At 28.7% G+C, this 70,731-nt stretch overlaps 8 protein-coding genes and 1 pseudogene across 20 annotated transcripts in view; 6 read left to right on the top strand and 3 right to left on the bottom strand.

Moving 5' to 3' along the window:
* The window catches only part of LOC145184239 (ribosomal RNA-processing protein 7 homolog A-like), a 14,544-nt gene extending 13,652 nt beyond the window's left edge, over positions 1 to 892 (bottom strand). For all 3 annotated transcript variants that reach the window (XR_016454224.1, XR_016454226.1, XM_090093368.1), the window contains exons 1-2: positions 709 to 892; positions 457 to 582 (exon numbers count right to left, since the gene is read on the bottom strand). Coding sequence is in view for 1 of the 3 variants with exons in the window: in XM_090093368.1 (XP_089949494.1) it covers positions 457 to 582; positions 709 to 858 (276 nt within the window). In the remaining 2 variants the exon portion in view is untranslated. The remainder of the gene's footprint in view (positions 1 to 456; positions 583 to 708) is intronic.
* A 1,734-nt stretch (positions 893 to 2,626) lies between these two features.
* LOC149885870 (NACHT, LRR and PYD domains-containing protein 14-like) lies at positions 2,627 to 8,825 on the bottom strand. 5 transcript variants are annotated; one of them, XM_090093974.1, is made up of 9 exons: positions 8,717 to 8,825; positions 8,535 to 8,609; positions 7,661 to 7,736; positions 7,015 to 7,273; positions 5,551 to 6,885; positions 4,127 to 4,150; positions 3,254 to 3,525; positions 3,077 to 3,165; positions 2,627 to 2,901 (listed from the first exon to the last, which is right to left on the bottom strand). In XM_090093974.1, exons 3-8 carry the CDS (start codon positions 7,700 to 7,702, stop codon positions 3,115 to 3,117), a joined length of 1,983 nt encoding a protein of 660 aa, XP_089950100.1. In that variant the 5' UTR covers positions 7,703 to 7,736; positions 8,535 to 8,609; positions 8,717 to 8,825; the 3' UTR covers positions 2,627 to 2,901; positions 3,077 to 3,114. The 5 variants fall into 5 exon arrangements, with proteins under 5 accessions (XP_089950100.1, XP_089950098.1, XP_089950096.1 ...); XM_090093972.1 differs by having other exon boundaries at positions 3,077 to 3,525; XM_090093970.1 differs by having other exon boundaries at positions 2,627 to 3,525.
* Positions 8,826 to 16,236: 7,411 nt separating this feature from the next.
* Positions 16,237 to 19,318, top strand: LOC149885869 (uncharacterized; annotated as a pseudogene).
* Positions 19,319 to 25,409: 6,091 nt separating this feature from the next.
* Positions 25,410 to 36,168, top strand: LOC145184821 (uncharacterized). 6 transcript variants are annotated; one of them, XR_016454153.1, is made up of 11 exons: positions 25,410 to 25,717; positions 28,498 to 28,700; positions 28,853 to 28,900; positions 30,887 to 31,080; positions 31,509 to 31,724; positions 32,184 to 32,496; positions 33,438 to 33,657; positions 34,234 to 34,381; positions 34,673 to 34,738; positions 35,417 to 36,005; positions 36,147 to 36,161. XR_016454153.1 is itself a non-coding variant. In XM_090093185.1 (11 exons), the coding sequence occupies exons 1-11, from the start codon at positions 25,578 to 25,580 to the stop codon at positions 36,149 to 36,151; spliced, it is 2,031 nt and encodes a 676-aa protein (XP_089949311.1). In that variant the 5' UTR covers positions 25,410 to 25,577; the 3' UTR covers positions 36,152 to 36,168. The 6 variants fall into 6 exon arrangements, 4 of the variants coding, with proteins under 4 accessions (XP_089949311.1, XP_089949310.1, XP_089949312.1 ...); XM_090093185.1 differs by having other exon boundaries at positions 35,417 to 35,894; positions 36,147 to 36,168; XR_016454154.1 differs by lacking the exon at positions 25,410 to 25,717 and adding an exon at positions 26,191 to 28,401 and having other exon boundaries at positions 36,147 to 36,163.
* Positions 36,169 to 38,502: 2,334 nt separating this feature from the next.
* Positions 38,503 to 41,135, top strand: LOC145184633 (GPN-loop GTPase 3-like). 2 transcript variants are annotated; one of them, XM_090094468.1, is made up of 3 exons: positions 38,503 to 38,730; positions 38,927 to 39,259; positions 40,469 to 41,135. In XM_090094468.1, exons 2-3 carry the CDS (start codon positions 38,977 to 38,979, stop codon positions 41,005 to 41,007), a joined length of 822 nt encoding a protein of 273 aa, XP_089950594.1. In that variant the 5' UTR covers positions 38,503 to 38,730; positions 38,927 to 38,976; the 3' UTR covers positions 41,008 to 41,135. The 2 variants fall into 2 exon arrangements, with proteins under 2 accessions (XP_089950594.1, XP_089950593.1); XM_090094467.1 differs by having other exon boundaries at positions 38,504 to 38,813.
* Positions 41,136 to 41,366: 231 nt separating this feature from the next.
* LOC145184273 (EKC/KEOPS complex subunit TPRKB-like) lies at positions 41,367 to 41,962 on the top strand. Its single transcript, XM_080059900.2, has one exon. The coding sequence runs from the start codon at positions 41,410 to 41,412 to the stop codon at positions 41,944 to 41,946; it is 537 nt and encodes a 178-aa protein (XP_079916026.2). The 5' UTR covers positions 41,367 to 41,409; the 3' UTR covers positions 41,947 to 41,962.
* Positions 41,963 to 44,466: 2,504 nt separating this feature from the next.
* Positions 44,467 to 51,505, top strand: LOC145184482 (cytoplasmic phosphatidylinositol transfer protein 1-like). The gene is made up of 9 exons (XM_090093949.1): positions 44,467 to 44,572; positions 44,772 to 44,920; positions 46,693 to 46,789; positions 47,335 to 47,406; positions 47,968 to 48,066; positions 48,306 to 48,365; positions 50,224 to 50,319; positions 50,395 to 50,458; positions 50,544 to 51,505. The coding sequence occupies exons 1-9, from the start codon at positions 44,522 to 44,524 to the stop codon at positions 50,630 to 50,632; spliced, it is 777 nt and encodes a 258-aa protein (XP_089950075.1). The 5' UTR covers positions 44,467 to 44,521; the 3' UTR covers positions 50,633 to 51,505.
* Positions 51,506 to 51,572: 67 nt separating this feature from the next.
* Positions 51,573 to 59,508, top strand: LOC145184483 (D-aminoacyl-tRNA deacylase 2-like). Its single transcript, XM_090093951.1, has 7 exons — positions 51,573 to 51,722; positions 52,346 to 52,415; positions 55,994 to 56,091; positions 58,871 to 58,908; positions 59,049 to 59,115; positions 59,237 to 59,291; positions 59,373 to 59,508. Exons 1-7 carry the CDS (start codon positions 51,630 to 51,632, stop codon positions 59,441 to 59,443), a joined length of 492 nt encoding a protein of 163 aa, XP_089950077.1. The 5' UTR covers positions 51,573 to 51,629; the 3' UTR covers positions 59,444 to 59,508.
* Positions 59,509 to 63,565: 4,057 nt separating this feature from the next.
* Positions 63,566 to 70,352, bottom strand: LOC149885868 (uncharacterized). The gene is made up of 2 exons (XM_090094466.1): positions 70,208 to 70,352; positions 63,566 to 63,965 (listed from the first exon to the last, which is right to left on the bottom strand). Exon 2 carries the CDS (start codon positions 63,958 to 63,960, stop codon positions 63,709 to 63,711), a length of 252 nt encoding a protein of 83 aa, XP_089950592.1. The 5' UTR covers positions 63,961 to 63,965; positions 70,208 to 70,352; the 3' UTR covers positions 63,566 to 63,708.
* Between the last annotated feature and the right edge of the window lie 379 nt (positions 70,353 to 70,731).

Below are 70,731 nucleotides of genomic sequence, written 5' to 3'. Positions count from 1 at the left end.
GTTTATTTTTTACCTAATATTATTTTAATTTTTATTATTAATTGACTAAAAACATTTAAAAATTAAGCTTTAGTTATAAAAGATTATTTTTTTTAAAAAAAAGCTAATTTTAAAACCAGTTTCCCGGTAGCTAGACATCAATATTTTGCAAAAATATTATTATATTTGAATTCCCCGTACCCAAATACATAGGAATCCAAGCGTGCTAGTCAAAATTCTGAAAAATTAATTTTTGGCTCAAGTATGATATACCCTAATACATACATACATACATACATATATACATACATACATACATACATACATACATACATACATACATACATACATACATACATACATACATACATACATACATACATACATACATACATACATGTATATATATACATACATACATACATAAAAACATACAAACATACATACACACACAAATACTTTTTAAAAAATTCATACATATTTTTCTTTGTTAATGCATATTAAGCTATCTGGTCTGTTAGTTAAATCTTTTGGTCCTGGTTGATCTCTTATTGAAATAGACGCTATTTCACCACAATCAGAGAAAATATTTTCTAAACCAACCTGTAATTTAAGAATTTCAACTTTGATTAAACGTGCATTTGTTTATGCATTCGTTATATACATATATATAATGAATGCATATATAGTTTCAAAACATGTATAAACCAAAAAAACAAATATACATACTTTCCCACAATAAGGAGGTAGATTTATGACAAATAAAGTGTTATTATTTTGGGGATCATTTTTTACATTTTGACGTTTTACAAACAATGTATGAGGAGACGTAGTACTTTTATCAAAGGCCACTTGTAGTGTGTGAAAACCAGCAGCCATTTCTTTCACGTGCTACAAATAAATTTCATGATAATCCTATGCTCCGAATAAGTCCGGATATTCTATATGGATGATTGACAGATTCCCTTCTCTTCCTCAGCACTGTATTTGCTTTAGAGAAATGATGTGTAACTTGGAAAAAAAATCTCCCTGATTAAATATGATCCCCAATCAATAGTTATTTTTACTAACTTTGTCATTTTCTTTTTTTTAATTCATGACTTCTAATTTTAAAACCTCAATGTTTTCGAATCAAAAATTTTAAAATAAGAACTACTATTTTCATTCATTAAGTTAAATTGCATAATTACTCTGTCAAAAATAAAATAGATTCGGAGACAAGACTGGGCAAACTGAGAAAGAGCAAGATTGCAGGAAGTGTAAATATATTTGTGGGGAAAAATGTTTTTTAGATATGACGCTACATATTTACAAACAAAAGATGACTAAGTTCTAAACGTTTTAAAGTTTAGTTTTAAAAATCAAATTCAGTAACTTTCCAAGTAGAAAACATTTTGAATGTTATCTTGACCGAAATATCTTCAAATTTAAACTAATATAAAGCATCCTTGCTCCTTATGTTAAAAACATGTTTAAAATGGCCAGAAAAGAGATTTTAAGTTCTAGCTAAAAATGCCAAGAAAAATATTTAAATGTTAACGCACATCTTTAGTGAAAAAACATTTCAACTGGATTAAAAGAATCTACGGAGGGGTATATGTATATTTTAATTGAAATTCTTTTTATTCATTGAAATGAAGTATAGCGATAAATTGAACAGTTCCTATGCAAAGCAACATCCTTAGGAATCAAAAATTATTCAAAAAGTTTTTTTTAGATAAGATTGAAATTTTTTTTGTGTTTTTTTTCTTACACTGCTCTTATTTGGTGCGATTTTGGTTATTTCCAAAATAATAAGTGGTGGAAATTCCATGTCCCTGAGATGATAATTTCTTCATGATATCTGTCAATACGTTACAAGTGTGGTTCTTTGAGATCAACTTTTCCTAGATATAAAGCAATACATTTGATCTTTTTAAACACAAAATAAGCATTACTTTGGATATAAGACTGGCTGCTTTAAATTTTCAAGGGTAACCAATCGTTTCATTAAACTCCCAATTCAGTCACCAATGACTTGCCTTTTTAAACCTTCTTTAAATTAGTAAACTTTGTTAAAAAAGAGTTTCTTACAAAATCGAATTATATATTGGATAATTCTGTAAACAAACATCGTGTCATGCATACGAATAGTTTTCGTAAATAATTATTTATAGGTGCATCGAACATCTGTTGCATCAACAAATAATTTAGCAATTTGATGGTAAACCATCTTATTTTTTGTATGTTGTTTAAGATCTTTCAAATGATAACTTTTGATAAGTTTGACACAAGTTAATAAACTTGGCGAAAGTTAACTTTTGATAAGTGCCGAACCAAACAAAATAAGACACTATTTAGTTGTTATTTTTATGTTGTTTTTTTTTTACCGTTATTATCAACATTAGATGCTCACAAAATATTCTTTTTCTATATTTATTTACATTAAAAGTAACTTGCAAGAAGTTTACAGCACTTGAATAAAAAAATTTCAACTCTAATCATTTGATGACAGATGTTGTAATTCTAAAATTGAAGTATATGATATAATTGAAGTTATGAAATTGTTTCCAAAAATCAAAAAATTATAATTTAAAAGAATATTATAAAGATATTCCAAGAGTAAAAAGCATTAGCAACTGCTATATTTTATACATTAAAAAAAGTATGCGAAATAATTTCCATTTATTTACATTTAAAAAACACCTTAAAATTAAATAACAATACTTTACCTAATAAATAAAAAAATATTTGATTGCGTCTAAATTTCGAAAATATTGCAATAAAGGAAATATAAAGTAAGCAGTAAAAAAATAAACTGCGGTCTTATCATTCCTTGAATAAAAACAAAGGCAAGACCTCCACGGGGTATGTGAGTATTTAATCCGAGGGGAACTTGCGGATGTTTCGTTTGCCAGTAGGGGCACCATATTTTCGGTATAACTAATATTTCAAACAAAAAAAGTAAATATATTTCTATCGGTGATTTCTTTTTATAAAGCGATTTATTATTATGAAAATGTAATCTTTGTAACTCTTTTAAGCTATTAATGCAGATTCGACCGTGACAGACTTTTAAAGAAACAATGTTAGTACTTTTAAGAATCCATCCACATACCTTTGGAAAGAACGTTGCATTACGATTAAGCTCAAGAACTAATTTTTTCGCAACACTAATCCAAGGAGCAAATTTTTGAAACTCATTCTCTGAAATTGAAATTGATTTAACGTTTATTGAAACCTTATCAATCTTTTTTTTTTGAGTATGTAAATCCACTAAACAATAAAAACTGACTTCAAAAACGCTTGATAAACACAAAGTCAATAAGCTTTTTTCGTCATCTGTTAAATTACTTTTACAAATAGCTACACGCTGCAATTTGCATCCAGCCTGGATAAAGTGTTTATAAAAATATTTCAGTTGCAAAATTTGCCACGGATTTACTTTGTTTGAAATTTCAAGGGTCCATTTTAGGCTTCTGACCAACTTTTTAACATCTTCCGTAATGCAAGCCTTCGCCTCAAAGAAGCATTCAATAAAAAAAGGGATACCATCGCTTTCACCATCTGAAAATTAAACAAAGGAAAAAATCTCTAAAATAATAATTTAGAATTTAATAACAAGTTCTCGTTAGACAATTAATGTTCAAAACATCAACAGAATATACAGTTTAAAATTGTACACTTAAATTGTCAATTATGATAAGTTGAAAATGGGTAACAATCATTATTAAAATCTGATATACAACAATGGTATATTTTGAGATAACTGAAATAATATTTATGTGTGATCAAAATTTTTGATTTAATAGCATTTTATATTGTGCATGTTTATTCGACGATAAAATTACTTCATTTATTCAAGTGTGCTTAATGCCAATTGCATGAATCACATGAATTTTGTGTGTCAAAGAAAGATAACACACAAAATTTACTTAAAATAGCATTAAGACAAAGGGATGACAAAATTGAAGCATGATATTTAAACTCATACTCACAATGCTATATAAACAAGACACATACTATAAAAAAAGATTTTTTTCTTTTTCTAAATAAAAAGTTGATTGCTGCCCGCCACAAGTTTCAAAGAAAGAAAAGGAGTGCAGAGTGTTATGCATGTTATTGCGTTATGAGTGTTGTGAGTGTTATTTAGAATAAAAATATGTACCTTTAGATACGTTCTGGAGCAAATCTAAAGAAAAGAAACTATCTTGTAAGAAATTTTCTTATAAAATATTTTATCTGTATATTTATACAGTCACAAAGTCAAGAGACAGGGATAATTTAACTCAATATAGAACTAAAAAAAATTTCATTTTTATTTCAAAAGATAAAACAAAAAAAATTTTTTAACTAGTTGTTTTATTTTCTTAATTTGAATAAAAGTTTGTTTTTTATTTAAATTCAAATAAAAAAAAAAAAAAAAAAAAAAATGCAGACATATTTTAAAAACTATTGAAAAAAGCAACTGCACAAAAAGACAATTGTAATAAAAAAAAAACATTTTTACCCTTCTAAAAGCCTATGATCGACTTTTTCTATTATAACAAAGTTTTACTTTATTATAAATACAAAATTTCAAATAAAAGTCAATCAGTGGAAAAGAAAATGAGGTTTGAACTTTGACCTGAATTTTTGTGATTATTAACTACAATTAACAAGATACATAACAAAAAAATAATCACAAAAATAAAAAAATATTAAGAACAGATTTTACAGCAGATTCTGAATGTCTTAGATAAAAAATCTAAAAAGGAAACTTATTCAAAAAACAAAAAAAAAAACCATTTCTCAGAGTGTTGGAGCTTTACAGACTAAAATGTAAAAATTCTGAATAATCTAAAATTTAGTTTTTGTTGTCAATAAAATATCCTTTTAGGATGGAAAATGCTTTTGGAGGATGCCCTGTTTGAGTTTATTTAAGCCAAAAAAGAAATATAAACTCAAATAAAACATCCTTGCTCCTAGCAACATGTTAGTAACACCAAGAGTAATGTTAAAAAAATGCTTGATTTTGCTGTCAATCAAGAGTTGCCATCAAGAGGTGGCTTAATATAGCAAAAAATCTTACTTGGCGTTAATGCCAAAACTTTCATTAAACCTCAACAAATTAAAAAAAACTCTTGTTGTTTTTATCAAGCACAATTATTCATGATAATGTTAATGACCTTTAAATTTTTAAGTTTCTGATAATTTTAGTACATCACATCATGTACAAAATCATTCAAAGTCTTTTGTAGAAATTTTATATAGGTTTTTTATATAGTCCTTTCTAGAGATTTCCAGAATCTGCTGTTAAAAACTTTTTCTAGATGTATAGCTCCATAACTTATGTAGTTTAAGAAAAAAAAAAAAAAAAAAAACATAAACACTGAGTCTTTTACAGAAATCAGGCGAAGTCTTACTCCATCTTGAATAAGTTGGCATTTCAATGTAATATTTTGTATTCACATTACATTTAATAGAATAAGTTAATTAACCAAAATTCTAGAAAATCTGAATGCCTGATAACTTTAGGTGATTTTGAGCAGAATACTATTCAGAAACAACAAGATCTTAAATGTTTATTGATGTTATTTTTGAAACACTTACCAGCAATCTTCAACAACCAACCATCAAAATCAATGGATAGATTTTTATGCATTGTCAAGGAACTGATAAAGTCTCTGTTAGCACTGCATAATCCAAATACCATAGGTAAACAGCTGCGCAGCCTTTCATTTCCCCAAACTTCCTCAAAATTTCCAAATAAAAAAATATACACAGCACTGCAGAATTCTATCATGGATATATGAGAAAACTTATATTTTTTTCCTGAATGAGTTTCAAAAGTTTCTATAAAACATGGTAGTTCAAGACTATTTGACTGCATACCTCCTATTAAATTCTTTTCAGTAAAACTCACTTTTCCTTTGATCAAGAAACTGTTTGCAAGTTCACATACCTTTAAAATATATTCTTGAACTTCTGTTAATTCAAGCAATTTGTACATTGCTATACCTTTATGATACTTTAATGCATGATTCTGTACAAAGTATAAAAATGAATTAATGTATAATTCAGTCATTGTCTTGAAAGTACAATTTACAGTGGGTGATGACATAATAGCACACAAAGTTGCTAAAATAAAAGGTACCGATGACATAGCCTTCATAACCTGAGAAACTTTAAGGATTTCTTGCATACGATTCTTTTCAGATGTATCCAAAAATTTATTGATATAGCTTTGAACCCCATGGTCATTAAAACCCATGATTTGAATTGATATCATACACTGTTGACATTTCATAACTCTTTTGTAACTTAATATTGATTCAACTCTTCCAGCAAGGACACATTTAGAATGTTGGGGATTTAACACATCTAAAAGTGTATTTACTATTGGATGTAAAACTGGATTTTTGGGATTTTGCTGAAACAACTCATCTAAAAACACAAACTCGTCCAAACCATCTACAACAAATAACACTGATCCATGTGAAGGGATTTCCCCATCATTGAAGATGTCTTTGTAAACAAACTTTATCAGGTCATTTTTTGTAGGAGGGCCTTTATATTGATTAAGGTCTCTGCATTCAAGATAAAAAACTAACTCATGATTTTTCCATAACAAACCATTGGCCCAATCAAGGAGGCATTTTTTAATGAAGCATGTTTTGCCAATACCGGCAACACCAGAAATTAAAAACAAGCAATCTTCCTCAGAAAATATATCATCACACTTAAGTGATTTGTAATGCTTTTTTATGTAGTATTCCATTTCATCTACATTCATTACATCTTTTACCACTTCATCAGCATCAACTATATTCAAATCCACAAAGTTATCAACATGATCAATATTTCCAGGAAATGGCTGATTGTGTACAATAGATTCCCTATTTTTATAGGATGATAAATAGTGTTTTTTCAACTTCACTGACATATCTTAAAGATCAAATAAAAAATAAGTTAAATAAATTTAAAAAGAAAAAAAAATTTTTAAACATTTAAAATAATAAAACAGTAATAAACAAAAACAAAAAAAAACCTTAACTGAATGCATTCTAAACCTACCATTCAATTCAATATCTCTCAGTATATCTTCTCTAAACATAGCTTTTAGAGACTTTTTAACAAAGGAAATGTAATTAGAAGGTTCTCTTTCATAAAGCTTTATGAGAATTGCCTCCATTTTAGATTGATCATCTGTGTATTCATTATCAATATATTCAACAACAGTATCAATGTCCTTTAGGCAAGTTTCACGAGAAAAACACTTCCAATCTGATGATGCGCAATCAACTAGCAACTTTTTGATTTTGCTATCCATTGCCTTAAGTATAAGAATATGATACTTAAACAGTCAGATGTTAAATTTATCTAGTAATAGTATACATAAAAATTTGCTGAAACATTTTTGAAATAAAGAAGCTGAAATTTCATGTAAATTTCACAAAAGGGCAACTGTTAAATATTTTTTATAGTAGATTAATATGAGAATGAAGTACTTCTAGTTTGCATTTGTAGCAACTGCAAAAAAGATGAGATAACCTCTTAATCAATGTAGAATGTGTATAATTGTGTCCTCAGCCAAGATGTACAAAGAAATCATTGACAAAGTAATACACATGCCATGCAAAAAATTCAACTTAGATTGGATTTATACGTAAGATGACCCAAAACATATTAAACCTCAAAGATCATTCTAATTAAAGAATACCTGTGAATTGGAATAGACATCACAAAGTCCAGATCTTAACATAGTCAAACATTTTTGGGACCATTTAGGTTGACAACTTAAAGGAAGAAAACCATATAAAAAGGAATAAAACCAAACCAAATATAAAAGGAATAAAACCAAACCAAAAAACAGTTTTTTACCCAAATTAATAAAAACAGGAAAAAAATACTGATTTACACCCTTTTGGATAAAGTAAGGCCTAGTAAATTGTATACTATGTCAGGTCTTTCCTTATCCAAAAGGCTACCAACCTAAGAACTGATGCCTTTTAATTCATTATTTTATGGCATTTAGGCAAGAAAACACAAATTATTTCTTTTGCTTGCTGTAGTATCATCATTTTTTTTATACAACTTCAATTAAATTTTAAAAGTTGTAAAATTTCAATTTTATTAAAACAAATCTGATTATATATTTTAGCAAATTACATTTATGTCAGAGAACTTTATTTAACTAAACTTACTTAAAAAATTTTAGTATTTTCGGAAAGAAAAGTATTAAATATTAGTTTATCAATTTAGGTTTAGTAACTGAGAAAATATAAACATACTTTTAAGGGGTTAATAGCTATTAACATTTTGAAACATAAACAGAATATTGGTATTTATGTGCCTAATTTTTAAGTATTAATTGTTTATATACATGCTATGCATTTGTGAATAAAAATCAAAAATTATAATTGATATGTATCTAAAATTGCTTTGAGTATGAACATATAATATAAGAGTAGGTTGTTAAATAGTGTAATTGGCCATGGAAATAGCTTTAGCAATATGATTTGTAATATCTTTGAAATTTCAAGTTACTTAACACGTTAAAAACTAGCTGTTATTAACAAACTACAAATAAATACCTGACCACTTTCTTTTAAATAGTGGAAGAGTAAGATTTCTTTAAAACAGTTAGTTAGCCATGGAACATTTTCAATCTCAAATAAACAAGCATAGTAACATTTTAACATTGATATATATATATATATATATATCCTTTAACTGATGAATTACTCAAAAACTCTAAAACTATTACTACACCTACCATCAATATTAAGAAAACCAAAACATATTTGACAGATATTATGCTACTGGCAATCCTTTAATTAAGTTTTGGACCTAAATAATTACAAATACAAAACTTAAGATATTCAACTAAAATACAATTACGAAAAGTAGTTCCATAGATGATTTATTCAATTAAATAAAAGAGATCATGATGCTGTTTAAAGAACAAATTACAGCAGACAATAGTTCTGATCATTTGATATTATAGCGATATTAATTTTTTTCGGATAAACTTTTTCCGCGAAATATTGAGCAATACTCTGTCAAATCACCGAGGCTAGTAGTGGTCAAAATTAAGGTCTGAAGTTCCCGAAAAACGGTTTTTCGGTTCTTCGGTTCTTCGGTATTTTTCGGGGAATCGAAAGGAATCGAAGGTTTCGGTTCTTTATCAGAATCGGAATCGAAATTTACTGAAATTTCGAATCTTGCCTAAAATAAGGAATCGAAAAGAACCGAAGTTATCGGTTCCTTATCAAATTAGGAACCGAAATTTACCGAAGGAACCGTTTTTCGGTAATTCCAGTCTCTGAAATGAATCACAGTCTCAAAGTCTACTACAAAGAGCTAAAAAAAGGAAACTTGTACTTGAATCACCAATGAAAAAATCACCAATGAAAAAAAACCCTATATATGATGCATCTAAAGATTTATTTAATACTGAACCTAGTGATAGTTCTACTAACGTAGCTTATAGCAGTGCTAGTAGTAGTCGCAAGGGCAGCAAGGACAGTGTCACTGATCTCACTGATAGTGATTTAGAATAACTGTATTTTTCAACTGTATTTCAACTGTATTTTTGAAAATAAAAATTAAAAAAATTCAAGTTTTTCAATTCTTAGTAACAATTTCGATTCTTTGTAGCATTTTTGATTTTTTGCGATATTTCCCGCTAAGAACCGAAATTGGAACCAAAATTCCAATTTCGGTTCTTAGCGGTTCTTAGCAATTCCAAAATTCCCGCTAGGAATCGAAAAGAACCGAAGTTATCGGTTCTTTATCAGAATCGGAATCGAAATTTACCGTAATTTCGATTCTTTCTTAAAATAAGGAATCGAAATTTACCGAAATTTCGAATCTTGCCTAAAATAAGGAATCGAAAAGAACCGAAGTTATCGGTTCCTTATCAAATTAGGAACCGAAATTTACCGAAGGAACCGTTTTTCGGTAATTCCAGTCTCTGGTCAAAATCCCATTAAAAAACTCGTTAATATTTACTTTTTAATAAGAGATTTTTACTCTTTAATAGCAACAAGATTAATCGAAGTAATACAAAAGTACTTAAAACTCATGAGTAAAAGAAACTAGATTTTTAACTTTCCAGTTGAGTTGTCTAAAAATATAGAATCCTCACAAAAGATTCACATTTTGAAATTCTTTCATTTGAAGCATTCAAAAGGTTTCCATATTGGTGCAATTAATTTCTTAATGAATATCGTTATTTACGGTTTTAATACTACGTTATTGACATTCAAGTTGCAGTTATTTTTACTTAAAACAGCAGGGTATTGCGGGGATAGTTGTACAATTGTTACTAAATCTACCAGATCTCTTGAACGGTGCAACCGATTTACATAACTTTTTCGCTATTAGATTCGTAACCTGCTTTAAGGACCTGTTTATATGGAAAGCGGGCTGGCTCGGCAAACGAGCCAGCCAGTTTGCCGAGATCTCGACGTCATCAATATTTTAACTTAATTTTATTTTGCGTTTACATGAATAAACGAGCTGGCCCGAATAGCGATCCGGGCTAGTTCGTTTATTCATATAAACGCAAAATAAAATTAAGTTGAAATAAGGACGACGTCGAGATCTCGGCAAACGGGCTGGCTCGGCAAACTAAATAAGAATACCCCTCAGAAATATCAAATTTTTCAACAAAAAAATATTGCTTTTTTTTTTTTTTATTCAAAATTATTAAAGAATCACAAACGAAAAAAATTTTTTAAAAATTTATCATATATCATTAGAAAACCAAATTTTATTAAAACTACACATTTTATGCGTTCCTAAAAACCTTCATAGAAACGGTTAAAATTTTTACTTCCGAGAATGCTCTCTTAAACATAGTTTTTAAACTGGAAAAGAGTCAGAATAAGTTCATCATTTGTTTCTATTTCCCATTATTCAAAACTTCTGTAAGGTAAAAAACAACTAAAATTTCAATGATTGCTTTTAGCCTTAGAAATCCAAGAAATGTGGTTCTGAACGAAGTGGAGCTTATGATAAAAACCAAAAGTTTACTTATGGAATGCATTCCAAACCGGCCTACAAAAATCTCTTATCTTATAGACCTTCCACTACCAATAGCTTAAAAAAGTAATACTAAAAATGTTCGAAAAATTGCTACTGAAGTTAAAGCCAATACAGTAGAAACCAAGCCTGACGCTGCCGTTGAAATTATAAAAAAAAAAACCAACACACCGTGGTGTAACCTAACAAAGTCCTATGCTTTAAGAAAGTCCTAATTTAAAAAATGAAAAATTTTGTATACATAAAACAAACATATAGAGAAAAAAATTTAGTTATTTTAACAAACTAGATATCTTGTTAAAATAAGTTATTTTCCCCAAATGTTTATTTCATATATACGAAATTTGTCATTTCTTAAATTAGGACTTTCTTAAAGCATAGGACTTTGTTAGGTCACACCACGGTACTGCCAATGAAGCTAATATTTTGAATACCACTATTTATCGTGATGGCACTTGGCAACATTTGAAGACTCCACGGGAAGAAACGGCAGGGTCACATTTTTTCATTTTGAGATAAATCATTATCAAACTTTTAAACCTTTATAAGTTTCGAAGTTTTAGGAAAATCTAGAAAAACTTTAAATATGCATCAAATCGTTTATTTGATTTGAATTCAAATACAAAATATGCTATTATGGTTAGTAAAGCTAGAAAGTGTAAAAAGTCGAAACTTTCAAAATGTGACCCTGTCGTTTCTTCCCGTGGAGTCTTCATTTAGGTTTTTCCTAATACAATGGTGTTTATACTCCAATATCTATAATGACTGGAAAAGTTTTGGATTGTTTGAAACTTTTGGAACTTTTCCATATTTTAGCTTTTTGCCACGAACATTCGGTTTTGCCGTTTAAGTTGATGGACGGCGAGGCCCCATAATTTTTTTTGATTATATTAGTGAATCTACTTTTCGTCCTCCGTCACAATTTGAAGCAGTTGTTAGCACGTGAAGAACGACTCGAGTTCATATGGAACTAGATTTCTTTTTTTTTTGTTTCTTTTTTTTTTTTTTTTTGCACAATACCGATTGCCTTGATACGGTTTAAAATTACTTGTTGAGACAATTTCAAGGGTTAACAAGTTCCTTTGGAATTTGGCATGAATTTTGATCCAATAACGCCTCCAACTCAGAATCTTCAAACTTTACTGGCTTACTTCGCGTTCTTTATCGCTGGTGTCAAAATCGACACTTTGAAAAAGCCGGAACCAGTACTCACATCTTTTTATGTATGGGAGTATGTTCCCCTGAAGTGACATGAATATAATTGCTTTGCATGAATATAGTTGCTTTGCGACTTAATGCTAGTTACCCCTTCTTTTATAAATCCCTTAAAACTTATTTTTACCTCCAAAAGGTGAATTCAGAAAAACTTTAAAATGTTTTTAGTGTTCAATTCTTATCGTAAATTCTTATTGAGAATTTACAATTACAATTTAATTACAACTATCGTCAGACATTTCCTACAACATTTTTAATCATCGGGTTTTTTTTTGAATTTATGCGGGGTTTTGATTTAAAAGTTTCTAATTTTGCTCAGCCAACGAGTTTAAGTGCTTTTTAAAAGTTTAGCAACCCCAAAAAAACTTAAGCAAAAGTGAGTTTATTCGGGGTTAACATATCTCAACTGAGACGCAGCTCATTTTATGTAACGTAACTTGCATAAACCTAATTCAACTAATTTTTCAACCTAACTTGCATAAACCTAATTCAACCAATTTTTCAACGTAACTTGCATAAACCTAATTCAACCAATTTTTTTTCAATCAATTTGTAATTTTTTTGTGAATGACCACTTTTTAATATCTAATTTCTCGTTTATTTTCTTTCTTTCAAAAGTATAATACCTTCACTCTTTGCTCAAGTAGGTTTTTCTCATTCAGTTTTTGATGATATGATTTTTGATGATATGATTTCTGAAGCTTTTTTAAAAGGCCCAAACCGCGTAAAAAAAATTATCTAACTCATTCAGATTAAATCCCCTACAAACTGTATGCTCATGAATTTCAAAATTTGCACCGTTGCTGTCAATTTATTCTTCAACATCATTAAGAGCTTCTAGAGGAGTTATTTGTTCAAAAACTATTAATTTCAACTAAACGAGACATTGGTATAATAACTGAAGGTAGATTTAAATATTTTAGTTTTGCTTTAATTTTTTCTGTTAAACTTTGATGTTTGCATTAAACAAAAGTAACAGTCTGTGCAAAGATCTTTTTTTACGGATATGCACTAAAGGAAAACTTTAAAAGTTGGTATTTTTTTTACAAAATACCAACTTTTAACGTTTTCCTTTGGTCCATATCCGTAAACATTCAACACACTACTTTCATAATTCGGGAGGGGCTCATGGCTTGTCTTAATCACCAAGTTTTACTTTACGATATGCAAAATATGTTTGCTTCAATATGCAGAATCATAGCCACCGAGAGAAATTTTGGGCCTTAGGGAAGTTTTCTAAAAGGGCCCTCATTATGATCAATTATATACCCAGGACCTATAGAAGATTGCTCTGGTCATTGAAAATTATAAATGAAAGTTAATTAAATCTTTTAAAAGTCAAAACTATTTAAATCTTTTAAAAATTATTTTAAAAAACTATTTGTATACACACGGGGCCCCGGGAATCTTCCCCGTCCACCCCCCTCTCTCGGCGGGCATGTGCAGAATATGCATGGAATGGTACAATTACCACAAATACTCCAAAAGGAATTAGGGTTAAAATTTACGATGAGAAGTATCAGGGGTAGACATAATCTGAAACAAAGAAAATATGTTTCTATGTAAATAAAACAAAGAAAATATGTTCCTATGTAAATAAAACATTTAGAAGGAATAGTTACAAGCTTTGAAAACAAAAAAAAAACAACATAAAATGAAATAAAAAAGAACAACTTGAAAATAATGATTTTACTGACCTATTTAAGCTGTACATGCTTCTCAACATACTGTCTCAATTATGACTGCCAATCAGAGATCAGCTTGGGTTTATTTGACCAATTAGAGAGTATTCAACTTGCTAACTGTTAACAACTAAGTGAATAGAAAAATTTGTGAGTCAGCTATGCAGTAAACGTGCTTAATGTAAACAAAGCTTTTCTACAACTAGAATGTGCAATCACGATACATAGGAATATGATATCTAGGAGGCTTTGGGCATACTCAAATTTCTAATATGTTGATATTGTGAGGTTGGAAAATTAAGAAAAAAACAACGATCAGTAAAGAAGTACACAGAAGGGGACTCGGCAACCCTTCATATAAATAAATGATAAAATCAAAAAGAATTAAGTAAAATAACAACTAGGTACACACAGAGACTTATTCAACCTGCCATATAAGTAAATGATAAAGCGAAAAAAAGAAAAGTTAAAAACAACGAAGATTTTGACCGTTTTAAATAAAGAAGAGATATTCGTATAAAAAAGAAGAACAGAAAGAGGAATGATTGATGAAAACAGTATCAAACACTACAAATATAGTAAGAGAGTATTATTTGTATTTTTTAAACATAATTAACAAAAGAGAGCTAACCATTACATACAAATAGAACATTTATTGAGTTATATTGTAAAATAGAATATACTGAGGACGGCAAACACAACCTTAACCCTTTACACATAACACTAGACCCATACCTCCCTAAATCCTAAACTTTACTACAGTTACATACTACAAACAGAAAAATAGTTAAACCAACCAACTTGCGAACAAACTTTAAATTATTTAATTGTTAAAAACGCTGCCATCACAGTACTAGTTTCAAGTGATAATGACTTGCGAAAAATTCGGGTAATTTGAGCAAACCTACTTTTTGTTCTAACATAAATAAGATCAAAATCTATCGATAGATTTCAAGTTTCATTAAAAAGTTTGTTTAAGATTTATAATAATGTAAAGTTTATAAAATTCCCCTATTTACCCCAGGACAAGCTTAAAAGTTCGTAACACTATATGATGATAATATCCAGCTTATGACAAAACAAAAACAAAAAATAAAATTTAAAAGATTTTCTAAAACCATACCCTGGGTGATTATAGATTGAATAGGGTTTACTACTACTGTAAAAAAATTTTCTAGCCAATATTATTGTTAGATTATTGTTGATATTTTAAAAATAACATTAAAAGTTTGTTTATAAGGGGTGAAATACTGTACTTTTTGCAAACTGCATTCCTGCAAATAGAAGGCTACGTTAAAGGTGCTTATAGCTGCAACAACTGCGTTTTTTAGCGTTTTAATAGATCTAGACATAGACCTTTTGGATTGCGCTCTTCTACTTTTCTAATTCACTAAAAAACTGATTGAACCCTGATGGATTCGAGAGCCTTTTCGGTCAAGTAACCTATGCCTCAGAATGTAAGGTGTAAAAGAATTTCAAGTTTAATGAATAGTCATAAAAATTTATGCAAGTTTAACGATTCCATTGTTGAAAAAGAAAGTTGCTAAGTGTTTCATTACTAAGATTATAAATTTTTATCAAATTTAAAAATTATTTGTCATTCGAAGATTCCACCTTTTAATGTCGATAACATCTTGCTCAACTATATATAACTTCGATGGATCTGCAGCCGATAGATTTCTATAGTTCGTAGAGAACTCTGCTCAAAACTTTGACATATATGGAGTTTTATTGATTTTCTAAAGCAGCAATTTTTTAAAAATCTCTATGCTCTATGTACGTTAACTTATTTGGCAGCGGAAACTCCAAGACTACTAAAAAAATAGTTCAAAGCTGTCTATGTTTTTAAGCAACTTATTGCAACCATTGCTTTCCATTTTTTGCTACCCTAAGTGAAATACTCTTGAATATTTATCATAAACCTAAATCTTTTGACAAACTATAACCCATACTCCCTTTTGACTAGCGATTCTTCCCGGGAAATTTTTTCCGGGATCCCGGGGTTTTGATTTAATGATTTATTAAAGTTAAAAAAACAGTTTTTAAATCTCTGGTGGATTTCAGTTTAGAAAACCTAATGTTGTCTGATGATGAACTTACAGTAATTGAAAATTTAGCAAAAAGTCTGAAACCTATTATCTTAGGTTCTGAAATGATTTGCAGAAGGGAAGCAACTTTATTAACAGCTGACGACACATTAAAATTTATGGTTAAAGAACTTGATGTTAAAGATTGCTACCTAGCAAAAGATCTTAAAAATGCTTTAATTGAAAGAATATGTCAAAGAAGAAAAAAAGATCTTGTTGGTTTACTAAGATTTTTAGATAATCCACAATCTTTAAAAAGTGATATGGATGATGACTTATTTAGCATACCATCTAAAGCAGTTATGATAAATTTAGCGATTGGAATAGTTGGTCAACTTTTTTCTATAATTGAAAATATAGCAAAAGAAGAAGATAGCGATAGAAAACCTAACAATAGTATTATTAATATAAATCAGTTATCTGAATCTATGGCTGCCAGATTAGAAAAATGTGTAAAAAAAAAAAAAGATGTTTTGAAGCCAAGTGCAATAAATCAACTATGCGTCAAGAATTCAATCTGTTTGAAGCTACTAATAAAAGATTGCATAGCTTATATTTGCTTTATAATGCGCTTTTAACAATTCGTCCTTCCAGTGTAGAGGCTGAAAGGGTGTTTAGTTCAACTGGATTTTTTTTACCAACTATAGAACTAGATTGACAGACAGCCATCTCTATGCTTTGGTTTTTCTCAGAAGTCACTTTGAAATCGTAAACAGTTACAAAAAATAAATAGAAAAATAGAAAAGTGCAATTAGCTATTTATATTTTCCCTAATAAAGATTTTCCCAGGATCCCGGGAACAATGTAAATAATTCCCGCTATCCCGGGAATGGAAAAAGTCCGGGAAATCGCAATCCCTACTGTTGACCAACAACTTTTTTTTCGATTTCCTTTAAAATTTTATCTACAACACGTAACAGTATATGTTGACTAGGAATATTTACAAGTTGGAAGGTAAGCTGTGGAGAAATAACTTAATGTGCAGGAAAAAAAACTGACTTCAAATTTAAAATCAGCGCACCAATTTTAGTTAAAATCAGTGTAAAAGTCAATAGAAATCTTTTTTCAAATTGAACGGCTGAGTAGAAAAAGGATGAAAACTACATTAAATCTAGTTTCTATAGAAACTATCTTTTACACGCTTATTTAATGAATTTGCCATTTAGCTGCAAAATAGCAAATTTCAGAGTATTTTTCGTATTTTTCTTTTTTCTACTTAGCCGTTCAATTATCACCCAGCGTAATTTATAAAAAAGTCAGTTACTTGTAATTTACGGGTAAATTCTAATATGTATATTAAATGTGATAAAAATGAATAGAAAACTTTATCAAAAAACTGTAAGATGCTTTCGCGAAAAACATATTTAGAAAATCGTTGCTCAAACTAGATATAACTTTTATAGAAATGAGTCAGGGTAGCAGAAAATGTTCGTTTGGATTCCACACCTACTGGTCGAATAGACAAAGATATTTAATAACCTAACAATGATCTACTGGAACTCTTAGAAAAATCAAGAATTACTTCTTAAAGAGGTCATAGAAAACTTATAAAAAACGAATCCAAGAAAAAACCTGGTAACTTTTAATGAAAACGTTAAAAGCAGTGTTGATACAAAACAACGCCTGTGCAGTGTTACTTTGTTAGTTAGATGACTAGCAAAATGCTTTTTTTCTCTGCGAAGAAAGAGAAACTTGCCTTGAGTTTGCTAAATATTTATATTTAAAAAAAAGACACATAAATTGTGGTAAGATGATTGGAACAAAACGATTGCCCAAATAGCGGTTGCTTATAAAAATAGTATTTAACACGCCAAGCTGTTTCTGTTTGTTCAGATATGATATTCAGTGGCGTTGACTTATTATTATTGACTTATTACTAAGTTCCGCAACCATCACACACCAAAACTCATTATTATTTTGAGCTTTCTTGGAAATTATGATAAAAAATTCCAGATACTTATGTAGGACTCACATCTGTACTTAGTCAATCATATGCTTGTATAATGAGTCATAAATGCTACATTGCAAGAATATGATTTATCCTTTAACGTCATAAACTATGACTTTAAATGATCATATACAGGTAGAATTCCCTTAGAAACTAAATTTTCAAAATGGAGTACACCCGTTACAGGTCAACTATTTGAACTTTTTTTTTGTGATTTGAAAATACCTATTTTAGGGCTTTTCTTCCCTGGAAATCGTTATCCTTGTTTTGCTATATTTAGTGAGAATTAGCAGAGCGATTTCTTCAGAGATTCCCCTTAAAAACTACAAGGAACATATTTGTATTTACATGGATGAAAAATTTATGAAAGTTCTAAATTTTTTTCTTCTTATATCAGAAATCAGCGTAGTATGATATAAAAGGAGGCTTGCTATCTAAGTCGAACAAAAGGTATAACATTTTAGATAGTAAATTCCCTTAAAAACTACACAATTTCCCCCTTAAATACTACATTATATTAGGTAAAATATACCTCCACAAGCTTACTTAGAATAGCCAGGAATGGAGAGTATGTTTATATTGATCTTCTTTAACTAAAAAATGGTAAATGGCTATAACTGGTACCTTTCTGTTCATTTTGTGCTCATAATCTCTAATCAAGTATATTCTTTATTTTTAGTGTTTAAATTAAATAATAGTATGGGAAAATTGCAGTTTGATTTGAGATTTCTGCTGATAGAAAAAGAAGTAACATCAAAAATTTGATCATCTCCACAATAGAGAGTGGTTCGCAAGATAACTGTTCATTATTGGCTGCGTATAAGAAACTTGATTAATATCTCACCGAACAAGGTATAGAGCGACCAGTTGTGCTTCTATCAGATGGTCATTCGTCGCGGTTTGACTTTAAAGTTCTTAATTTTTTGCGTGAAAAGCAAATCAATTTATTTGTATCTCCACCTGATACTACTGGAGTCACACAGCTACTAGACCAAGCACCAAATCAACAGCTCCATCGATATTATAATAACACATGAGATGAGCTCTTTTCCTCTTCTCAGACAATAAATCGAGAAAGGTTCATGAATATCCTAGGAACAATGTAGAACAATTGGGCATCCGCTGCCAATATCGTAGCAGCTGGTAAGAGAGTTGGTGTAAGTAAGAATGGTCTTAATGTTGATGATATGTAACAGGATAAATTTGAACAAGCAGCTCTCCTTATTGAAAAAACTGATGATGTTTCTCTACAATCTTCTACTCCTAAGAAAACAAGAAATGTAACCTCAAAAGACGGACCCTAGGCAACAACTCCAAGATCACAATCCAAAGCGTCCCAAACAAAAGGAAGGTATGGTTCAGCCGAATATTGGAAATCAATGTATTAAATCTCCTAATCATTCATTGAGGAATCAATATGAGAAAAGCCTCAATTTAGCAGAAAAGCCTGGTTTACTTTCATCAATATGAGAAAAGCCTCAATTTAGCAGAAATGCCTGGTTTACTATCATATGAGAAAAGCCTCAATTTAGCAGAAATGCCTGGTTTACTTTCCGTTAACCGGGTTAAACCCAAGGAGGTTAATCAAACAAAAACAACATGGGTCACTAATGTGCATGGATCTATGGAGGCTCAAGATGTGCTTTCAAAAGTGGTTTCTCTCTCGAAGAAGAAAAACAGAAAAAAAATTGTGATTCAGAGGAAAAAAAGAAACACAAGCTCCAAGAAAAAAAAAAACAACGTCATTCTTAAATCTGTATGTACTAAAATGACTTGTCGCATTGATAAAATAAAAGCCAACAATTATTCCTGCGTCAGCAGCATCATCCTCTAATTCTTTAAAAAAAACACTCTGTTTTGGTTCTGATTCAAATACTTTAAATCTTAATGACTCAGAGATGGTTTTTTAGATGAAATGTTTGTTTGTTGCATGTCTCTTTTTCAGAATATTTTATGGTATTCATATTTTTTTTGTCATTTTATGTTATTCAAAAAATATTTATTGCTATTATTAAAGCTGTACTTTTTTTACTAAACTGTATTAAATCTATACTTTTCTTAACATTTTTCATATTTCCTATTATTCAAAACATACACTGTTGTTGTATTAAAAGCTTGATTTCCTATTTTAAAACTAGTGACCCCTTAAAAACTACTTCCATAGCACTGCGAAAAAAATACAAAATAAACATCTTTAAGAGTTTGTAAATTAGTAAATACTACATTGGTGGATTAGAACAAGTCTAACATTATCTAGAAATAAGATAATTGCAAACTTAAATTATCTTATTTAAATTATTAAACAGTAGGAGGTCATAATGCATAAATTGAAACATTTTTAACACTAAAAATTTGATTTGCATTCTCTTTTTGAGGATTTTAAAATTGTAAAAGAGACAAATTTCTAATTAATTTGTCATCTAGGTTGTTTAGAGATACTGATTCAATCATCGTTTATTAATCTCATTGACATTAGTGGAACCCAGAGCTGGAAGTTTATACGTGTAGTGTTTAAGGGGGTGTGTGTTTTTAAGGGAACTCTACCTGTACTGTTAATTCTTATATTATGCTAAAACAGATTATTTTCTTTTATTATAGACGTAACCATAAAAATATTTTTTATACCTTACACTGCATATATTTGAAGTTTTTTTTCTATGCAAATTGATTTTTCAATTTCATGCGATAATGTAAAGTTAAGTTTATGGTCAATGAAAATATAGCCTTAAGTAGCCTATGCGGATTACAATTTGTATCTTAAAGTTCGTGGTTGACGACAGTTTAATGTTAAACTCGTGATTAAACATGCAGTGTAAAGTTCGTGGTTGACTTTATTGTAACTGTATTGTATCAATAATAATGTCCACATATTTCGTGTTATTTGCAATGGCCTGTGTTTTTATAATATTCTTAACAAAAATATTATAAAAACACAGGTTATTGCAAATAGTGATTTACTAATAAAACGCAATTACCTAAATAAGTTAAAGAAAAGACAAAAGAAAAAGATTAAAAATAAATTAATCACATAATAAAAGTAGAACTCCAGAAAAGTTTATTTAGTAACACATAAAACAGACTTTTAAAAGAGAGAGGATATTCACATATATACATGCACATAGACATATATACATGCACATAGACATATATATGCACAAATAAAAAAGATATAAGATGTACACAAGGAAAAATGTTATAGAGGTAAAGAACGAAGTTAACTGTAACCTTTAAGATAGGGGTGGTTGAGTAACTTTAAAAAGAAATTCTGGGACCAAAGGATAAAATCCGTTTTATATAGAATAATCGGAAGAGTATTCCAAGAATCTGTTTTATCGGGATAGTTAAGTTGTTATGAGTGACTAATCTTAGGTTATGCTCACACATTGTCTTATTGTTAAAGTAGTTTTGAAATATGGTTGGGAGGAGACCGTGTTATTGACCTCAATCAAATGAACAACTTAAAAATTGGATTAAATCATAGAAACGAAGAATTTTGGATGTAAGTTATAGACAGAAATATATTTATCGTATAGCTTTACTTCGAAGTGAAACAATTTTAAGAAATACAAACGGTTTTAGATTGTCCCCATGTTCATCTATCAATCATGGTTGACGATAATGCAACATCAAGTTCTTGGTTTGAAAAAAGCTTTCCCATAAAACACTCCCAAATGTTTACCACGTTAAAATGCTCAAAACTATTTAGAAGAATTTTACCTTAACATTTAGAAATATTTACTTTTACTGAAGTCAGTTTATTCGATTCAGGCGTAAAAGAAGTAATTTTACGACTGCGATTTTGGAAAATTTACTAACGTGATGGCTGTAAAGTGGGCTGGCAGAGACTTTGCCCTGTATTACGTTGAGTGAGAGCCCACTAATTTGAATGATAAAAAAAACTTTTTTTTAGCTTTTTAAAAGATTTTTTGGATTACTAGTATTTTTCTATGTATTTTTTTTGTGAACACATAAACTTTTTATAACTTTTTTTTCCTACTTTAGAATCATATTAAACTAGGTGGCTGTGTGCTCCCTTATTTGTTTCAAGAAAAAGTTTATGCAGGCCGTTTTACTCTTTCTTTCCAACTTCTGATCTAATTTCCTTGCTGTTAACTGCACTGTTTTTTTTCCTTGCTGTTAACTGCACTGTTTTTTTTCCTTGCTGTTAACTGCACTGTTTTTTTTCCTTGCTGTTAACTGCACTGTTTTTTTTCCTTGCTGTTAACTGCACTGTTTTTTTTCCTTGCTGTTAACTGCACTGTTTTTTTTCCTTGCTGTTAACTGCACTGTTTTTTTTCCTTGCTGTTAACTGCACTGTTTTTTTTCCTTGCTGTTAACTGCACTGTTTTTTTTCCTTGCTGTTAACTGCACTGTTTTTTTTCCTTGCTGTTAACTGCACTGTTTTTTTTCCTTGCTGTTAACTGCACTGTTTTGTAAGAAGCAACAAGAGAAAGCTTTTTCAAAAACCAAATGTGTCCAATACTTTTTAAATCCTCACATCTAAAACTAAAATATTAAAATATCTTTAATACCAAATACCAAAGCAATGTGCAAGTGTACTTTTACTATTATGTAGTATTGCACCATAAAGTATTATTTTTCATAAATTTCAGTCGGGGAACTGAACAACTTACTAGCGAATATCAAAAGTTTACAACTTAGGACTAATTTTTCGTGTATCTTGCGTAGTAAGTATTTGAAAAGCAATTATAAAACATTTGTTGGACATAGTTGCACTACATTTTTGAAGTATTAACTATATTGCCAAGTCATCAAAAACTTTGACTGAAAGCAAGTTCAGCAGGTGGTTTAAGATTTGTTAAGTTGTAGAAATGCTTAAAAAAATAGTTGATGAAATCATTTTATTTACAAATATTTTTGAATTGTTTGGTCAAGACTGTACAGTGAATCCCTCAGGGAAGAAATAGCATAAGCCCTATGATTTGGATTAGTACAAACATTCTAGGATGTCCAGAGCAAACTAAAGACTCACGTAGATGAAGTAATTAAAGACTTAAGTAGATGAGTCTTTAATTACTTCATCTACGTGAGTCTTTAGTTTGCTAAAGTCCTCACATAATATTACCTAATATCTTTGAGTTATAAATGTTATCTCTTAAAAAAACTTAATTATTTTCTAGCCCAGGTTCAACAATTTTATATATATAATTTAATAATTAATACTAATAACACTAATAATAAGAATATATAAAAATTAACATTGGATGAAGTTACAGCTCGGTGTAATAATATTCTGGTCAAGTTCTTCAATTTCTAGCCTTATTTCAATATTCCTTTTAGAGTTCATTGCCACTTTTCATTGACATTTCTGATTGGATTAAGTCTCCGTTCGGTGTATTTCTAGCTTATTTCTCCATGTTCTAGCCTATGATCAATATTTGTCTGACAGTTCTAATCCAGTTTTACTGTTCATTAGAATGTTGGCATTTCTAACAGGATTAAGTGTCCGCTCGGTGTTTTTTTTAGGCTCCTTCACAAAATTCTAGCCAAATTTCAAATGTCAATATCCGTTCTAAAGTTAATATTTTTAGTGGATTAAGTAATTGAATCTTTCTACTATGCTACGCAGACTAAAGGCTCACGCGTTTTTACAAATAAACAATAAACAATTGATTCAAGTATTTATTTTACTCATAAATTATCTTTACTACATGGTTGTGGTGAACTGGACTGTATTTAAGTAATCCTATACCAACCATACATGCGTGAAAATATATATACACAGCAAATATATGCATTAAATATGTTTTTTAAAAAAGTTAAGCAGTTTCAGCTGAATTATGTGTTAATGCTAGCGATTAGGGAACGACTAGATGGGTTGTAAGGGAGAAAGAAGTGGTTAAGGTGACCTTTCGTCAGGGTCATGATTTTGTTACCATGATGACCTACACCACCATTTAGGTCCACTACTATGCTAAAACGAGCCTTTGCTCAGATTATTAAAGAGGGGAGACAAGCTGACTATTTGGCAGTACTACTCTCTAGAAAGAAAAAGATCATAAAATTATTCTTACCATTTTAAGTAGACTAGAGACTCGGATAAAGACTAATAGTAATAGGGTACGCGGCCTTTAAGTAATTAGGCACTTTTACTAGCTTCAACATTACACTGAGTGCGTTCCCTTGGGGCCGGAATGAATTATTATGCTTTTCTAACAGGAAACGAATTTCCAATTAAACAACTTTTTAACTCCAATAGCTATTTGTATGCTAATTTAAACTCAAATGAACCAAATTTTTTGTCTTGTGTCAATATTCGTTTTAAAGTTGACATTTCTTTCATTTCTTCATTTTCAAAGTATTTGAGAAAACAAAATTTTTTACACTAAAATACTTAAAAAACTTCGTTGATACATGTTACATAACTAGCTCATTAATAAGAGTTGAGAATGTAATAAAATCGTTTGTTTTTTTTTCATTCGTTTACATACCCTCACTTATTTATCTTTCTTTTAAATTGGACGTAAGTTTTAGAGTTAAATTGGACGTAAGTTTTAGCGCTTCACCTACGAAATGTTTGATAATACGAAAAAAAAAAAGTTAGTTTTTACAACCTTAGCTTATATATCCAAGAGTTACAAAAGAGTTTGGTAAATATCGCATCCTGGTTTTCTGATAGTAACGGCGGAAAAGTAGCTGGGGTAACTTTATAATACTTGTTTTTTTTTTGTTTTTTGTGCTTTAAGTTTGAGTTAGCAAATAAAAAAAAACCTTCAAAAACTGACATTCCCAGTTTTTCCCTTACATCTAACTTCGGGAAAAATTTGTTTTATTCTTTACTTTTGTCATTATACAATACTTATACAATTTTGGATTAATACATATTACAATGTTTAGGTTTGTCTCTTAAATCCTTTTGATCCACTCAAAGTATTTCGATCATCTATGTAAAGATGTACGTAAAATTTCTTATATAAATTTAAACCGAACAATTTCTAATTTTACTCTTTTTTTTTTTTTAAATTCTCAAAACTCTTTGTAAAGATTTCTCAACCCTTCATCTTCTAAGTGCCCACCGATGTTTCTTATATCAGGTGTTAGACAAATATGTTTTATTGCAGATGTTCGCTTTGTGTTTTAACGCCGACATCTGACACATGGCTCTCTGAACAGCTACTTGTTTTTTGATTTTTTTAAACGTGTAGTTTTTTTCCTAACATGCTTATATCGAGGAAGTTATATGATTTCTTTCGTTTCCCTTACTTTCAAGAAATAGTGTTTGATATCCAAACCCACACCTTAAATCAACATTTTTGTTGTATGAAACTAATTTGAATTCTTAGTTATAAGCATAAATCTATAATACCCACCGAAACTAAATTTCCAAAGTTTCACAGTTTTGACGTCATTCTTATTTATTATTGGTTATAAAAATAAAATTACAATAGATTCGAAGCACTGAATGGAATTTTAATAGTATAGGGATTACGCAGCGAGTATTTATATTGCGGGATTAAAAGTATATCTACTAGAAAAGAAAAAAAAAAAAAAAAAGAAACAGCATAGTCACATAATAGGAGCTAATGCATTTGATATATTACGTTTATGCTTTCGAAAATTAATATCATGATAGTCAATTGGTTCATTTCTCTTTGACATTGAAGATTGCAACTTGCTTTTGTCCTCTTTCAGAAAATGTCAAATTGTTCACTAGAAAGACAAGACGCCGTTGAAGTAAATGATGAACAATCGTATGAAAATTATAAAGAGTTATTAGACAGCCTTCGTTTAGAAGCTGTGATGAATTTGGATATTCAAAGGCAATTCATTTTAAGGTAATGTTTCAACTCCATGTTAAATTAATGAAATGAGTGCAACTTAGAATTTAGTACATGAACGATAGTAATTCTTTCAAAAAGTTAAATACAAATATACGCACATAAACGCGCAGATGCGCGCTCGGATTTAATTGCGCTGATGTTTCTACTGATGCGTCTGTATTAAAAAAATTCTTCAACTAAACCTGCTCAATAAAGGAAAAAGAAATTTAAGTTGTTGGTAATGTTTTCATCCGACATTTTATCGTCTCAATTGCCCCAACCCAATTAAAAGAATATTTTGTTCACGCTGATCTTCAAGTTCAATTAGACTTAATTCAAGTATTTTTTGAAAAATTTGAAAGTCAGAAAGTTTAAAAATCTCTTTGAGACTCTTTGCAGTAATGGCAGATGTTTTAAAAACTTTTTGTTCCAAAACTTATTGAAACCAGTCAAAAATTTTAAAAATATAACTGCTTTAAAAAATAGTTCGGTTACTCTTCAGGGCGTATGCAACTGCTACTTCGTAGTTACTTAAAGATTAAGGAGAACAAATCAGCCAAGAAAAGATGAACTTAAACAAACTGAATATTGAATTTATGTGGATTTTGATTTAAATTTTCCGAAAAATGAAAGGCTAAGTTTGATGAAAGAATTTAACCATTTCATTTTCAGAATGTTATGTTGGGTACACCAATAGAACACCTTAGAGCTTAGGAGATGGTTAGCAATAGGCTGACTGAGCCAGCAGCCAACTAGTCTGAATAGTAATACAGTTATGTATTTAAAACAGCTACATGAAGTTAAAGTGAATCGAGGACGTAATAAATTGGCTAATTAAGTTTATTGAGTAATAGAATTGCAGAACCTGAGAAAGTGGTTTTTTAAAAATTTCAGCAGAAGTAATTGAGATTTGTGGTTTCTAACTTCTCAAACACGATAGTTTTTAAAGCACATCAAAATAACGTTTTAAAATGCATCCTTTGTTTTAATATTATTATAAGAGGTGATAGTTTAAGAGAGGCGACTTTTTTTTAATGAGAGTGCTACTAAGTAGATTTGCCAAAATGCACCCAAAAGAGTTTAAAACAGCAGTTATGAGAATACCTGACCCGATAAAGGAGTTAGCAGTTCTAACTGGAAGTGGAATAAAGCGTCTTCTTGTAACTAACAATTGAGTTGGGTATGGTTTGACGGCTGGAGTTCTTACAGCAGGAGTAGGAAAAGAGAGTCAGGATATCATACTTATATTTCCTATGACCTTTTATTCTTAGTAGAATCACTGAAGTCACCAAATCTTTTCAGGAAGTTAGCAAGATGGCTATGCAAAATATGCGACGTGATGCTGCAACATAGAATCTTTACGCATTGTGATTGTGGAAGAACGCACATTGTAAGCTCCCTAATAGCCATAAAATAGCAGTCGCTATTCACTTGAGTTGTAAATGCGAATTCCCTATTTCTCCATCAAACCCTTTATGTTATAGCTAAGGTTCGGCACTCAATGATCAATTTAGTTATTTAGAGCGATTAAATTCTTAACGAATCGGGGATTTGAAGTTCGAAGGTTTCTTTGCCGGATATCATCAAAATTGTTACATTCAAATGACATTTTATGGTTGAAATAGTACAGTTTACACTACATTTGGTTTTCAAATCAGCATTTAGAGAGGCAGCATTCAATCTTGGATCAACTTTTGATAAAGGAACGTGCAACTTGTCTTCCCTTTTTTTTTTTTTTTTGTTTTTTGTCGGCCAGACTTCTTTGTTCTGCTTCAGAACCCTTGAATGTAAAATACGCATCAAGAATTATGTTAAAATCTAATTATGTTAAAACAAAAAACAGCAATCCTAAATAATTTGGAACAGGCACGTAAATTAGCAATAAATAAATGCTATCTCTTCTGACTGGAGGGTTTAAGTGACAAAAAATACAACCCCCAAATGAATGCTTGGATTTTAGTAAATATGATTACATGGTTCGACAAATTATCTATGAGCTATTTGCATATTAATTTTTCTATGAGCTATTTGCATATTAACATTTTTTGTTGTGCAAGTCCAAGTCTTTCTTTCCATTTGTCAGTAACTTCAGGGGGATACTTTCTGTAGTTTAGAAAATAATTTATTGGTAACTCCTAAAAGTAATTGCAGTTCAGATTAAAGGAAACAGGTTCTTTTTAATAGGCTATTGTAGTAGCTTATTATTATATTTTATTGCAGTTAATTATTGTACTTAAGTTGTAAGTTATTGTACTTATATCATAACAACTGTTAAGATATTACGGCCTAGAGAATTCTATTAATTAAATATATAAATATATAACCATAAAAGAAAATATAGTCGTCTTGATTACATAGACTTCAAGCTTGCTTTATTAAATGTGTCAGCATACTTCTTCATAGAACCAATTGTCTGCAAAAAAAAGAGTTTCCTTTTTGTGGATCATGGAAATCAGCTTTGGGATATTCACACCAAATGCTCACAAAGGTACAGCCATGTACCTATCTATGTATTTGGTGTGAATGTCCCAAAGACCATTTCCATGATTCTGCTCATTTGGTGTGAATGTCCCAAATACCATTTCCATGATCCATAAAATGAAAAATCATTTTATGCTTAACAAATCCTTACAAACTGAGTTATCTTCACTATGAAAAACTACATTAATCCCAATTCTCAAGAAAGAGTAGTTGATCAGGTAATTGGAATAATAACATTTACTTATGTTCATGTATATGCATTTAAATTAACTTAGGAAATTTAATGGATTTTTTTCTTTTTTTTAAAAAAAAAGCTACTTGGTAAGCAAAAAAGTTTTGGATTATGAAGACTGTGAACAGATTACAAATAGTGGTGCTACAAGACAGCAAAAGGCTTCTTACTTTCTTGATGTAATTCGGCGAAAGGGCTCAAGTGGAATCAAACACTTCATTGATGCCCTAGAGTTTGATAATCCAGCACTTTACAAAAAATTTACTGGGAAAACTGCAACAGCATGTTAGTTCCTTTTTAGTGGCAATAGTTGTTTTACTTTCTTCTTTTATCTACTCTCTTTTTTTTTTTCCACTTTTTTTTTTAAATGTTTTATTTACATAAGAATATTTGCATGTTGTATGTATGAGAACTACCTAAAGTTTATTTTTATTTAGTTATGGCTCCTCTTATTCCATCAGGACGAGCCTGGGATTGTATTTCAGGTTTATATATATTTTTATAAGTTGCATATATTTAATATCCATATCCACTTTAACATTATATGTAGTAAAATATGGAAGGAGACAAAGCTTGACAAAAATGATTTTTTTCTTTGTATTTTTGAAATTTATGGTTAGAGACTAATTAGTTTTTTATGGTAAAGAGTATAACTACCTATCATAAAAATAGTTGTCAATCAAATGGATCCTTTGCAAGGTAACAGATCCATTACATTGGCAACCCCAAAATACACCCTAAAATCTGTGCAAAGATTATTCAAATGAAACGATATTTACGTCTTGGGGTAGCCATCACAAACTATAGATCTTAATCCAATCCAACGCATTTGAGACTATTTAGAACATTAGCTTAAAGGAAAAAAAACCATCAAACAAAAAACCTGGAACGAACTACCCATCAGCATCCTGATTAAATCTATGGATTCCATGTTAAGATTTTATCAGGCTATTCTTAATAGAAAATGCTTCTCAACTAGATTTTGATGTAATTTAATTGATTGTTTGGCAAATTAAAAGAATACTTTTTTCTTTGATGTATTACATAAATCAAAATGATGGTAACATTATGAGTTGCATATTTTCTGTTAAATGTTTTTTACAGTTGTTAAAATGAAGTTGTGAAAAAAAAAACAATTAAAAGAAAGAAACCAAAAAAAATCAGCAAGTAGTGCTAACAACTGGCTAACTTAAAACCTCAATCAATTTCTAACAGTATACTTCAAAGTTAACAGTATACTTCAAAGTTAAAAAGAAATTAAATAAAAGAAGCTTTCTCATTACAACAATCCCAACTAAATAAATATGAGATTGCAATTTGCCAATTCGATGCAAGTGTCCTGCCAACTGAGACTGTTTGCAGTCATTGTGGTAGTGCAGTAGTTGTGGTCATTGTGAGTTGACAGACTGATATTCTCAATCTGGATATTATTCTATGCTATTTGAATGATAGTCAAGTAGCTATTATTTTGTCTCAAATATTTCCAAATGATTCCAAAAACATTCAAATGGATTAAGATCTGGAGATTAAGCCAGCAATTCAAGAACTTCTTTGATGTTTTCTGAAAACCATTGGTTAATACTTTTTGCAGTGTACTTAAGGTTATTGTTATGCTGAAAAATAAAATTGGACTCAATGTTCATTTGTTGAGCACTTGAGAGTAGATTTTGTTTTAAGATGCTTTGTAAAAGCATCTCAAAACAAAATCTACTCTCAAGTGCTCTTCTGAGAAAATTTTAGTAGTTTGTATTAACTTTTATTATCTTGATGCATTTTTATGATGCTTTCTTCCTCAAAAGTGGTTCCTTTCATTTGTTTTTTTTTTTTTTTTTAAATTATACAAATTATATATCACAATGTTTGTAGTGAGTCACAACTACAATTTATCTTTCATCAATATGTTTTCAAATTGGTATAAAACCGCTAGCAGGACTTCATAATTGTTGGTATACTTTTTTGTACCAACTTTTATGCTGTTTGGGTATACTGTAAGGAGGGATGTCAGCGATGAAAACAGTAATTATTGACTATATTTGCTAATAATTATATTTTAATGAAAATATTCAGAGTTTAACATTTAAACCAAAAAAAGAAAAAAAAAAAATTTTAGTGGCTTTTTATTAAAAAAATAAGAAGAATAAGAATAAATAAGAATATTTTAATTCAGGTTCAAATATGCTTTTAAAAATTATAAAAACACAAAAATTTCACTGGAGTAAATGAGAGAATTGACCCGAAATGCACTTCTATCAAATTAGATGTCCTTTTAATAAATCTCTAAATTTGAACTTTGGTTTGTTCATTTATACAGAATAAAGTTTCATGACTATTTCTTATGCATTAGCAAGCTTAGATTTGATGGTATATATGTTATTAATAATAATAGATGTACTTTTAAATAAGATTTTCATATATCATTATTAGTAATAGATATATTTTTTGAATAAGATTTTCATGTTAAAATTAATAAGGTCTTCCTGCAAAGGAATATATTGATTCTGACAGAGCGATGTTATCAAATCAGCTTGAGCAAAGAACTAAGGATTATCACTACATGGTTATGCAACTAAATAGATCACAAGAAGAAAAAAATATAGTGGAAAAAAAACTTTTGGAAGCTCAGCTAAAAATTGATCAGCTTCAGCAGTGCATTGAACAATTTAAGGTATAAGTATCATCATAGAAGTTGTAAATTTTTAAGTCTTTTTGGAAATATGTTTTAATCACTCCTAGCAACAAGAATTTGAGAATTTTAACTAATTTAATGTTTAATGGCTTTTTATTGCTGCATTTTATTGTTATATCTACATAGTAATTTTCTGTTTTGTTTTAAACATGGTGCCTTTTTTGGTACTAGTTTTGTCATTTGAGTTTTTTTAACAGTTAGAAAGTTAACTTTTAGCAGATTCCTTATGAATCATTGAAGACATTTTAAAGGAATAAAAAGGATTCAGTAATTTTTTTTTAAATCAAAGTAGTATGCATATTAAATAATTTCGTAAATAAAAACATGTTTTCTATTTCTGTATCTCTTTAAAATTTAATTGATATTGCATAAATATTATAAAATTATGAAAAAAAATTTGTTTCCAGGAGTTTCTACTGAAGAGTCCGTACAATGACGAGGACAAAATTTCTTTTCTTGTGAAGTTGCAAGAAAAAGAACTTCAGTTTTACCATCGAATTTGCGAGTGCAATGACATGATAATGGCGTTGCAATCAAAGCTCCTTGCACAAACAGAAGAAATAGATGAAAAAAATCAACAGTGTCACCTTTTGAAGGAGGAGAATAAGTCAATGAAAAAATCGGTAAAATCCAAATTATAAGTTAAAAATTTAAGAAATTTACTTTTTTAGATTTAAGGAATTACTTATGCTGTTGTTACACATCATGCCATTTCTTGTATACAAACTGCAGTTTTGTTTGTATACATATCTTTTTGATTCAAAGATATATTAAGTTTATTGTCTAGTTTTTTACTCTTTGTAAGAAGAAGTATGATTTAAAAATATGATATATAACCTAAAGTACATATTACTAATTTTCCTGATATCCTGTCAAGTTGTTTTTATCAGGACTAGTCACATAATTTAACTTTAAAAAAAAAAAAAAAATTACTCTAAATTATGCTGGTTTTTAGATTTTTTAGTACAGACAATTTTTGTATGAGTATTTATTTTTTCTAGTTTGTTTTATATTCATACTCTTTGTTTCTTTTAAATGAAAGTAATTAATTGAGCACTAATTTTAGTGGGTTAATCTTTAAGGCTGATGATCTAAAGCTGAAGTTCAATTTGCATCGAAAACTTACAAGAAAGTTCAGTGAACAAAGCTTCAATATAACTTCATCCTCATCAGAGGAGCTTAAAGAGATGCAAATCCAGTTGCAGAGAAGTGCAGAAGAATGTGGAGTATTAAAGGAAGAAAATCAAGAGTTTTTAAAATTTAGTGACTTGTTGAACACAAAATACAAAATGCTCATGAAAGAAAATTCAGAGTTAAAAGCTTATAACAAACAGATTAGTTGTGCCTTTGAAAATATGAATGTAAATTATGAGGAATCCAAATCTCAGTGCAAAGGTTTGTTGAAACATTTGTAGGTATTACATAAATGACATCCTAATAGAGAGTAGTTTTGAGGGTTAGTCAAATACAAATTTAAAAACTAACAAATCTGTTACTTAGTTCAAGCACCCAGAGTTAGGTTTAATTAAAACATTTGATATGTTGTCCTTGTTTTTCAAAATTTGATGCCAAAATTGATGCTGCCAAAATTTGATCCAGCATTAAAAAAATGCATTTCAGTTTAAATGAATTCTATGCTCATTTTAGAATATTCCTTAGTTTTCATTGGATGCATTAATTCTAAGTATAGGTATTTCTAAAACTTTTGATGAAGCTGTATAAGGCAAGAGAAGCTAGGTGCTCAAGAACCATCAATGTCAACTAACTGCAAACAATGGGAAAAAGGAAAACTTAGACAGATGCAGCCATTAGCTGCTTTTGTAATAGCTGCTTTTACCATTTGCACATAACTGCTTTTATGATACAAGAAAAAAGATTTTTTGGTGTGTTTGGTGAGCCAGATTAGGAGTGATTCCTTTGTGTTTTTGGTGAGCCAGATGAGATGATGAGAAATAGGCAAATAATTACTCTGCTGGCTTCCTGTGCTCAGCTTCAATGTCCCATAAATCACTGCTAAAATATGGGACAAAGTCACTTAATTGATAGGAAGTCTTTCTGTTTTAAAAGCACCAGACTACATGTGGCAAAGAGAAAACAGAAGGTGCTGGAATTGGAAATTTTGCCTCACCCTCACCCTTAACACAAAAAGTTTTTTTACCTTACTTAGAATCCAGGAGTTAGGGGGGAGTGTTTCTTAAATAATTCAAAGTTTATTTGGTGAAGTCATTTATGTATGGCCAATTGTTTATGCTATAAATTTATTTTTATTTGAATCAGTATAAATTCAAGTTCTTAGGTATATTTTCATTGAAAATAAAAAATACTATTTATCTTAGAACTGGAGTGGAAACAAAAATGTTTAGAAGAAGTGAAAGCTAGATTAGAAAAGGATATCAAGTTGTATCAAGACATTCAAGTTGCACAAAAGATTGATAGCGATAGATTGTTGGAGGAAAAAACTAAGTTATATAATGCCATGGTAGAATCTAAACAAAAAGTTGAGGAAGGACTTCAGAAGCAAGTTAATATAAATAATTCTCTGGAGGAACAATACAGGTTGGTGGCACCTGCCTTTAACTATTTAATTTCCTAATCCCAAATTTATCTTTTTTATTTATAATATTTTTTTAACTATTTATAATGTTTATTATATACTCACACATCTATTGTTTACATTTTGATAAGTACAGTGTATTTATAAGTTGGTTTATATTTTATTTACTATTTCTAATATTGTCAGCAAGTCACTAAACTATTAATGTTTTATGCAAACTTTATATCTTTTTTTTATGACAAAAAGTTTTTATGTTAAAAATTAACATTTCTTTTAAACTAGTTTTAAAATTCTGCAACAAAAAGTAGAGTAGTTTTAATACAAAGATTTCAAGTTCATCTAAAATCTTTTGTTCAGTTCTTCATTCGAAATTTTTAACTATGCTGTTCTTGCAGTTATGTGAAAAGAAATGCTTTAGCAATTCACAGATCCAAATTTTCTCCTTTTGTTGCTTTTGTGTACTATTTTTAGAATTTACTTTAATTGTTAATGGTTTTTCGTTTGCGTAAAGTTAAATGAAGTACTTAAATTTATTTAAGGTTTTATACAAGCTTTATTTCGCTTTCTCTAATATGTAGACAAGTTACAAACGAGCTAAATGAAGTTAGAAATACACTGGAACAAACAGTCAAAGAACTCAATGAAACTAAAAAGTCTCTAAGCTTAGAGTCTGAAAACCTAAAATGTTTTATGTCTAAAAGCTGTGATTCTAAAAATCCCTTTGAGGTTAGTGTAACAACTCTGCTTTCAAATATGTATGTGTGGGTGGTTTTTATTATCTTTTTAACATTTTTTTGTTTCATATTAGTAAGTCTTTAGTTTATTTTAAGATAATCTGTTGTATTTGTAGATTATCAATTACAAATAATTCAGGCCTATTTCTTAATATATTTATGTTTCTTTGCTATTTCATTCTGTATTGTGCTCATTCTATTTAAGTGAAAAAAAGTTGTTTTAATAACTCAGTTCTATAATAAGGAATTTATGAGTTTTGTTATGTTTAATAAACTTCTTTAGGTTATCAAGGAACAGTCAGAACCAATAGGAATTATTTCAAACACTTTTGAAATGGAAGAAAACATGGTATTTTTATATGTTAATACTTTGAAAGAATAAATAAGAAATTCTAACAAACGAAATACTTTTAATTTGGAGATCATTTTGCCATTTTGACTAAAGAAACAACTCCTTATTTGTAAGGGAGTGTGAGTTTGGTGTTATGTGATATGTACTTTTATAAATCTTCAAAGCCTGTTTATTTAAAAAAATTGTCAAAAGGTTTACTATGACCGGTATATCGAAGATTATTTCAATTGGGTTATTTAGACTTAATGAAAAGGTACAACTTATCTAAATTTATCCTAAAAGTTACAACTTATCCAAATATTCAAGTAAGGCTGGTTGGAATCAAAAGAATTGAATTATAGGTTTTTGATAATGTAATAAAAGTTTAAGAATAATTTATAGCTGATGATAGGGATTTTAGTGCCAACTCATAAACCGTTACTTCTAAACCATTACATGATAATAATGGTTGGATGAACTAAAAATGTTGCAAAAGTGATGTTTTACCAAATGGCTGGCTGAGGACAACTTTTTTTTGTGTAGTAATTCATTTTGATCAAGCTTTTATCTAAGCAGGCTTTTGTAATGATTAGAGTAGACGGGTATTAAAGAGAAAAGGCGAAAGATTTGTGCTACTGCATAATTAAATGGGTTAGAAAAAAAATTGCAATATTTACAGTAGTTTCTTTTTTTTAGAATGATGTATTAAACGTGAAGAACAGCATAGCACGTAAACGCTCTTCTAAAGATCTCCTTGACAGCATGCGTAGAAAGTTTAAGTCTAGTTTTTACAAAAAAACTCAGAGGCCAAACACTCCAACGGTAAACAGTTTAATGTCTTTTCAGCAGATACAGCTGTTATTTCCCACCTTTTTGAAGTCAAGTACTTCGGACTTCATTCAAAATTATGTATCTGACTGCCCATCTCTGTCTAACGCAAACTGTTATGATGAAATTCAGCCCAATCATGTACAAATACAGAATCTTTATTTTCAAAACGCAGAAGATATGTCTTTGATAAAAGCTGAGAGCATTTGCCAAGAAAAAATGGAATCAATATCGAACAAGAAGTATGACAGTGAAAGTGACTCTGATTGCATATTGTTAACGTCAACTGAGGATGTTGATAACAGTTCAAGTCCAGTTGTATTTCGGCGTCGTGCGCTATTATTGGGTGAGAAAGAACATTCGTGGCGTGCAAGAAGAGTTGCACAATTTATTGTTTCCTATTAGTGAAATTATGGAATCTTTTAATTTGATTTCCAATTACTTTGACGTTTCGCTGGTACGAAATATGTCATTATTTTTTTAATCTTTTATATATATATATATATATATATATATATATATATATATATATATATATATATATATATATATATATATAAGTTTGTAACATAAAAATGTAACATTATTTTTTTTTTAGAATAAACGACAGGCATCATTAATAATTCCTTTTTTATAAATATTCACAAAAATCTAAATTTTTTAACTGCGGCTTAAAATTAAATTTCTTGAGTTTAATTGACCTATGTTGTGGATATTGAATAGTGCGAACGTATAAACATGGACCTATAAAGCTTGGTTTCCAATAGTTGTAGGAATGTCGTACAAAAGTTGCACAACAACTTTGTTTTATAATGGAAACATTTTCTAGTGTAAGTTGCACAACTTAACGTCGGTTGTACAACAAATTTTATGTTGTACAACTGCAGTTGTGAGTTTTGAAAAAAATCTATTTCTGCCACAGTATTTTGTTTTTTGTGCAAAACGCGCAGCTTATTTTTTTAATGGAAACCACACAATAACTGTCGTACAACAATAAAGTTTACAAAATATCGCCATTGTGAGGAATTATTTTAACCTCCCTTGAGACACTAACGAGTCATTACTTTCTTTATGAACTTGACAATATTTTTCCCATCTGACTGCGAATCATACAATTTACAAACTCCACTCCCCTTTTACACAGTAGTACAACCGCCTTATTTTAACACATTGAACACATTAAGACCATACATACATTAACAACTACATACATTAATACCTACACACATTAGCACCAACATACATTAACACCTACACACACGCAAATTGAATCTTGAAGACGTTATTCACAACACCATGATTTATAAAGCATGGCGACGGCTCCATCTTGTGTGTTAGAAAAAATCTTTAATGCAGATTTTATAAACGAAGTTCAAAAGTTTCCAGTTTTGTATGACAAGTTTGATAAGGAATTTAAAGACAATTGGAAAAAGAAAAATGCATGGGAAGAAATTGATTGTCTGTCAAACTTCTCTGCTAATCAAGCGGAAGAAAAGTATAAAAGCATTCGAAGTAGTTATGAAAGGTGGCTGAAATCAAAATGAAATATCCCATCAGGTTCTGGAAGAAATTCAGTTCCACCTCAGTTTCTTCAACTCGATTGGCTAAATACTTTTATAGATCGTCGTAAAACAACATCAAATATTTGTTCACCTTATGATTCTAGATTAGAAACAACGAATTTGGAGGAAAACGTTGAGGTGGTTTGTGAGCAAGTTGAAAATATTCATCATTCATTGAACAAGGAGCTAAATAATCATTTATTTGAAGATGTGACTGAAAAAAACGATTATGTTAATTCTTGTGTGCAAGTAGAGTCAAGTGAATTGACAATTCATACTAATAACATAACTAAAAGAAATAGAAAAATATTAGATTCTGATGATTTACTTGACAAAACTTTAGTGAAAGCATTAGAAATGATTTACTCCAATATTGAAAATCTGACTGAAGAAGAGCAGTATGAAGATTATTTATGAAACCATTAATTCCACAGCTAAAGCTATTAAAACACTTTTCCAAAGCCTCGGCTAAAGTTCAAATACAAGCACTTCTTATCAAATTAGAGTTTTCAGATAAAGATGATACAATCAAGCCTCTCTGTTTAACCTATTAATGTGAATGAAAAATGTAAATATTACATTCTAGCTTATTATTTTGTTAAACCAACTTATGTGAAAAACTACACATTCTGTAAAATCCTTTGTAGTTGTAAAAAGAAGAACCTGATTTTGCAGGAGCCTCAATGCGTACATGTTTTCCATCAATAGCTCTTATGTATTGTGGAAAGTTCTAAATCTGATTAAACTCTTTAATGATGTTTTGCCATTCTTTTATGTCATTTGGGGCTCTTAGAAATATTTTTTTGAGAACTTCCCGTATAGCACAACAAGTTTCTTCGATTATATTACAAACTGTAGCTCTCCCAATTTGAAAATAAAAGGACTGAGTTTGTTGTAATTCTACTGTAGCCAGGTATCGAATTGTAATAATTAATCTTTGCGATGGATATAGAGACTCTCCACTGGGACAATATTTTTTCAATTAACGAAGAAGTATTGTCCCAGTGATCGCAAGATCCGATTAATGAGAAAAGGTGTTCAAGTCTGTCAGGAGACATTCTTAAGTATCGATAAAAACGTTCCCTATCAAATAGCATCATTTCTTGCACCAAATAACATAACGCACCTTGCTTAACGCGAATTTTAGATAGTTCTCTGACCCAAAACATATGCTTTCTTTTCTTTACGCTTTTTCGGAGTCTTAAAATTAAAAGTTTAAGAAAAAGTCGATAATTTAGAGTGAGATTTTTTTTTATAACGGCCATTTTTTGTTTGCTTACACTGTTTTTTTTTTTAAAGATTTTTGCGCTAATTCAATCTGATGGAAACATTACGTTGTACAACAATTTACCGCACAACAAATCAAACGAACGTTGCACGATTTTTGTACGACATTTCTACAACTATTGGAAACCAAGCTTAATATGTCTATGGTTCAGGTAATAGGGTGACATAAAACGCACGCTGTTGACCAGTATACGGTTTCATACTACTAAATTTCCACGAACCGAGCTACTTAGCACGCCCCCCATCTCTCTACCCACGCGTCTCAGTAATTTCAAAAAGAAAGTTACTATACCTTCTGGACATCATGTTTAAAATGAATCTCTACTATAACACGTCAGTTGCCTTAAACTTTAAAGTTAAAATTAGCTTACAGTAATAAAAAAAACAACTTGTAGAGTTGAAGTTCTCTAACTACGGTATATAAGTGCACACTTGAATAATGTTTGTTTAAAAATAAAATTATAAAATTAAATGTTTAGATTTAAATATTCTGTATGCTGTTGATTTTTTTTTAAAAATTTATGTTTAGATATTACATCCTTAAAGCATAGTAACTCAGGGTCTTTTTTTCTGCTAAAAATGAGATATGCACAGTTAGTAATGGGGCCAGCTGGCTCAGGGAAGTCAACTTATTGTAAATATATACATGAACATTGTGAGACATTAAAGCGTGAGGTAAATGTTATCAATTTGGACCCTGCAGCCGAAAACTTTTCATATCCTGTGTATGCCGATATAAGAGAATTAGTAGATGTAAATGATGTCATGGAAGCAGAAGATTTAAGATTGGGACCAAATGGTGGATTGGTTTTTTGTATGGAGTATTTGATGCAAAATTTAGATTGGCTAAATGAACAGCTAGGTATACACATCACATGTACAATATTTACAAAACAATTATATATTTTCAAAAGTCTCAAATTTTGGTTCAGTTCTAAAATATGAAATTTTAATTTTGCTCGAATCAACTTTTTGTAACAAAAGTCTGCCATTTTTTATGTAAATTTTTTGTCTCTGGTTGCTGTTCAGTGTGCAAAAGATGGTTGAGAATTATTAGTTTTGTAGATTTTGGGACAAGTAATTAAATGAAACTACTTATATTTCCATATAAAAAGAAACCTTTTACAAAAATTCACTGACCAAAACAGAAAATGCCAATATAGCTAATTTTTTTTTTTTGGAAATTTTCCTTAATAGTTTAGATAGAAAGAAAAAAAAAAAAAAAAAAGAAAAAAAAGGATGGAGAATGGTCTTTATCAAAAATGAAATAAACCATGTCAAAAGTAACCTAATTTATCACAAATAAAATATATTTCACACTTATCAATTCATTATAGGTACAAACTAAACAAAGAGCCATTATTAATTTCAACATATTGCCTAAAACTTCAAAGATTAAAATTTATTAATTATTGCGTTAAAATAATCAATTTTAATTTCATTAAATTCACGTGCACATAAAGTCTTGCTCACTTGTTTGTTTGGAACATATTTCAATAGTTTAAATAGGTTTATAAAAGTGGTAACTTGTTGAATGATTCAACTTTAAATATTTCTATCATTAAAAGTGTAAATCTGTAAAGATGTTTACTTTTATCAGTTGAAATCATAGTATGTTGGTTTGGTTTTCACAAGCAGTTGTTGTTTTCACAACTATGTGTATAGTTTCTGCAACTTCTTGCAAATGCTTTTTACATGAAAGCAGGATTTCACATGTTTGGTTACTTTTGCAAACTTAAATTTCTTGTTATGTACATAAGTAATAATAATAATATTTTAATACAAAGAAATATAAAGTAAGCAAAATTTGAGACTTTGAATGCTTTCACATGGAAATACCCAACAAATAAATTATACATTGAACACTAGATTTAAAAGTTTTGCTACAGATAATGCTGTAACGAAGCCTCATCTTATTTGATGTTTTTTATTTTATTTATTTATTTTTTTAAATCTTTGTGTTTAGAGCCAATGGTTTTATGTTATTGTTTTACATTCAGATAATAAAAGATTTTATAGATTTAGCTTTAATTGTACTTTTGTTTTCTAAGTGTCAACTTTATTCTTTCAGGTGAAGGGGAAGATGATTACTTTATCTTTGACTGCCCTGGTCAAATTGAACTCTATACTCATATACCCATTATGAGACAGCTTGTCTTATCCTTGCAACAGCATGACTTCCGTGTATGCGGTGTATTTATTGTTGATGCTCAGTTTCTTGTTGATGCTTCAAAGTTCTTTTCTGGTGTTATGGCAGCATTAAGTGCAATGATTCAATTAGAAATACCTCATGTTAACATAATGTCAAAAATGGACCTTCTTGACAAAGAAAGTCAGTCTATTGTTGAAAATTATTTGAACCCTGATGCTGGCTTACTTCTTCATGATTTAAATTCTAAATTACCAAAAAAGTTCAAAAAGTTAAATAAAGCGATTGCTTCCCTAATAGATGACTATAGCTTAGTGAGTTTTGTTCCAATGAACATTAAAGAAGAGGACTCTGTAAATGATATATTAGTTTATATTGACAATGCAATTCAATATGGAGAAGATTTAGAGCCTAGGATGCCTCAAGATGAAGAAGATGGTGATTCTGGCTTCGGAGCTTAGTACTGTGCATATAATATATAAACTGTATTTTTTGTTTAAGAGTTTTCTTTGTCCAACTGATCTGTTGATTTCATACATCAGCTGTAAATTATACACTTAAATTATTTTTAGTTATATTTGTCACTCAAGATTGTAATTGTGTTACCTGTCTTCACTTGCATAAGACTTTATATCCAGTTAAAATTAAATTATATTTACATATTTATTATATTTGTTATATTATATTTATCAATATCATTTCCTATATTACATTTATTTTATTTATCATATATTTCTTATATTATATTTATTATATCATATTTATCATATTATATTTATTTTGTAAATTTTTATTATATTTATTATGTTATATTATATTTATTATATTTACTGATAGTTTGTTGAATTTATTTTCAGTATAATATGATTAACGAGTTCAAGAAAACATACAATATTGATCTCTACCCAGATTATTTTATTCAAGCTGGTTTGTCCACCAATGTCATTAACACTCAATATTTGCGTGAGAAATGTATCAAGGGTGAGTTCGACTGTGCATTACTAAGCACTTCTCTTATACCAGATATATTCCCTGTTTTGCTTTCTTGCAATAAATCAGTTCACTGTTACCTAAAATCTTCTATGAAAACACGAAATATTCACACAGAAATAATGCTGAACTTATCACCTTCAAATAGTATCAAAGATTCTTTTAAATATTTTGGAGCAAGTGATCAAGACAACACACTTCTTTTTGTGAGAATAAGTAAAAGAGAGGAGCAAGAAAAATTCAATGAAATTTTAAATGAAGTTAAAGGAAATTTTATTCCTATCTCAGATTTACCAAATTTGTGTAATTTTGAAAGTATAAAGAAACATTACAAGATATCTGAAGAAGAGCTATTAGCTAGTAATTTTGTAAATGCTATTGTTATGCGAATTGCCTCAAAAGATGTCTAGACATGACAATTTTTTAGAATTTATGACAGGATTAAAACTTAATGATTCCCAGAGTTTTTAGGGATATCATCATTAAACTTTTTTTGAGTTTTTTTGTTAACAAGGTTCAACTAAATGACAATACAAATCATAGAAATTTTTTTAGTTTTTTTGCTAACAAGGTTTAGCTAAACGACAATACAAATCATAGAACTTTGATGTCAAACTTCATTTAAAGAATTAATAAAACAAACCTTTTAAAACTTCCTGTTTTTCCAAAAAAATAAAAATCTTGCAAGCAATTGTTTTAGCATGCAGTTATTAATTTATCATTTCTTAAAATTTTTTTTTAAACTTGACATCCTTGTTGTACAAGTTGTTTCCAAATTAAGGAAAACGTGGCCTGCGATATTAAATAAAACGGAATTTTTTTTTTTTTTTTTTTTCAAATAAATTATACCCTTGAGTTAAATACAAAGCGAATAAAAGACTAGGGTGGATTGTTCGTAATTAGTTTTTTAGAATAAATTCTAATAAAGAAAAAATATCCAGTATAATCTCCGAGTTGTAAAAGAATAATATAGAAAAATGTTAGTTTTGAAGTCCCTTATCAATATTCAAAAAGATCTAAAAAATCGCTAAATTTGGTTAAAATAAAGGTCATGTAAATGGTTTTTATCTATTACAAAGATATAAAAAAATGTAACATTATTGTGGACGATAATTAGCTTTTCTATTGAAGTTTGCTGGTCTAACGCGAATTAATTAGCTTTTCTATTGAAGGGATGCTGGTCTAACGCAAATTAACCCATCTCTCGATTTTGCACTAAAAATTGCAGCCGTTGTATTTGTGACTAACGACGCATTGTTTAACAGACCGAGCGTAACAAGGATATTTAGGAAAATAGACGCCTGGACGTCACCATTAGCAATTAACGTTTCCAGATCAGTGACTTCAGTTTTAGTGAGAAGTTGTGGTTTTGAACCGATATTTGTATTGGAAGAATACTCTAATCACTACTGGTGTATTCTTCTAATCAATCAAATCAATATTATTTCAGGTGAAAAGTTTTTTAAGAGTTTAAAATTTTCTATCCCTTTCTGATCTGGCACTTAAAGTGTGACAAATGACTCTTGCATTTATTTAACGGTCAACTTTAAAATAAATAGTTGAAATGTTGATAAATCCAGCCTTTACTTTGGCCTATGATTAAAAGATCAAAAACTGAATTTTAATTGTTTTACATAAACATGTAATTAAATTAAGGACGCTTACACATAACGAAAAAAGAGAAGAACAGTAAAAAATCAAAATTTTCACAATAGCGTGATTTAGATCATTTCGGTATTACTACGCCCAAGTAATCCTCTCGGTCATTTCATCAGAAGTAGAGCAGTTAAACTCGTTTATGTTTGAAAGAAAACGGTTTTACTTTGTGATTAAATTTGTTTTGAGTGTTGTCTGTTGAATTCTTCCGAATATTAGAATTAGAGTGTTACTATGATTATGATGCTTGTGAAGAAGATTAAAATATCAACCAGAGATTTTACGCTGTAAATATTTTTTTGAATTTGATTGGACTGATTTTCAAACGTTGATCTTGCAGAATTGATTTTTATTGCGAATATGTCATAGCGAATAAATTTTAAAGTAAATAAATTCTACTAAGAAGTTGTTGTATTTTTTTTAAAAAAAAGGTATTTATTACGTTAAAATATATGGATGTAAGTATATCGTTAATCTTCCTCATCATATATAAACCATATCAATCTTCTTCAATGGGACTTGATGAAAAGCAGTGAAAATTAATCATGCTTAACAAATCCATTAAATTACTAAAAATCTACTGGAACAAATATTAAGAATTTTAAGCTTGAAACTAATCGGTTAATTTAATTCAAAACTGGGATCAAGAAGCATTTCACCACTTCTTAATCCCAGTTTTTACTTAGAGTTACTGCGCGCATTTTCAAAAATAGCGTTAAAAAAAAGACTCAGTGCTTTTATTGATGTTAAAAATTATTTATGAATAGGAATTGAAAAATGTAATTGAAAACAATTGGTAGACTATAATAAGATATCTTTTCTAATACGATATCTAAAATTACAAGTTTTATTATAATAATTTTAACTGAATAATACAAAAATAAGCCTTTTTTCTTATCTTTTCTTTAAAACCAAATGGTGGTCCTAGTTTATAACTAATAGAAATTTTGGAAAAGTTTGGTACTAAAATAAACGCTTGTATTAGAAAAAAAAAAAAAAAAAAAAAAATTAAAAAAACACGTTTTTTGCTAATGAAAATAATTAAAGGTTGATGAAAATGATTAAATGAAAAGATATTTTGAAATCAAGAATTATATTTAGAGCCTTATAATTTCAACTGTAAAAGGTGGCTAGTTATATAATGTATATGTAATATAGGTTTACTCGTACACTAAATTTATTTAAGTAATTTATGTATTATTTTTTAAATGTGTATTTATGACATTTATTTGTGCATGTATTATATTTATTTAAATGTGTATCTACTATGTTCATTTAGCTATTGTGATATATCAAACATTTACAAATTTTTACATATTAACAATAAAGATGCCTATTACAAAAGAATACAGAATATGCATGCCCCTTTCAGTTGAAGAGGTATGAATTACAGTTAATTCTGTCAAAAAATTCCTTATGCTGTGTGCTAGTCTACCTATTTAGTTAAGTGTTGTTTATCTGCTATACATATATATAATACTTAAATTATGATAGTGTATAATCAAATACTAGGATTTTAAAATATCTTATAATTAAGCTGTAATTAGTTAATGATTATGTTCTGATGTATGTTTATTAGTATCAAGTTGGTCAGCTATATATGATAAACAAACACAGTCATGAACAAAGTGAAAAAGGAGAAGGAGTTGAAGTTTTAGTAAATGAAATAAGCAGCCATCCAAAGCATGGTGAAGGAAGGTACACTGAAAAACGAGTTCATTTAAACAGGTATAAAGCTATATAGGCTATTGTCCAAATATGTGACTGTAGATAGATTTTTCTTCAATTAAAATAAAAAATTATTTCCTCATTTGTTTTTTCAGGTAAAAGCGAAACATAAACACAAATAAAACACAATTAGCAATCACAAAAAGTTTATTAACCATTAAAAATATATTTTATTTTTATTGAGATTATCTGCATCTTGCACAGTTTTCATGTTCAATCTATTAATATTTGAGGCTCTTTTGGGCTATTCTCATGCTTCTAGTACATATTCCAATAACTGGTGGCTGCCTTGTGCTTAATGATCTTAATCTTTCTAGTCCAAATAATCCCACAATATAAGATTTATGAAAGACAAGTCAGGTGATTTAGGTAGTGAGACCTTTATTTTAAGTTTAACAATTTCATATTTGTAGAAGAGGAAGTTCTTGCATAGTTTGGATTGTGCTTTGGGTCATTATTTTGCTGGAGAATCATGTTCTGACTTACAATTTTTAGTTCAAATGAGCCAGTATTTTCTTCGAGAATATTCTTTTTTCCATATTTCATCAATTTTCACTAAGTCACTAACTGTGACTCCATAAAAACATCTTCAAACCTATAAATTTCCTCTTCCATTTTTCATAGTGTGTCATATGCTACATACTAACACATGTGGTCAACATGCCCAGATACTCTTTTTTTTTGTCCCAAACTGCAAAATTTTGAATTTATGGAAAACATTTTTTGTTCATGTTCCATGAAAATTGTTTTCCTTTTATGTAGTTGTAAAAGGAGTTTTTTTTTTTTTTACAGCGACACAATCTTTTAGTGGCAAGTAAGATTTAATGTTATCACTGATACTTTTTTCTTAAGTCTTACATTCACTTCCTGATGATTTCTTGTGCTTTATGTTGTTGATAATGCTTGCTGATGGTACCAATCAAGTGTCAAAAATAAACTTAAGTCAATCAACACATTTTCCATCTAATAGTTCACTGATTTTCTTCTTTCTAGTAATCAAAATACCTTCCCTTTTAAAGGAACTTCAGATTTTCTAACAACTCTGGGTTCTGTATGTCCTTGATTATATAATATGCATATTATGAGATGTTTTTTTAGTGCTTGTTTGTTTGCCTATGTGCATATTATAAGCTTTAACTTATTTCAAATGAAGAACTTCTAAATGAAATAAAGTATATTTACATGTAAATTTTTTTTTTTCTCTCTATGACAGATCTTTACTAAGCGATTGTCATAAGATAACTAACAGTATTAAAGAAAGTTAATAATGAAAATAACAGGTTTAATCAGTTGTTTATGAAGAAGCAATTAACAGGTGCAAGGATTTTTAAAATGATTTTTGAAATCTATTAAAGTTTGACTAATTTTTATATAGTTAAAATATAATTTAATATAAAGTTTTTATATGTAAATATAATATAATTTTTTTTTGGTACATTTTAAATAACAGGCCAATGTATTGAATTCTGAAAGCTTTACATTCTTATTCCTGTCATATTTTTGGTTTACAAACAAATATTCACAGTTGTCACAAATGATGCTATAAATTTTTGACTTTGGTTGAAAACAATCAGTCAACTTTGCAAAGCTTGCAGATTATCTGTTTTGTTATTTAACAATTAAACTGGTTAACAGACTGCTTACAATTTAATTCCCTAATCAATTAGTTTTGCTATAACCAGGTAACCTTGTGAAGCCAATTTCAGTTACAGTGAGTGGATGTGGTAAAAATTCATTTAAGTGTTTTAAATTTGTTTTCATTTTAACTTTAGTAAACTTCCATCTTGGATGCGATCATATGTGCCAAAGATATTTTATGTCACAGAAAAAGCTTGGAACTACTATCCTTATACAATTACTGAATATAGTGTATGTAGAAAAAATTCTTAGTCCTAACAATTAAATGATAAATTAATAAAATAGAATGAATAATGAAAATGTTAATTTTTGTTTTCTGGTAAATATATATATATATATATATATATATATATATATATATATATATATATATATATATATATATATATATGTATATGTATATATGTATATATATATATATGTGTACATATATATGTACATATATATATGCATATATGCATGAGTATATGTATACATGTATATATATTTATTCATGTATGTATGTTTATATATACATTTTTATATATATATATAAATATATATATAAATATACATATATGTATAAATATATATATGCATATATACATACATCTATATATATATATATACATATATACATATATATACATATATACATACATATACATACATACATACATACATCCATCCATCCATGCATGCATGCATGCATGCATGCATACATACATACTTATAATTACACTTATACTTATACTTTTATTTCTAATTATATTATATGAAGAACTTCTTTTTTTAAGTGTTCATTTTTGCCAAGATTCTCTATTGTTGTGAAGACTGGTTATAAAAATGACAATGGCTGTTCTGAAAATGTGACTTGTTTTTTAATTCTTTTTTTTTATAATCTGTATGTTAGATCACTATTGTAATTTATAAATAATACATACATGTATATATGTATACACATGCATAATATTTTTTACAAATTTGTTTTAAAAGTTTTGTTTTTAATAATTTGTAGCCATTTAAAAATTAGGTACATTTATGTAAGATAAAGTCTTCAGAATATAAAGTTCTGTTTAAAATTCAGTTACTAATTTTCACAGTTAAATTTAGGTTCTGTTCAGTAATTATGCTCCCATTTTGTTGTAAGAGTAGCAGTATGAAATATATATTTTGTTTTTTTTTTTACATTTAAGCTTGTAGTTTAGTCAGTTTGTAAGGTTTAAAATTGGTCTCAATTTTCGTTATAAAACTCAATCACCTGGCTGTTATTACAAGAATAAGATTAAAAAAGGAATTAGTATTGAATTTTAACTCTTCAGGCATCGTTAAAATGGCACATGAATTATTTTTTATCATTGTTAATCAATATCAGTATTATGGATGAGTTTTCCTTAAATTCATTTTAATTATGCAAATTTATGTTGTAGGTACTAGAGCTAGAAGGTGAAGAACTTAATTCAAGAGAAATTGTGCATATGGACATAGCTTTTGATAAGTTGCCTGAAAAGCATTATAAAGTGGAAGAGGTATTTTTTGTGTTTGCTGTCCATTAGTAAAGAAGAATAGGTATTTTTTGTTTTTGTAGTAATAATTTACAAGACATACACAAGTATATCATGAACTATTTAGCAAATCTTTTAGATTCCTTTTTTTTTAAAAAAAGCGGAGTTGCTGATAGGTTGATATGGGATTGTTTTACAGTATAAGGAATGATTTTTTTATGGTTTACTTTTATGGACCTCATTCAAATTTATATTTATTACAGGATTGTCGATACTTTAAATCTAAGAAAACTAACAGAGGTCCTCTTGCAGAAGGATGGAGGGTAAGATATTTTTGCTGCTCTCACAGTATGCTTTCAAAAACTGGTTTCATTAGAGGATTGCAAATTAGTTTTGTAAAGTAATTGTATTAATTTAGCTAAACTCAGAAAAATGACAACATTTTAAGGGTTGTTCTTTAGAGAATTTTTCAGAAAAAGTTTTTTAAGATTGTTGTGTATTTTAAATAGTAAACAGTTCATCAAGTACAATCAAAAGTTTACTCACTTAAAAAATTGTTATTAAAAGCTTCAGAGGTTGAATATGTTCTAATAATTCCTCAAACTCATTTTATAGCTGTATAATTTTTAAAAGTATTGTTATTCTCTAATCATCTACTTTGGTCTCTTTTGATCTCTTCTTTGGTAAGATCTGTTTAAAGATTAGGCAAGATAATTTTTTTGATATTAAAAGTTGGATAGAAGTTGAATTACAATCAACCAATAGGATAATTTTAAACAAGATATTTAAAAGTCTGGTATAGGTCACCAGTTTGCAATGCTTCATTAGATCACTTCAAATCACAATATTTATCGTTACCATCTCTTTATTTTCAAAAATTATGCTACATGAATCAATTTTTACAATGGTTGAGGTGAAGTTTTGCCTTGAAATGAGCATTTTAATGAATTCTAATTTTGAAATACCTACAATTGACTCTTCCTAAGAAATTCCAATAACCAAGGCAAGAGTGGCTTGTATCAAAAATGATTTAAATTTTTTAAGGCTATAAGCTGTAGCAGGTGTTTCATCAGTAACATCTTTTCCTTCCAAAATTTAAATAAAAATAAGAGTTGCCATATATTTTTGAAATTTTTTAGATGTGTTAACACTAGAATATTACAGTGGTTTGTAATATTTAGCAGTTAGTTTTCAATCTATGAATTTACATTAATTTTTTCTGTCATAAATATCAAAAACTGAAGCAACATTAGTTAAGAAACTTTGTAAACATACCAAACAAACCAATTAAGATGTTTTAGAAAGGGTCAACAAGTAATCATTTACATAAATTGAGAAAATTTCTAATTCATTAGAATTTCACCTCTCTAAAAAATATCTTTTAAAAAAAGATTGATTTATACAACTTAAATTAAACTCAAAATGGTTAAGTATTCCAAAGAATATAATAATTCTGAATTTCAAGTAACAGGAAATTATATTTCTGCAATTAATAGTAACTAACAAGAAAATTAAAAGGAAAAAAAATTTTTTAAAGTGCTGGCGTGTGTTTGCAGTGTTTCAGATTATGCAGTTTTGCCAAAATTTCCCAGTAAGTAAAAGGGGAAAAAAAAGTTAAATTCAAATCTTTCATAATAAGAAATCAGCTTAGAAAAACTGAATTAGTAAAATTAATAGTCACACAAAGATTTAAAGGTGGCTTGGACAAAAAATTGCTTAAAACTGTTTACAGTTTAATGAAAAACATGGCCAAATAATGGAAATCTTCTTTACAACATTTTAATCTGGCTTGTGATCATTTATGTAATGCATATGTATTGTATGCATATGTACAGTTGTAGTATTAACAACTCCACTATATATTTTTTTAGTTTTGTAAGACTTTAATATGAGAAATGTGTTGTTCTTTATTTATTTATTTTTTGTTCAAAAATTTATGATAACATAAATGAAAATTTAAAAAGTTAATATTTTATTTAGACATAGCAGATTTAAATCATTTAATATATATATATATGTATATATATGTATATATATGTATTTATATGTATTTATATGTATATGTATATATATATATATATATATATATATATATATATATATATATATATATATATATATATATATATATATATATATATATATAATGATTTTACATAATACATTTAAATTTCATTGTAGATGTGCACTACACCAATAATGTGCTCGTATAAACTTGTTACTGTTGAATTTAATGTTTGGGGATTGGCTTGGCGTGTGGAGAACTTTGTTCACCATGTATGTGTTGATATGAAAAACAGAAAGCTATTTTAATGTGAATCAAAATAAATTACCATTTCTCTCATTTTTCAGGCAATTAAAGACATTTTGCTTTTGGGACATAGACAAGCTTTTGCCTGGATAGATGATTGGTTTGGTAAGAGTAAAAGTTATTTGAAATTTTTTTGTTCTATACAAATAAATAAATTTGATATAAAAAAATTAAAAAAAAAATTTTTCAGACATGACGCTTGATGATGTTCGTCAATATGAAAAGTACATGCAAGAAGAAACAAACAAGAAAGTGGTTGGTGATAAGACCAGTGTATAAAAATAATGTTTTAACCACTTAAACAACATGATGAGAATGAAATGAAAAATATTTTTCGTAAGATTGAAGGCTTCAATTGCAAGTTTAGAAAAGAGCTGCTGTTATATAGTTAATGTTTTTTTCAAAATATATCTTACTAATCTTTGAATTGATGTATATGCTTCAGTAATTGAAGTATAACATTTATGCTTCTGTTGTTGAGACATAGCATCTGTCATACAGTTAGCATTTTTATCAAAATTTACTTTACAAACTTGGTGGATTGATGTATATGCTTCAGTCATCAAAATATGATAAATATTGATATTTGACCCTTCAATCATTAACACTAAATGGGATTGATAAATCAAACTTCAATCAAAAGTATAGAATTATATGATACTTTCATTTATTATATTACATAATTGACATAAAATCTTGATCATGTCTCATCTCATGATGGTTTAATTCATGATTTTCTCCATATTATTTTGATTTTTAATTTGTTGTATTTCAAAAATAAGAATGCAAATAAATAAGACATAGAAAGTAAGAATGCAAAGACATAGAAAGCAAGTATCACAATGCTTTTAGATGAGTATGTTAGTAAATTATATGAAATCATTTTTCAGCTCTTATTTGAATTTTTTAAATTATTTTTGATGGTTGATGGCCAATTTTAAATAGACAACTCAAATATGCATGACAATAAGTCACATGTTACTAGTTTATTTGCATGTATGTATTTGGCTCAATGTAAATACCTAGTTTGTATTTAAATAAGATTGTAATAGTTTTGATTATATTATGACAAATAATTATCCTATAGGTATTTTTTTCTTGCACTTTGTATTTCATATTTTAGATAATATAAAATATACTGGCCAGTTCTGACATGAGTTTGTTTCTTTGTTGTTTTTTTTTAATAAATGGGTGGTGAATTTGGTGTATTTCATGAAGTCTCTATCATTGAATTTTAAATGCAGTTTTTTCATTTTTAAGTATCTTACTTTTCCTAATGAATACATCACGAGTTGTATTACAGCAATGTATATCAGCACGCCTAATTGTGAAGCCTGCTACTGAAGAGCAACCTGCTGAGTATGTTGAGGTGAAATATTTATTTACTATCAGTTTTTTCTTCAAATTGTTTCGTATTTTGTTAATGATGCTGCTTGGTCTTCACTTACTTGCTATTAACTAAACTATGAGATTCTGATAAGTGTGTCCTTGCAATATTTTTATCTGAAAAGCTATTTATTATTTTTCTTATCTTTGTTGTGTCTAAGAAAGTTATTGCTATTGTTTTATAATTTTTGTAACTAGCTGTAAAACTAATTTTTTTGTTTAATTTTTAAGCTTTTTTTGTCTTATTTTGTTTTAAGTCTTGCTTTTATCAAGTTGAAAATGATAAATAGCATCTAAATAAAGTTTTAAAAAACATATCAAAATGACCTCCTCCTCCCCCCCCCCCCCCCCCCCCAAAAAAAATTATAAAGTTATTGCACTTTGCACCCAAGTTTTGCTACATTTTGAAAAAAGTAAATTTTGCTTTCATGTAATAATATTGAGCTTTTAATAACTTTTGTATAATATGAATTTTCCTCATGGCAACTGAAGAATAATGAAATCTGAAAATGTACAACAACTTGATGTCATTAAAATAGTAATAAACATTATGGTATGACAATTTTACAATTCATTTCTATATTTCAATGTTTTCAATAATTTTAGATTTCAAATGGAATGGTGATTTTTATTTGCTTTATGAAGGGTGCAAACTCAGATATAATTCCTAAGTTGAGTGAGTTAATTTTTCTATTCTTAAGTTAATTTGTAGATCCATAAGTATGATAACTAAGAGTCACAGGGTGTTGCAGCGATTTACAGACTAATTTTTAGCTAGGTTTTTTGATGTAAATAAAAAGTTTCAGAAACTTGTTTTTATTGATTAATGTTAAAAAACGTCTTAGATTCGAAAAAAAATGCAAATAAAAGAGATTTGAGTAAAAAGTTTTACAATACAAAAGAAATGAAGTTTTAAATCTGATTAACGAATATTCACCTGCAAGTGAAGTTGTTTGTATTTCTAAAACCACATTTTGCAAAGTGAAAATATGTGACAGTGCTGAGAGAGCAGTTACATCTTTCACCAGGATAATGCACCCTGTCATGTTCAGAAAAACCCTACAGAATATTAAGGACATTAGGCCTAATTTCTGACCTGATGACTTTTGGCCACCATCCAGCCTTGACCTGATCCCCTGCACTATAGTGTGTGGAGCATAGCTGAGAATAAAGCTTGCAAAAAGACCCACTCAAATGTCAAGTCACTAAAGTCATTTGTTATTCATGCTTGGAACTCAATGTCAAGGTACTATATAATCAGCACCTGCCAGTCTCAAAAAAAGGGCAGTGATCAAAAAAAAAAGAGATCCAATTAAATGTTAAGATAGGAAAAGCATGGAGGCTTACAGAATTTTTAAATATTTTTGATATCATGCCTCAAGTGTTTAACTAGAGCATAATTAAGTATATAAGTGCTTATAGGTCCGTCCATATTTTTGTCACATGATGTGGATAGCAGCCCTGGATTTGGGTTGTTAAATTAAGACTTTGTCTTCATAAGTCAAAGTTTTACCTTTTAAAAAAACAATCCTTTGTAAAAAATATTTTGCAATTCCAAAAGGTTTACTGCAACAGGTTTATCTATTTTCTTTTTCTTAACTTGTGTCTTCCTATATAAAAAACTAAAATGCTCAGTTAAGATTGTTTTTGCCAAAATGTTATTTGTTATACCACAATAAAGTAAAAATACAAACAAAATTAACAATAATTATCAATAATTATCATAATTATTGATATTAACTATTATTAAGACATTAATAATTATTAGACAATAATTAAAGACATTAACTAGCTAAATGGTTTTGCCCTTTTTTCTGTATGTATATTATTTGTTGTTCATAAAGTACACCGAAAGTATTTTTCGTACAGTTACAATGTATATTGGTAGTTTTTATTGTTTTTAATTTCACATAGTTTCTTTTTTGAAACCAATTTTATGTTATCTTTGGTATATTACTAACAACCTCTATTTTAAAATCAGAATTTTTTATTGCAATAGAGTAAAATTGTTTATGTCACATCCTAAAAGAAAACCTCTGTGTAGAAATCTTATTATAAATCACATGCAAATCTTATTTAAAAACATTTAAAAGCAAAAAGTGGGTTGTGTTTTTATCTTTAATATAAAAATGTATGGCTGAGGTGAGAGTTGAGAACAAACATTTAAAAAAAAAAAAAAAAAAGCAAGTGAATGTCAAGAAAATAAAAATTAGGCAATTTTATGTATAAATCTCCACTAGTAAATGTATGTTGATTTTACTAAAGATTCAAGTTTGTACATAAGTAATTTATGATCATTAAACACATACAAACTATCATCCTCCTTTAACTGAAGAAAAAAATGATGGGTTTTTGTTTTTATAATTTTTTCCTAACGTGTAATATTATTTATTTTTGATTAAAGAAAGCTTGTGCTTTCAATAAGATTTAAATGTTAGAACCCTAATAGTGTATAGTTTTAATAATGTCTGAACTTAAGAAGAAAAAACTTAAGAAGAAAAAACTTAAAAAGAAAAACTAAAAAAAGGTCTATTGTAAATTATCATTTACTTTTAAAAGAACAGGATACCATTTTAAATTATAGTAGTAGCCTTGTTTTTTATTCTCCAAATAGAAACAATTCTCATTTTCATGTGTCTTTTGAAATTAAAAGAAAAATAAAAAGCTATTACATACAAGTTTAAAAAAAGTCATAAGCTGTCAATCTTTTAATGCTAAAGAATTTTTTTGTTTTTTTGGCTGCTGTTGTTAGGGTAGGTCATATTCTTTTCAATTGATGGTTGAACTTCTAAGTTGTAATAAGATTGATATATCCATGATGTCTCTGCATACTCATGACTTTCAAAGAATTCAATGGAAAGAAAATGGTTTTGGTATCTTTTTTATACCAAATGGTACATATCTATATATAATAGTCAAGTTTATTTGAAACATAATCAGCCTCTTCATTGAGTCTTTTTCAGTAAATTGTTAAAATACATGTTATTAAAAAATTGCTGTATTTGAAAACAATAACTCCTTAACACTAAAAATAATGTTTCAAAGGTGAAACAATTCAAATTCAAATAATCAAATCCCCAGATATAATTTTAGTAATAGAAAATTGAAATGTTTTTTAATGTTATAACAAACACAATCCTTTATCAGAAATTCAAAGAAAAGTGAGGATAACATGCAAATGCACACACCTATCATAAAATACACACATGTGCAAACTGGTAGTAATTTAACATAGTATAAACAAAAACTTCCATTCTTAATATAAATTTTTCTCAGTAACAAATATTTGACAACAACAAAAGTTATATACTTGCAGTATTCTTGATAGAGAATGTCTCTGCAATCTGTCAATAAATGAAGCTTTCTTTTTTTAATGGCAATATAATGAAAAAAATACTTATAAACAATTGTTACAATTTTTTTTTTTTTCATAACCACTCATTAGATTTGCAAGCTTAAATTCACAAGGTTTTTCTGTGATTTCTATAATTTTTTTGATTCTCATTTTAAAATTATTAAGAAACCAATAATGGGCAAGGAAATGACCTGCCATTTTAACTTGTAGTATTAACAACTGCTAAACCTTGCGAGCTTCTGTTTGTCTATCTGATCCACTTTTAAACCTTGCGAGCTTCTGTTTGTCTATCTGATCCACTTTTAAACCTTGCGAGCTTCTGTTTGTCTATCTGATCCACTTTTAAACCTTGCGAGCTTCTGTTTGTCTATCTGGTCCACTTTTGTCTTTACATTTACATGTACTTCTTCAAGAGGGCAGAGTTTACATGATTGTTTCTTTTTCAATGAGTTTGTGTTTGATGTAATAATATCCAACAGATTGGAAAGTTTTATTTCAAGAATATTCTCAAATATTGCCTTTAGGTGATATGATTTATTTTTAATGTACAGTATTTTACACTTTTTTTAATTCAAAACTAAAGTTAGTTTATTTATTTGAGCACATTAATAAATTTTGTAATTTAAGTTATTATATTTCTTTTTTTTTGTGTGTGTTACTATTCTTTTTACACTTCTTTCTTTTTTTTTCTTTTCTCTTCTCAAAATTTTTTTTTCTATTTTTTTGGTAGGAAGGTAATGAGTTGAAATCCTTTGTATTTTTGAAAGATTTTGATTCTAGGCAATTTTTTAAGAAAGTGAATTAATAGTTGTGAAAAAGTACATTAAATTCCCTCCCCTTCCCCTCTTCTAACCTTCTCCCCATATTAAATCATGAATGTGTTAAAAATTTATCTTTAGGCAAATGTCTGTTAGAAGTGAAGTTAAGTTATTGCAAAAAGCGAGATAAACGAGTTTCAATCTTAGAACTACCTGGAGATATCCTTATAGTGCCTCAAGTAAGTTCTGTTAATTGTGCTATATTTCTTGTAATGTTGCTTTTATTGTAGAAGATGCAGAAGATAAATTTTATACTATGTTATGAAAATGGTAGCTATCTTTTAAGAAGATAAAGAAGATAAGTTTTATACTATGTTAAGAAAATGTTAAGAAAATGGTAGCTATCTTTTAAGAAGATACAGAAGATAAATTTTAAACTATGTTAAGAAAATGTCAAGAAATCTTTTAAGAGCATTTTTATTGTGTGAAACCTTTCTTAGTACACAAAATATAAATTTGTTGCTACTTTTGAAATACACACATACCATTACCTATACCAACATTTTTTTAATTGAAAATTATGAAAAATTTTTTTTCAAAAATGAAGAAATATTTTAATCATATTTAATGTTGATCAATGGAAATTACTTGAGTATATATTTTAATTCAACATTCTTTTATAAAATGTAACAAATCATTTCACTGTTTTTTCTACATTTTATGCTTAGTCTGGTTTTTATTATTGCAGTAAATTAATTGTATCAGGATGGAACATTTGATTAAACAAATATCTACAATTACCATTAATTTATCAATAATATTTTATATAACAATATAATTATAATTTGTGTAATTCTTTCTTTTTACATAAGAGTACTTTATGCTAAACTTCTATTTTGTCTTCATTTAACAAGAATTTATAAAACTATATATTGAATTTGATACAATTTTATTAATTGAAATAGGTAGTATATTTTCAAGCAACAGGGATGAATGCATGCCATAAACATAATTTTCTGTGATACATTCATGCAATAAGCGTGAATTACATCATAGATAGTTATGACAGAAATATTTGTATGATAAAACAGTCAAAAAGAAGACCAAAAATGATTAATTTTAATACATTTTTAAATCTAATTTTTGCAGCAGTGAAACTTATTTAAAAATGGCAGGAACTAATCTTAGAGAAAAAAAATAGTTCTATAGATATTATTTTTTTTTTGTAAAGATAACTTAAATGCCACAACCCTTGGTTCCTCCATTCCCTTTAATAATGTAGAAGGTGGTTTAGTACTTTGAATTTAGAAAGCCCATTTTTTAAATAAAATATTTTAAAATTAAACCTAATTTACTTAATCTATTTTTTATAAAACAGAGTTGATAAATAGTAGAAATCTTCTTGGCTTCACTTTTTTTCTCCAGCCATTGGGATCAAAGTTTGAAAGTTTGAGCAAGTCGCTCATCCATGATGCTGAAATTTCCATCTTTTGACCATAACATTAAACTCTTAATCTTAGTTTTAAAAATTAGATATTGGTAAGAATTCTTGAAAAATGCAATATCCTTTAATATTCAATAAAAATTTAAAAAAGTTTATTCACCTGTTTACTTACTTTGATTGGAAAAGTAAGAAAAGGATAAGATGATATTTAATCAACATTTTAGTACTTTTGCAATTTCAGGACTTGACTTTTAGGTGAAACATCGAATGCGATTTTAGTTGTTAGACAAAGTTTGCTTTTGCTTGAAGATGTAAAATTCCTGTAATGCTAATCATATTTTAAAAAAAAAAAAGTTTCTATTTAATGTCTTCTGTTTTAAAATGGACATAAAACATAACCCAAACTTTAAATCTTGTCATTAAACGCACAGTTAAATTAACTATTATGATGATCAAATCAACTTTTACTTAACTAAATAAAAAATGTTTTCTTTAAGAAAGATTTTTAGAACTTCTTGGTGAGGTGGTAAGGAAACTGGTTGCAGTTAATGGCCAAAGTTTCAAATTGTAAGTAGTGTTCTGGTTAGAAGAGGGTTTAAATCTTTTAGTTACACTTTGGTAAAAAGTCCACAGAAGGATCAATTTTTGATAGGGTATGGTAAAACCATTATTGAGCAAAGGAATTCAAAAGATTCAAGAAGAAAGAGGTTCCTTTTCTATTAGTTTTGACGAATCCGCTTCAACCAGAAACCGTTGTTACATGAATCTGAACTTACATGGTTTAAATGGTTTCCAATCTCTTGGAATGATTCGTGTACATGGAAGCATGAACACTAAAAAAGCCATTAAATTCAAGTTGGATTTGGACGATTACATAACGGCAACAGTCACTGAGGTGCGAGTGTAATCATGAAATTTGAAAAGAGACTAGCCCCATTCACATTGCCTGCACATGCAATCCATTTTGTGTTTGTGATATGCTTTATAAACCTCATAAAATGAATGATAATATAATTGATGATTCAACTGAAGAGGAAGATGATTATGATGAAATAGAAGAGGAATGTGATGAATCAAACAGCGAGTCCAACCTGGTTTCAGATATTGGTGTAATTGTTACTAAGATTTGTAGTATTGTTAAAGACTTCAGAGTGTCCCCAATCAAGAATGATAATCTTTCAACCACAAAATATCATAGTGCTTCGGTAAGTTCGCAAGTAAGTTAAGTAGCAACGATCCATCCTGAGAGAATTAGATGTTTCTGATGAAGAATTGGAGAAGAAAAGAAGTATGAAATTCTCTTGCTCCCATTGAGATAACTGTAGAATACTCATGCTGATCTTTTGCTTGTAGAAAAAGTTACTGAATTTGACATAAATGAGCCTTGCTCTCCGGAAAAATTTTATTGTTCGAATTCAAGAACAAAACCCCAATCTTGTACGACCTTGTACACCGATTATTTAAAATCTCCGAAATTTGTAACCAACATTTTCGTGGTATTGTTCTACTGTTTATTTCATGCTGTATATTGTTATGTTGTGTATTTCATGCTGTATATTGTTATGTTGTTTTAGGCGACATTAGGTGGAAAAGTGAAAGGAAAAGTTGTACAGTTAGCTTTTATTTTTTACTTTACATTAGTTAATATTTACTAATATATTTTGATGACAGAAATTTGAGAATAACGATTCTTTGAAATTTTTATTCAACCGTAAAATTGTAAAACATTTTTAGATATAACAACATTTTTAGATATCATAACAACATTGATAAAGAAGATGGTGAAGTTCTTTATAACACATTTGTTCATCATGTACAAGTATAATAGTTAGAAATCATTAAAAAAAAATTTTCCGAACTTTTTGTTTTATTGTTTTTATTTGTTATTGTTATGCGTCACCTTGTGTTATTACTGAAGTTTATATTACTAATTCTTGTAGCAGTTGTTTGAAGAGAACAGAAGACAATTGCCAAATGAATGCAGCGTGAAAAATGGTAAATGGTTTTTTCCATATCTTAATTCTCTTCTTTTAGATTTTTCTTCTTGTTGTTTTAACTTATGCTATTATTGAATAGGCACTTACGGAAACCTTCAAGTCCTTAGCATGGAAACTAATGGCCCTTACACTCACATAATAGACATGTAACTTGTTATGTTATCCCGACAGTGTTATTAAATACAAAGTTGCTTAGTTGCTTAGTTGCTTACAAAGCTCAGTATTGGTTGTTTGGGCATTTAAGTATTCTTAAGCATAAATTGTTAACTAGATGGGATAGTCAAGATTGAACAAATCCAAGGGAGGTGAGCGCACTTAAAGATGTTCGCAATTTATTGAGCACTGTCAGGTTTTTAAGCCTAACCCTAACCCTGTGTGTCTAATCTACGTGACAACAGGTGTGATAAATTTATGGTTTGATTTTAGAGTTGATTTTAAAAAATGTTTTGCAATTATCGAGGCAATATCAAAAGTTGTTAAAATAGTGGGCGGTGACATATCAAACCTAACCATTCCAACAACAAAGTTAAAAAAATAATTCATAACGAACTGTTTAACATTTATATATATATATATATATAAATGTTAAACAGTTCGTGTGTATATATATATATATATATATATACTTGTTATTGACAAAACAGCAAATACTATCTGCTGTTTTGTCTATAACAAATAATTTAAGAAAGTTAAAGAAGTCACTAAGCTTTTTATTTGTCTGCAGTTTTGTCTATAATAGAAAATTTAAGAAAGTGTTACGTGCCGTCTATAAATCACAATTCATTAAATTCCTCAATTCACACAGATTATACATTATACCATTAGTAATGTAATTCATTAAATTCACATAAAACGTTTAAAATAAAATTTTGAGAAGGAAAAAAAATAAAAAAAAAAAGCAGGACAAAAGATAGGGAAAAAAGAAAAATATAATAGGAAAGATAAAAGCGAAGTTATCAAGTTTATTTGTTTATTTGTCAATTTAAGAGGGACAGAGACACATAGAGAGAGGGACAGAGACACAGAGAGAGACAGAGACTTATAACCAATTTCAGGATTGTTAATGATGAGTGTTCTCCAGGCCCTTTTCGATTCCGTCTTAAGTCGTTCAAATAGCACTTGTTTGTTTTAATTAACCAAAGTAGACTTTTCTAAACTTCCACACGAGAGACAGCACAGCTAAATTTATTAATTAATAAATGAGCTGAAATCAAATATTTGAAAGCTTTTCTATTTCACTGCGATAGATCAGGCTTCACCATTGACCTGAAAACAGAAGCTGTAATTAGTAAAAAAAGGCGCTGTAAGAGCACCCCAAATTTTTAATGACTGCTCATACTACTAATTAATAAAGGCTAGATGGAATCCTTTCTGTTTTTTGGTATGATTTAAAATCATTTTTTCGGAGAACACAAACCATCTTGCAACGAATGTGCAGCCATTAAATATCAGGACTCGTGTGCGAGCCGTACATCGTGTCCTCACAGTTGATGGCCACACCTCACATATTTGTTCCCTATTTATGAAGTTGGCTAAAAAGAGCAATATTATACTGCTACGCCTGCAATCTCATTTTACACATCTTCAACTCGAGACACATCAGTTTTCCGGCCATGTATGAGATACATGAGTTTCCCAGGATAGATTTTCTCTAAATGAGCAAATCCATCCTGCGATGAAAATGGGTTGATGAAAAATACCCCCTGGAAAACCGAAACCCTTTGAATTGCCTGCCTGCTAGGGTAACCATAACCTGTAACTTTATTGACTTTTCTCTTTTTTACAATCATCGTTGTTGTTGTGAAGTTTATGACTTAGCAGCAACAGCAACTTTTTTACAGAATTTAAATTATTTGTTGATAAGTTCAAAATGTTTCTGAGAACCCGATGACTTCGCATGAACATACAAACACGTAGGGTTTAAGCTTTCCTACGTGATTTAAATGTTGTGGCCATTTATGAAACAATACTTTTAAAAGCTTTTTATTATTGAACTCTGTTGTGAGTTATAGAAAAAAAGCAAACAGTTTGGGATTGCGATTTGGTTTTAAAGTTTTTCATTTTTCAAATGCTGGTTTCGTATTTTGTAAAAAAATTCAAGAATTTAAAGAGAAATGTTTTCTGTGTTTTTATTCAAAAAATGTTCTTATAACGGTTTATTAAGCCACGAAAGTTGTTTTAAATTCCGATCAATATAAGTAAAGGAGGATGTCAATAAGGTCTTCACCCGAAAAGGATCATCTCTAATACGTCAGAATTGAATTTCACAAGACGCCTCTTTGCTTTGATAAGAAGCGTTGAAAGCGTTCAAAAAGAGTGAGCATCAGAAAAGTTTATATATATATAATGGTCAAATTCTTTTTGATGAAAATAATAGACAAATCCTTTGGCTTCTGTTGTTAGGATTAAATGCAGTCAAATGACAAGAAACTTTATGAATTATTTTTAATGCCTCTAAGTTTACTGTATTCAGGACAAGGCAGAAAACGAAATAAATCTTTTGCCAAACTGAAATATTATAGAATTGCAGTAGGTTAGTTCTGTTTTAACAAAAAAAAAAATTTTTTTACTACTTATCTTACTATGAAATCTTGATGTTGATGTTTGGGGTTGATTGTCCTTTTTCGATCGAGATGAAGACAGAAAAAATCGTACTGTTGGCAAAAGCATTGATAATGAAGTTGGACTTGAAGAAAATGTATTGAATACTCAATAGCCTAATGAAATTTGATAAATGATACGGAATTATATTTTGTCAATTATGTCAATGTTTACTTGTTAATAAATAAATATTCTACATTCATCTTGATTATATTCCATATACATATATGAGGCACAATGACTTAAGAAAAGGAATGATTGTCTATTGTCCCTTTTTTTTAATGAGCTATCAACTGTTAACTATATATTTTCTGTATCGTAGTATAATTTCAAAATATGTTTTAAATTAAATAAATTTAGTGAGTTTTTGTAAGTTTAAATCGTCATGTTTAAACAACAACAAGAAAAGAATGCAGCTCGAGCAAACCTTATGAAACCTTATGAACCTTATGAACCTTATGAACCTTATGAACCTTATGAACCTTATGAAACCTTATGAACCTTATGAACCTTATGAACCTTATGAAACCTTATGAACCTTATGAACCTTATGAACCTTATGAACCTTATGAACCTTATGAACCTTATGAACCTTATGAACCTTATGAACCTTATGAACCTTATGAAACCTTATGAACCTTATGAACCTTATGAACCTTATGAAACCTTATGAACCTTATGAACCTTATGAACCTTATGAAACCTTATGAACCTTATGAACCTTATGAACCTTATGAACCTTATGAACCTTATGAACCTTATGAACCTTATGAAAATAAATTAGGAAGCATTCGAAAGAACCGGAAACGTCTAAGAGAAGGTGTAAAATAAAATCACAAGACTTGCTAAAAAATGAAAGTTTATTTTGCACCAGCAGTTTTGGAAATATTAGTGTATGTAAAATGATTAATAATTCTCACAGTATCAATTAAACAGATAATCTTAATAATAATTTTAGAGTATTTGATAGATGAGCGAAATTATAGATTTAAATTCTACAGTCGATGTGAAAAAGAAACTATTAATCCTAAGTGACGAGCGAATGTTAAATTTACTGATGGTTTTTTCTGTCAACTGAGTTCATCAGATCAGAATGTAGCTTTGATGCGAAACGTATAAAAACATACAGTTTTTATACGTTTTTCCCCAAGCGAATATAAATAAAAGTAAGAATTTAAAAAAATAAGAATTTGCTTACTTTGGAAATAAATTTTATATATTTATGTCGATTTTTATAAGAAAATGTAAAAACTCAACATTGAACCAATATCTTAAATATGGCAGTTTGTATTGGTTCCATATGAATATTCCTCCTACTCAAGCCAACATTTCGGCAATATTGGTCTGATATTACAATACTAGAGCAATATTTATCCAATATAAAAAGTGAACTTGTACCAGTATTGTTCTATCTTATTGGTCCAATATATATGTCAAATATTGAACTAATATTGCCAAATGTTTATATTTTATATCAATCCAGTATTGCGCCGATATTATTTGCTACTCGCGTTATATTATTAATTTGATGTTCGATGATAAAAATTTTATTCAAGCACATTTTAAACTGTTAGGAAAGAATCCCCTTTGTGCAAAAGTTGAGACATGGTTTGGTTAGAATGGTTACTTATACATTTTTTAAAGCGAAGACTTTTTTTTTGACATTACAAATTTACTTCGTTTTTTTAATTATGAAAAATATTTATTTAAAATAAAGCCAAACACCGTGTATATGCAGAAAAGTTTAACATATACTGTAAGGTTACAGGAATAATTAAGAAAATAGTTTCATGACAAACGCACTTGCTTTCATTTTAAGGGGTAGGTGACAACCCAGCTGCTACACAAGCTGCCATGCATGCTCCTTGCGCAACGTTACAGGCAAGAATTGCTGCAGGAACCGCAACACCACCAGTTGACACTCCTGCAACTCCGCCTGCAGCTGATACACATGCCACCCACACGGCATTGCAACCTGATTGGCATACCGCGTATCCAAGTAATCCAGATTCAGTAGAGGAAAAGGAGGTCAGAAATACGAACATAGTTAGAAGAAACAATCCCATGATGTCTGAAATAAAAAATCCAACATTTTATTTGATATTTCAATGGAGGATGTTGCTATTTAGTTGTTGCACTTTTCTATGTATATAGGAATTAGTGTGTAACCTAGAAAAAAGTTTAACACATTTAAAGTTAAGTTCTCATATTTTACTTTTTGTTATAAAAAAGTTATTGTTTTCGAGAGTTTAGTTTTATAACTGAAGCTAACTTTTTTTTGTGTGTGTATGTGTAGCTTTACTTGTTCGTTTTGTGAGGAAGCTAATTCTAATCGGAAATATAGAGAAGATGCCATTTGTAACAATCTGATCACCCAAAATCGATCATAAATTTTACACAATAACAAACTAAAATAAAAATCCCTACGCCCAACACAAGGAATCCAATATAAAATGTCAAAGCGTGTAAAAATGAAAGAGGGGAGGCAAATATTAAAGTTAAACGAAGCCATGTTAGTACGACCCAGAATATTTACTTCGCTGAAAGCTTAAATAAATATAGCCAAATAAGAATTAAGAAATAGCCAAAGGCTTCAGTAAGTGATTTAAAAAAAAAAAAAAAAAAAAAAAAACATTTGAAAACTTTATTTGACGTAGTAAAAACGTATTTAAAATATATTTATATTTAAGTTTTTTATAAAATTTCTATAAAAAAATTTTTTATTTAGTTGTTGCGTACATAGCTGGCCTTAAACATTAAAATGCTAAAGAAATCCACATAACAAAAAGAAAAACTGTATTGGATTTCTTGTTGCAATAGAAAGCACAAAGCAAAAATGCACTTTAAAAGATTTATACATTCAATGCCGGCCAAAAGTTTCCGGACACTTGGATTTTGTCTAATTTTTTAATTAAAACTCCCATAATTATTTCAAAAAAATTCAAATATCATATTTATTTTATGAAAGATACATATAGTTTCTATTTAAGAAAAGAAAAAAAAGACGAAAAATGAAATAAAAAAAAAAATTAACAACACTATTATTATTAAACTGTCTTTTCGTCAAAAAATAACCCACGAGTTTCTATCACTTTTTTTGCGATCCGTGGCATCCTATTAATTAATTAATTTATTATTTCGGGTGTAATTGATAACCAGGATTCTTCTAATATCTGCTACAGGTGCTCTTTGGATGTTGGGCATTTTTGTCTGACCTTTCTGTCCAATTTTTCCCACAGTAACTCTATTGGGTTCAAATCTGGTGATTGGGCCGGCCATGTCATGTTTTTTAGGACACCATTATCCTCTTGTTCCTTTATATAGTTTTTACATAATTTTGAGGTGAGTTTAGGGTCATTGTCCTGCATAAAAACAAAACCACGACCAATAGTTGTTAAGCCAGAAGGTATAGCATTGTTTTCTAGAATTGTTTTATATTGTTCTTTTTTCATAATACCCTCAATTTTAACTAGGTCACCTACACCAGCTGGAGAAAAACATCCCCATACCATAACTGACCCACCACCATGCTTGATTGTCGGCACTAAACACTCTGGGATCATTTTTTCTTTTGTTGTTCTTCTGATGTAAATTCTACGTCTTTGCTCAAGCAATTCAAGTTTGGACTCGTCGGTCCATAGTACTTTTCCCCAATCTTCTTCTGTCCAATTTTGGTGGTCTATAGCCCATTGTAACCTTTTCTTTTTATTTCTAAACCGTAGCAACGGTTTTCTGACCGCTATACGGCCAGAAAACCCTGCTTGTCTAAGACGTCGTTTCGTAGTGGTTAATGAAATGGATTTTGAATGTCTTCGATTTCTTTTACTCATCAATATTATACTATTATCTTCTGCTTTTGTTGTCTTCGGTGGTCTACCAGATCTTTTTTTGTCTTCAAAAATGCCTGTTTCTTTCCATCGTTTGATGGTATCTTGTACAGTACTTCTGGCAACTTTTAATTTTTTGCAAATTTTGTAAAATGAATATTTTTCTTTATGTAATGTAATTATTTCAGAACGTTTTGCAACATTTAAAGAAGGTTTTTTACCCATATTTTTGATTAAATAGTCGAATTATAAAATTTTTTTGAAGATATTTTAATGCACCCGTCATTAATACCAAATGAAAACTAAACAAAACTAAATATTCTTAATCATTTTAGTCGGCTATCATTACATTATAAATATTTACTTCATGTTTCAACAAATAAATAACTTTAACAAGACCAAACTCTTAAGAGTAATGTAACGCTATATATCAAGTTAAAATAAGCAATTAAAAAAACAAACTTATTTATGTAAGTTTGAGGTCAGTTTTACCCAATTACTGACCTCAAACTTACATAAACACTTAAAACTAATAAGTTTAAGTATTGTAAGTTAATATTATTGATTAATTTAACGATACAAGATAGATTTTAGCTTTTTATATAAAAATATCAAGTGTCCGGAAACTTTTGGTCTGCAGTGTATGTATGTATAAATCCTTTAAAGTGCATTTTCGCTTTGTTTTTGTTTTGAACTATTGGATATGAAGCAATTAAACGATCAGTATGTAATATGATTTAATTAAAAGAAGAACGCGTGAAAAGTTTTTTAATTTAAAGTTCGCTTAAAGATTGATTTCAGAATAGTAAATTGAATCAATCATGTCACGTGATTTAAATCAAAATTACCAAAATGTAGTAATTGAAAATTTATTTAACCACAAACGATTAAAACACCAATATAATCAGGAAATTGTCATGATCCCATACTAAATAAAAAACAAGTCTTCTAAACTAAAAAAAACCTAATGAAAGTTTCGGTTCATTATGGTAGTGCACAGTGGGTCAGGTGGTGGACAAAAGTAAAAAAAAAAAACATCCTCAAAAATGACATCATTGTATACCATTTTATAGCTTAAACATCCAGCTTTTGTAAAATGTATATATTTTTGTATAATTATCATGCCGTTTGCATTTGAAGCTGTTGATAAAAAAGTTTTTTCTAATTTTTTTTTTCAAAACATTTTTTCAAATTTGATATTTTTTGTGTCACTAATAAGCATAAAATAATTAATAATTTTTAAACCTCTCTATTTACTGCATAATTCAAGTATTGCCTTTCAAATGAGCTATTGCAACACTATTTTGCACTTAAGTTATGTCAAATAAATTGATTTCAAATGATGGCGTATTTAAAGTACTTTTTTAAGTCAAAATTTCACTCATAAATTCGAATACTTTTCCGGTCCAAGATGGTCCAGTAATTTGAGACATGAACTATGTTGTCCAATATGTACATTATCAATATAAATTTGATTTATTGTCCGCAGATGTCTGCATGGTCTTGGTTAATGATTTTTACAAGTTAAATGATGTTTCCCTTTTTATGTGGCTAAAACATTATATGCGTTTTATTGAAAATGGTTATGTAATAATTGGGTCTTAGTGAGACTAGTTTAGTGTTAAAGACTTATTTCAATAATTATGCATCTTAAAATACCCATTTATAATATTTTGTAAATGTGTAAATGTCATTTATATTTTTAGATAAAGCATGAAATATATTGATATTTATTCATATGTAATACAAGAAAACTTGAAGTTAGCTGATCCTAATATTTTGGATACAGTTGTAAATGGCATGAATTTAACTGCAAATAATAAATTATCTACTTTCATGAAGCATCTTCGACAAAGGTGGCATATATGCTAAAGCTCTAAAGTTCGTTTTGAAGAGAACAGCAAGAACTAAGAGAAGGATAAGGTTTCTGTTAAATTAAAAAAGAAAAAAATACAAGGACAAATAAAAGAACAACTTGGAGTTGTTATTGATGTCCCTAAGTCGAGTGGTTCAGGTACATCGAATGATGGAAATACTGGGAGAAAGTTTTTTGAGAATGCTCAAATAGAATCCAGCATTTCTGGATTGATTATGTTGTTACATTTACATTTGTTGTTCTGGATTACATTTGTTGTTATCCTCAAGATTGCAAATTGATCCAGATGCTTTCCAAGTGTATTGTGTAAGTGTTGCAAATAGATATGTAGAATTCTATTCATGGTATTATATGCCACAAAATTTACATTGTATTTTATCACATGGAGATGAGTTTGTATGAGAATTTTAATTACCTATTGGATCATGCAACAACGATTTTAAGAAATTTCAAGAGTATTTTTCACGCAAATGTTCCGGAAAAAAAACTAACATGGATGTTTTAAGAAGGCTTCTTTGTTCCTCAGATCCACTTATCAGTAGTTATAGAAAAAAAACTTCAACCAAAAAGAAATCATTTGATCCAGAAGTGATTCAACTTTTAAAACCACCTTTATTTTCTGTTTTATCATAATCAATACCCTCTTGAATATTTAAGAAAATGGGTTTTTGAGAAAAATGTAAAAAAAAAATTTTTAACCACAACTTATATTAATATATACACAAAAAGGTTTAAGTATTTATAATAATAATAATAATAGTAATGATAACAATGATAATTATAACAATGATAATAATAATAATAATAGTAATAATGATAATAATGATAATAATGATAAAAATAATAATAATAATAATAATAATAATAATAATATTAATAATAATAATATTAATAATAATAACAACAATAATAATGATAATTATATATATATATATATATATATATATATATATATATATATATATATATATATATATAAATCGAACGAAATTATTTATATACATTTTATATTAATATTCTCTCTTTTTATCTCTCTTACACCATATATGATACCATTAAGCATATATTTATGAGTATTATAAGTTTAATTTGTGTTTAAATAACAACTTTTTCTTCGTTATCTTTGAAAATCGATATCTCTATTTCGTAAACTTTCCTTTTTTTTTTTGTTTTTAAAAAATACTTAAATGTAGACCGAAGTATTATATAAAAGAATATTTACTTGAGTTAGCAAATTTAAGTTTTATTTGGTTTCGTAAAAATAAACCAGATTTATTCTGGTGTGGCAAGGATAATAGTTAAAAAAAGGTTTAAACTGAACACCGTTTTAAAAGCGAGTGTTATTAAAACTCGGTTTAGTTGGTGTGAATGGGGTATTAGTTAGGAACATAAATCCTCAGCTTTTAGCCCTTACAAAGCAAGCTTATATATACATAGCAAGCTTATAGAATTTAATATTTTGTTTAGTGAATAGACCGAAATTACAGATTGCATACAAAAAATGACAATTTTTTGAAATAGGTTTTGTACCGACATAATCCTATTTCAGACAATCGAAGCCAAACACGAAGGAAAAGAGCAACACAGTTTAAAAGAATCAGGATATGTCAAACGTAAGCCAGGATAATGGAGAAAGTCTTTAGTTGTCTAACTCAGGTTAATCAGTGCCATCATAAACCGGATTGATAAGTATCCCATCAGGTAAGAAGGGTTTTAAAAGACTACAATGTCTTGTCTGCAATGTACATATTGCAAAGGGCTTTTATCTTACATTTTTTAAAAAAGTTACATTTTTAAAAAAATTTCGTTGGATTGATAATTATAAGAATAAATATTCAGGATATTTAAAAAACGGTTGTTTTGCGCGACAAAATCAAAAACACGCTGAATCTTCTACTTACAAGTAGCTGTCCCACGTTACCCCTGCAGCAGACATGTTAATAAGTTGGTTTTAGTTAGAATCCCGTCTATAATCTTAAAAAAACAACCCATCTTTTCATGCACTGACAACGGTTTTATGCAGATTCCTCCAAGAACTTAAAACAGACAAAAAATATAATGCTATCTTCCATTTTGAATAAAAAATGGCCTTTCTGAAAGCTTCATATTCGTCTATGTTTCTGTACAAAAAGTAAGTTCTATTAAATTTGACAGTTTATAAATTAGACCTACATTACACCAAAATACATTCCAAGTTCGATTCTTGTATTTAGACCTAAATATATTTTTATATACTGCATGAAATTTTTAATATTTATTAAATTATTGTTAACTTTGAAAAATGTAAAATACTTGTTTTTAGTAAAATTAGGTTTGTTCACTTTTTTTCTTCTTCTAATAATTACTTAGGTTCCAACTAAAAAGATATTTTACTAAATAAAATGATTTATTGTTTATGTTATATTGGATGTCATAAAGATAAGTCTAACTACAAAGTACATTAATAATATATAATAGTATTAACAAATAATATATATTCTCTTAGATATTCATTAAAGATTGTTCGAAATGCAAATAGTGGTTCTTAGAATAGGATAGGATGATCTAAAATATTAATTATATATATTAATCAAAAGTATACCTTTTTAGAGCTAGAAACGTCTTATATACCTTTTAATCGAGCGAGAAACGTTTTGTTTACCTTTTTATCCAGCGAGAAACGTTTTTTAATTGCTTTGCCAAACTCATTGGTATTTTTACGACAATTGGCTATTGAAATTCTAAAAAGTTTTTCTCTGAAAAAAACGTTTCCGAGAATTATGTCGAATAATAAATCTATAATAAGCACATGCGAGTTCCTCAACTAAGGCGAGTTCGAGTTTTTCGAAATTTTGTTTAAGTTTTTCGATACAATATTTCGATCAAATCATAAAATTATTAAATTTATCTAATAATTCGAGTTCAAGTGTGTCAAGTTTCGTTTTCACTCAATTGTTTCGTTAAATTTATCACGTTTAAAAATTTAAAGAAATTTATTTAACAAACACAATAATTATTTGAGAATATCAATAAATCCAATACTGAATCTTCATGTAATAAACATGGCTTTAACAATTTGTTAACATAAACCATGTCAAATTACACGAAGACAATTTGTTAACATCATGTTAATAGCATGACAATTAAAAAATTTA

Source organism: Hydra viridissima, unplaced genomic scaffold, assembly GCF_058129835.1.
Source record: "Hydra viridissima isolate aposymbiotic clone 2 unplaced genomic scaffold, HvirCarnegie_v1 scaffold_7, whole genome shotgun sequence".
NCBI lineage: Eukaryota > Metazoa > Cnidaria > Hydrozoa > Anthoathecata > Hydridae > Hydra > Hydra viridissima.
Note: the sequence above shows the minus strand (reverse complement) of the source record. Positions and strands in the feature narration are given on the sequence as shown.

Excerpts from the sequence above, each read along its gene's own strand:
- LOC145184483 (XM_090093951.1), top strand. The coding sequence starts at position 51,630 with ATGAATACATCACGAGTTGTATTACAGCAATGTATATCAGCACGCCTA. Across the intron at positions 51,723-52,345 it reads AACCTGCTGAGTATGTTGAG|ATTTCAAATGGAATGGTGAT; the intron begins GTGAAATATTTA and ends CAATAATTTTAG. Across the intron at positions 59,116-59,236 it reads CATTTGTTCATCATGTACAA|CAGTTGTTTGAAGAGAACAG; the intron begins GTATAATAGTTA and ends TAATTCTTGTAG.
- LOC145184273 (XM_080059900.2), top strand. The coding sequence starts at position 41,410 with ATGATTAACGAGTTCAAGAAAACATACAATATTGATCTCTACCCAGAT.
- LOC145184821 (XM_090093184.1), top strand. The coding sequence starts at position 25,578 with ATGTCAAATTGTTCACTAGAAAGACAAGACGCCGTTGAAGTAAATGAT. Across the intron at positions 25,718-28,497 it reads CAAAGGCAATTCATTTTAAG|CTACTTGGTAAGCAAAAAAG; the intron begins GTAATGTTTCAA and ends TTAAAAAAAAAG. Across the intron at positions 28,701-28,852 it reads TGGGAAAACTGCAACAGCAT|TTATGGCTCCTCTTATTCCA; the intron begins GTTAGTTCCTTT and ends ATTTTTATTTAG.
- LOC149885870 (XM_090093970.1), bottom strand. The coding sequence starts at position 7,702 with ATGTTAAGATCTGGACTTTGTGATGTCTATTCCAATTCACAG. Across the intron at positions 4,151-5,550 it reads TTGGTTGTTGAAGATTGCTG|ATTTGCTCCAGAACGTATCT; the intron begins GTAAGTGTTTCA and ends TCTTTTCTTTAG. Across the intron at positions 3,526-4,126 it reads GCTCCAGAACGTATCTAAAG|ATGGTGAAAGCGATGGTATC; the intron begins GTACATATTTTT and ends TTTAATTTTCAG.
- LOC145184633 (XM_090094468.1), top strand. The coding sequence starts at position 38,977 with ATGAGATATGCACAGTTAGTAATGGGGCCAGCTGGCTCAGGGAAGTCA. Across the intron at positions 39,260-40,468 it reads TTGGCTAAATGAACAGCTAG|GTGAAGGGGAAGATGATTAC; the intron begins GTATACACATCA and ends TTATTCTTTCAG.
- LOC145184482 (XM_090093949.1), top strand. The coding sequence starts at position 44,522 with ATGCCTATTACAAAAGAATACAGAATATGCATGCCCCTTTCAGTTGAA. Across the intron at positions 44,921-46,692 it reads AAACGAGTTCATTTAAACAG|TAAACTTCCATCTTGGATGC; the intron begins GTATAAAGCTAT and ends TTTTAACTTTAG. Across the intron at positions 48,067-48,305 it reads AGCATTATAAAGTGGAAGAG|GATTGTCGATACTTTAAATC; the intron begins GTATTTTTTGTG and ends TATTTATTACAG.
- LOC149885868 (XM_090094466.1), bottom strand. The coding sequence starts at position 63,960 with ATGGGATTGTTTCTTCTAACTATGTTCGTATTTCTGACCTCCTTTTCC.